The 72,089-nt window shown below is 44.2% G+C and overlaps 1 protein-coding gene across 2 annotated transcripts; it reads left to right on the forward strand.

Annotated features, from left to right (window-relative positions):
- Positions 1-1,801: 1,801 nt before the first annotated feature.
- Positions 1,802-29,520, forward strand: LYL1 (LYL1 basic helix-loop-helix family member). 2 transcript variants are annotated; one of them, XM_077260770.1, is made up of 5 exons: positions 1,802-2,021; positions 14,539-14,891; positions 15,252-15,305; positions 23,307-23,398; positions 28,118-29,520. In XM_077260770.1, the coding sequence occupies exons 1-5, from the start codon at positions 2,004-2,006 to the stop codon at positions 28,600-28,602; spliced, it is 1,002 nt and encodes a 333-aa protein (XP_077116885.1). In that variant the 5' UTR covers positions 1,802-2,003; the 3' UTR covers positions 28,603-29,520. The 2 variants fall into 2 exon arrangements, with proteins under 2 accessions (XP_077116885.1, XP_077116887.1); XM_077260772.1 differs by lacking the exon at positions 15,252-15,305.
- Positions 29,521-72,089: the final 42,569 nt, after the last annotated feature.

Raw genomic sequence — 72,089 nt, forward strand, 5'->3', positions numbered from 1 at the left:
GGCTGCGTAAAAATACATGCTGAGTTGTCCAAAGGTGGGTTGGATAAGAGGTGGGAGTAAAATTCAATGTGGATGTGTTGTTCGAGGAGTTTCAAAACAAAAGGGAGCAGCAATATGGGATGATAACTGTAGGTACAAGGTTGGGTCGAGGGATGGTTTCTTCGGGATAGATAGGTGATTTTGGAATGTTTGAAAGTGGAAGGAAGGTATCGAAGGTTAATGATAGGTTGAAGAGATGGATTAAGGCTGGTCTAAGCATGGTGGTGAGGTTGTGGAGGGGGTGGAATGGGATCGATTCAAGTGTACAAGTGGTGAGGTGCAGTTTGGAGGCAAGGCGAGCTTTCCTTCAGTGATTATGAGGAACAAGGGCTTGGTCTGTTATATGGAAGGGTTGTGGTGATGGAACATTACAACTTTGTCTGATGTGGTAGATCTTATTTTCGAAGTGTGCAGCAAAGTCTTCAGCAGAAATGATGGAGGTCAGAAAGGGCAACGGTCGATGGAGGAGGGAATTAAAAGTGTTGACTAATTGTTTGCAGTTACGGGATAGAGAACATATAAGGGTTGTTCTGTTTAGTAGAGGTGAGGGCCAACATGAAAGTGAAAATAGCTTGTTTGAATTTAGCTGCTGGACATGGGGGGCAGGTGAGGAGGTCAGGGGTGAGAATGTGACTAGATGGTGGTCAGATAGGGGGAGTGGTGAGGTTGGATAGGGAACAGAGGTTGGTGAACATGGGGACTACTGTATGTCCATTTGTGTGATTGTGTAAGCCTGAAGGATGAAGCAAGGGCCAAGTGTTTGGAGGCCGCTGACTAATGGTTATCAAGGAAGATGTTGAAATTGACCATGATGGAGGGAATGTCAGCAGAGAGATATTGTAGAAGCCAGGTGGAGAAGTGGTCAATAAAGGCCGTGGCAGGACGTGGTTGGATTGGTGTGTATGTCAGCCACTTGGAGGTCAGAGGGAGACTTCATACGGACAGAGAAGGGAGGTTAGAGGTGGGATGTTGTTGAAGGTGCAATTTTAAAAAAGGACAAGACTTACTCCTCCACCATGTCTATTGCCAGGGTGGAGTGAAGGCCACAGCTCAGCTAGCTGTTGTCACAGGGTGTCAGCCATGTTTCGGTGAAGCCCAGTAAGGACAGATTGCGAGAAGTAAAGAGGTCATTACAGGTGGAATGCACTGGTTTGCACAGGAAGAGTCTAATATTTAATTTCCCTGCTGTAGAGAATTTGAAGACTTGCTATCTGCTTTCCCTTCCGATTGCTGTTGATCACTGGAGGTCTCATCATGGTGACACATTGTGATATATTTATTATCGTGGATTGTACAATACGGAGAACTCCTTCATGACACAATAGTTTCCAATGCACAGGGCTGATGTAACTGTGTCTTGTCCTTTCCATGGAAGGTCTCTGTTCATCTTCAGTCAGTGTCATAGAGATATTGAATTATTATGTACACCCCTCCTCACTCCTCACATGTAAAGCGCCATGGAATAAATGGCGCTATAATAATAAATAATAATAATGAATATGAATATAAAACAATATTTATGAGCTTGGCATAGAATCCAATACGGTGACAGCGCAATAACAACCTTTGCAAAAAAAAAAGTGAAAACACAAATACAACACATATAGAAAATGTTCCTCAGTTGTTATGGAATGGAGGGAGGGATTTGAAGGATCGTTCTTATCAGTCTGGACAGACCGGACCCCTGTCTCTTATCTATAGACCCAGACTTCCTCTGACCAAGGAGAGAAGGAAACCCCCCTCCCTATGTACTGGTCTCCCTGGTCTTCCCTCCCATTGCTGTAGAGTAACTCCACCTTACCAGCTGCAAAGTGGATTGTACACTTACATCGACCATGAGCAAATATTCCGCTGGACCCCCCTAAATTTGCTATCGAAGACACCCAACCCACCCAATTACCTGGAGATGAATCTTAACTCCCACTTCTAAGAGAAAGGAGGTTGATGTAATTTCTGCCTGGTTTATGTGTGCCGTGACACGGGTGAGTCCGAGAATCTGTCCACGTGTTATAGTGTCGGAATATGTTCTGTAGCTTCATCTTCCAGCAAAATTATCGAATCTATAAATCTGTCTATTTATTATTTATTATCTATTATCTATCTATCTAGCTTTCCAGCTATCTATCTATCTATCTATCTATCTATCTATCTATCTATCTATCTATCTTTTATCTATCTATCTATCTATCTATCTATCTATCTATCTATCTATCTTTCATCTATCCATCTATCTATCTATCTATCTATCTTTCATCTATCTATCTATTTATCTATCTATCTATCTATCTTTCATCTATCTATCTATCTATCTATCTATCTATCTGTCTATCCATTTATCTACCCATCTATTTACAGAATTTTTTGTAGCTTAATCTTCTATTACAATTATCTACCTATGTGTTTATGTTCTATATATCTATTTTCTATCTCTCACATATTTCTTTATATCAATACATCCCTTTTTCTATCATCTGTGTAACTTTATTTCTATTTATTTTCCTGTTTTACATGCTATTACTACTATCTATCTCTCAGGTATATATTTATCTCAGTTAACTGCTTTTTCTATCATCTATGTATGTTAATGTATTCTATCTATCCATTATCTATCTATCTATCTATCTATCTATCTATCTATCTATCTATCTATCTATCATCTATCTATTTATCTACTATCTATCTATTATCTATTTATTATCTATCTGTTATCTATCTATTATCTATATATTATCTATCTATCATCTATTATCTATCTATATATCTATTATCTATTATCTATCTATCTATATATCTATTATCTATCTATCTATCTATTTATCTATCATCTATCTATTATCTATCTATCTCTCTATTATCTATCTATCTGTCTATTATCTACCTCTCTATTATCTATCTATCTATCTTTCTATCTATCTATCTATTTATCTATCTATCTATCTATCTATCTATCTATTATCTATCTATCTATCTATCTATCTATCTATTATCTACCTCTCTATTATCTATCTATCTATCTATCTATCTATCTATCTATTATCTATCTATCTATCTATCTATCTATCTATTTATTATCTATCTATCTATCTATCTATCTATCTATTATCTATCTATCTATCTATCTATCTATCTATCTATCTATCTATCTATTATCTATCTATCTATTATCTATCTATCTTTCTATCTATCTATCTATCTATCTATCTATTTATCTATCTATCTATCTGTTATCTATCTATCTATCTATCTATCTATCTATCTATCTATCTATCTATCTATCTATCTATTATCTATCTATCTATCTATCTATCTATTATCTATCTATCTATCTATCTATCATCTATTATCTATCTCTCCTTATATTCGTGCCGTTAATCCCTGAGCCTGTGACCTCTTCTCTGTATATTACCATCTGTCCATTCTCAGGGTACAGTTTGCCTTTTTTGCTGTGTGACCCTCCGCACATGGCTGCAGTCTACATGCTACATGTATGTGCGTGTGCGATGGATATACTTAAAGTTTAGTGAAATCAAAATATCAGAAAGATTGCGGCGTTCGTCACCCTCCCCAAATCTATTCTTGGTGGAAAGGAGAACAGTAAGAGAGGAAGTAAGATGTGCCGAGAGTTAACCACTTCACACCCGTCAGCTCGTCAGCAGCCCTGTACGGACATGTATACCTCTCCGGCACTGACATGTCACATCTGTACACCGAGCTGCAGCCTATATAACAGCTACAGAATGCTCAAAGCAATATAGTCAGGAGTAAAACGAAGAGGTGAGAAGTACCGGCACTTAACTGTCCAATAATCCAGAACCGGGAATCTGTTTATCTGGGATTTCTTATATATTAACCCTGACCGATGTTATATAAGGCGGTAATACAAATACAGGCACAGGCTTCGGCTTCTTGGAGGTGATGAAGGAAGGAGACAATAGGTGGAAGTGGTGGTCACCAGCCCCACGTGGCCACTAATGCGAAGAGGCTGACCCATGAGGACAAGCGCTGCCCATGTGCTCCTGTAATACATAGATGGCCGCTCATCTGAACGCGCGTCATGTAATATTACTTTTCCTCGGTAACATCCATTTTAGGAGAAAGCTTAATAAGCTTTAATCAATACAATCACATGTCCAAATCTATTCCCCCTTATTTGTCTTCTGGGGAGCATAAAACGGAAATAAGCGGGTACCGAAGTGTCAAGAAATGTCATTTGTCCCAGCTGCTATGTGTTTTTTGGACGGAACAAAAATAAAAAAGTATTCTGCACAATTTTTTTCCATTAAAAAAATGTATTACCAACGGGTCTGGGATTTTTTTTAGCATTAGAATTACTATTGTAAATGGATCATGACGGATGTTCACCCACTATCTGAGCTGTATATTAGAGCTTAGCAGGCCAAAAAAACTAGAGGTGTTCGGATAGTCCCAACCTGGTTTCTCTAAATGTATCCATAGGTGCCAGGTGACCAGATGGTCCCAACCTGGTTTTTCCAAACATTTCCATAGGTGTCAGGTAAACGGATGATCACAACCTTATTTCTCCAAACGAATCCATAGGTTCCAGGTGACTGGATGGTCCCAACCTGGGTTCACAAATGTATCCATATATGCCAGGTGACCGGATGGTCCCAACCTGGTTTTTCCAAATGTATCCATATGTGCCAGGTGACCGGATGGTCCCAACCTGGTTTTTCCAAACATATCCATAGGTGTCAGGTGAACGGATGATCCCAACCTGGTTTCTCCAAACAAATCCATAGGTTCCAGGTGACCAGATGGTCCCAACCTGTGTTTCACAAATGTATCCATAGGTTCCAGGTGACAGGATGGTCCCAACCTGGGTTTCACAAACATATCATGTATTCTTCCAGCTGGGACCGAAATCCCCTAAGCTGGCATCCTGTAGAATAAATCTCAGTCTTGCAGCATGGGTGCTGTGGGGCACCAGGCCGTCCTCTCTGCTGGTGCATTGCCGCTGTGGCAGTGGTCAGCATATGGCGCCGCTCCATTAGGGCGATAGGACTCACTACGAGGTCTTCCATGACATGGCAGTGGGCTTCATACACTCTGATCAGAAGGTTAAACTAAGAACCTCATGTTCAGTTATATACAGTACATTTTTGCCTAGCGGCTTTAGATCAACATGATTTTTGGAGGTGCGGTTTATGTTCTCTTTTGGTGCAGAATAATAAATCTGTTTCCCTCATGATGGAGCCATGATGTTGTGGCTGCTGTCCTGTCTCTTGGATGTCTGGATGTCTTGGCTGAACCTCTGTCTCTCTTTTGCTCTCTATATAGAGGCATGTAACCTCTTTTTATAATTAACAAGTGTCCTTCATTCAGTATTTACATAAAAGGTACGAATACAGATGATATCAAGTAGCATTACTTGATTATTTAATCTATTTGTATAGTTTTTCATCCTGTTTTCAAAGTCAGCAAACTATTTGGCCTAGGCAATGCATAATTAGCATATCAGTAAACATCACTAGTCATCAAAGATAAGAGCACAATATGTTACATAAAATGCCAACTTACAAGTCAATATTACAGGCTCACACAAGCAAAAGTCTGTTTTCTTGACCACATAATTTCAAAAGTCAACATATAGATAACAGTCTTGGCTTGCTAAAAATAGACATCTGGTTAATTAAGATACAATGCTGTGTCTCCACACCTGTGATTTTTTGAGAACCACTTGGTTTTTCAAAAATAACAACAGCCATATAGACTATAATGGATATGTGTTCTATCGGTAAAAAGACATAGATAGAATATGTAAGTGACTCACAGATGTCTGAATGAGACCTCAACATCAATAATGGTTAAAAATCACAATACTGGTGAAAACAAGCAATTTTCATGTTGTTAAAAACTCTCTCTGTCCTCAAAACTGGAGGGAATTTTAATCTTATTTCATAATGCTCGTTGTCTACAGGCTCCTTTCTTTAAAGTCCTGTAAGCCCTGATTTATCGCTGGATGGACTGGACCAGCTCTAGTTTCCCTACACTCCTCTGATGCCGCTGGAACATCAGAGGGCGCACAGGTTTCGCCTGTGGTCCGAACTGTCAATCTTCAGGGAGCATACAGGAAGCTTGGAGGCAAAGGAGCAGCATGCTCCTGAAGATTAAACTTTTATGTAGATCTGAATTGCGAAAAATGGAAGAAAGTTAAATTACACTTAAACATCCAGGATTACATCAAAATGGCTAACACATTTAAAGTTGTTGTTTGTTCACTATTTATTACTGGATTTCTTTGTATCACTTGATAAATGTTCAATAAAGTGAGAAAAATGAGTGCGTGAGTTCTCACAGCTCCTCCTTTGTCTAGTGCCGAGTGCCATCCAATTTGGATAAGTGCACAGCCCCATAGACTTACATCGGTCTGAAGGCAATCCAATGTTTTGTCAGATCACGCTCTATCCAATAATACGACCCAGTCCACTTGCATTGAAAAAATTCTGCATGGATTTCATTCCACGCAATGAATAGCATGATATATATTTTTGCAGATTCATCAATTATGATTAATCCCATCAGATTGGGGTTAATCCTCATGTGGATCTGCTGCCCAACTCCAGCAGAAATCCAAGCACCTGTTCTGGTGAGCAGTTCGAGTTCTAACTGGGAACCAACACCAATTTATTAATGGTCATCTCTCCAGTAGTGATGAGCGAGCATACTCGGTAATGCTCATTACTCGCCCGAGCATCGCTGTACTTGCGGTACTTGGCGAGCACCGAGCTTTTCAGGGTTTGTTTGGCCGGCGGGAGCTCGGTCCCCGCCCTGCATGATTGACGCTCTTTACAGAGCCAATCAGCATGCAGGGATTGTCAGCCATGCACTGTAATACCGCAGCCATCTTTGTTGTGGCATTACAGTGATTGGCTGGCTGCACAGTGTCATCAGGTCTATAAGAGATGAACGCCGATCTGCTCGTCGAATTCAGTTCAGTGTAGGGAGAGCTGCTGCTGAGATAGGGTCAGATTTGTGCTTTTATCAGTGTGGGTATACCATCGTTGATTCCACATATCCAGCTAAACCAACAGTCCTTCTAAGGACTAATTATGGGGTCTATAGATTGCAGTGCTAGGTATGCAGGGGAGTGCATGTGCGTATATGAGTCGCCCGCCAGGGCCTGGAGATACTCGAGAATGGGTTCGGTACTTAAAGGGGATGTCACGGTGGCTGCGACCCAGTCCGTGGCGCTGGGCGCCCAAGTAAAAGGGATAGTTTTTAAAGGGAGTTGTAAAGCAATAAAAGTTTGTGACGCCACCTGTGGTTCTCGGTCAGAGGTGACCGACGCTGCTTAAATGGGTCCTCTGGGGGTGATGGTACAGCAGCAAGATGGTATCGCTTCCCACAGGTGAAGCTGGGTTCCCAGGGCTCCTGGTGTGCTGGGCAGGGATGGTGTGGTGGATGCCAGCAAATAAATGGAGGACACAGGGTTGTAACGTCTTTACCTGGTTTACTGGTTGAATCAGGCCACAGTCCAGGGTACCAGCAATAGGTGGTGATGTGGTGCCGACCTGGAGGCAATGGTGGGTCCCTCTCCCAGGTGAGGTCCGAAAGCCTTCCTACTCGCGCTCGTATGCGAGGTCCTTGCTGCCTCTGGCTCCATGACAAAGTCCTCTCTCTCCTGCCCTGGTACAGTTACCCGTGTGATGGGCAGTGCGGTGATGGGCAGTGCGAGCCTTTTTATAGGGTCTCTATCACAACCCGAGCTCTTTGTGTACTGCTGCACCTTCAGGTGTCGGTGCGGGCAAATTATATAAAATCCTTTGCCCTCCGGTTCTGCTGTGCGACCTGGAGTACAACACAAACTCAGGCTCCCGTGGCTTAAGCCCCCTGAGGAAGCGACACTACGAGTACGCGAAACGCGCGTCGGGGTTAATTGATGCAGGTTGGAACGTGACTGGGACTTATTCATGGGTAACTACTGCCGTTGTTTAAATGCATATATGGAGGAATTATGAGCATGTAATATAATATACAGGTGATGCTGTTGTGCGAGCATGAGGAACTGCAATTGCAGCCTATTACATAGTATTTTTTGAGCTGATACATCATCACCTGGTATAACTTGACAAATGGATTACAAGTGTTCATTTTTTCAGTCCTGCACGTTCTTTCCTGGGTCATGTTTTACACTTTTGGTGTGATTCACAAAATATTGTATGAGACCTGTGTAATTTAAAAATGGTTATACCTTTTGTTACTAAATAAAAATATTTGTTTGGTTTATAAAAATATTGTTGGTAATTTTTTGACTCATTGTCCTCCTGAAAATTTAATTCAGACTGTGTTGCATGTAGGTGCTTTACCTGGTAAAGGAGATCTTCCTTGCCTCCAAGCATGATATCACCCTCCCCGAAAGGAAGGCAACATCACTGTAACAACCGGTCACCTGGGGTGTTACATAGATACACATCAGTGCAAGGCATGCAGGCACTATATGTGGCTATATAGATATTACATACATCAAGAGGGTCCATTACTGTCTGCTGCTGCTGCCTATTACATACATATCTAGCTCCAGGTATCAGTGGCACTGGCTAGCAATATTTTTTTTTACACCTTGATCCTGATTTTTTTTATTCCAAAGCAATCCAGAGCCCCTTTTTTTCTCCATTTGCTTGTTGACAATGCCGACTAAAGCCAGATCATTTTAATACCACAGTGTGAAAATCCAGCAATTTTAAACGGCTTTGACCGTCCCAGGCATCACATCTGAGTGTGCAGAAAATGGTGGCATTTTTTGTGGTACTGTAGTGTTTTTTTTGTGTCTTACAAACATTTTTTTACACCATTTTGCTGACCCCAAAAAATATTTAGCTGCTCAATAAAAAATTAGCTGCCCCAAAAATATTTAGCTTGCAAAAAACATTTAGCTGCCAAAAAAATATTTAGCTGTTCAAAAAAAGATTTTGCTGCCCAAAACAAATTTAGCTACCCAAAAAATATTTAGCTACAGTTCATATATTTAACCACACGCATCGCATATCATTGCGCTAAATATTTTACAAGTTTAGTCCTCCAAATAATTTTTTTTGTAGTGTCATAGCCTAGTTATTGACACAATTTTGGTGGGCAAAAAAAAAAAAATCCAGGCCACACATTTATTGTAACAGTATGCTATCTCCATCAGAAGCCGGATCTATCTGTGGGCTACAAATTGTGTCATTTCAGGGCTACATTGCCCTTTTTTTGCTGTGTCTTACTCTAGTTCAATGGACTACTTTGGGGTAAAAAATGTAAAAATACAGGCCACATATTGAACAGTCTGATATCTCCGTCAAACGCCTCCTCTATCTGTGGGCTAAAAATTGTGGCATTTGAGGGCTCCTTTGAACTGTTTTTCCTGTGTCTTACCCTAGTTATTAACAACATTTAAAAAAATAAAAATAGAAAAATGTACCTACATTCCAGAGAATTAAAACTGTGTTTTTTTACGCACACTGATCACATATAAGTTTTCTCCAAAATCAGCCATTTGTAGTGAACGGGGAAAATATTTTAGTAGTCCGTTTAAAATGGGCAAGGCACGTGGCAAGGGACGGGGAAGTGGACGTGATGCTGATAGTGCATGCAGAGGCCGAGGCCGTGGGCAAGCTGAAAGTGGGCCACAACAAACACCCACATCTTCTCACTCTACCTTCCTGTCCCAATTACTAGTGGACCACAGCACACCACTATTGAACCCAGAGCAGTGTCAAAAGTTTGTTGGTTCGATAACAGATAATGCTTCAAGTCACTTTGCCACCACCACGTCTTCCACACGGTCAAGTCTGAGTAGCCGTGAGTCTGGACTGCATATTATTCACCCTGATCCTCCCTCCTCCCACCATGCCGAGTGCCCGGAGACAACTGATCCCACACTTGGACACTCCGAAGAGCGGTTCACTTTTCCATTTATAGATTTGGGACTCTCGGCAGGTCCACTTGAAGAGGGGCAAGATGAGATCACATGTAGCGATGCCCAAATATTTGAGCAGCCACGTTCACACTAAGGCGACGGTGGGAAAGTGTCACAAGAGGTGGACGATGATGAGTCACATTTGCCAGAAAGTCAGGAGGAGGACCAGGGTGCGGATGTGGAAGACGATGTGCTGGATGATATAGTAACTGACCCAACCTGGCAGGAGGACATGCAGAGCGAGGACAGCTGCACACATGGGGAAGGAGGCATAGCACCCCAACAGGCAGGAAGAAGCAGTGTGGTGGCCGCAGACAGAAGGCGTGCATCCGTTCACCGTTTTTAGGTCTTCCCAAGTCTGTTTGTTTTTAAAGACTCTGCCGATAACCCCAAACAGACCATTTGCACCACCTGCCATGCCCGCATCAGCAGGAGTAGCAAAACTACCAGCCTGACCACCACCAGCATGATCAGGCACATGACAGCAAAGCACCCGACTTTGTGGGCCGAACCCCAGGCTCCAGGAACAGTGTCTGTGTGTGACACCACTGCTTCTTCCACTGTTTTGCGTGCAAGCCAATCTCCTGTCCACGGTGCATGCGAAGATGCCTTGTGCCCTGCACCTGTCGTTGCCCACAGTCAACTAGCACCATCATCAAGCACGTCCACGTCCTTGTTCCAGCGCAGCCTTCAGTTGTCCATACCCCAGTCATTGGAACACAAGCGGAAATACGCAGCCAATGCCCCACAGGCCACAGTACTAAATTCACACATTTTTCGTCTGCTTGTGGTCGAAATATTGCCTTTTAGGCTCGTGGAGATGGAAGCTTTCTGCAACCTGATGTCAGCGGCCATCCCAAGGTACTCGGTCCCCAGCCGCCACTATTTCTCCCGGTGTGCCGTACCGGCATTACACCAGCACGTTTTTCCACAATTTTACCTGTGCCCTCAACAATGCTGTTACTGGGAAAGACCACTTAATCACGGACACGTGGACAAGTGCTTGTAGGCAAGGATGGTACATCTCACTGACAGCACACTGGGTTAACGTAGTGGAAGCCGGGACCCAGTCAGTCCTTGGGATGGAACACGTCCTCCCGATGCCGAGGATTGCGGGTCCTACATCAATCAAAGTTGCCCCCACAGTTTACAGCTCCTGCACCTCCTCCTCATCTTCAGCCTCCATCTCTGAAATGAACACATCAGTTAGAAGCTGGAAGCACTGCAGCACTGCCTCAGCCAAGCAACAACAGGCTGTGCTGAAGCTAATCTGCTTAGGTGACAAACCACACAATGCTGAAGAGTTGTGGACAGCTCTGAAAGAGCAATCAGATTTTTGGCTGACACCGCTGAACCCACAGCCAGGCATGGTCGTGTGTGACAATGGCCGGAACCTGGTGGCAGCTCTGAGGCGAGGTGAGCTCACACACGTACCATTCCTGGCCCATGTGCTTAACCTCGTCATTCAACGGTGTCTCAATAGCTACCCAGAGCTGCCGTATCTGCTTGTGAAAGTACACCGCCTGTGTGACCATTTTAGAAAGTTAGCTACAGCTTCAACCACCCTTGCCGTGCTTCACCAGCGTTTGAAGCTTCCGGCTCACCGACTGGTGTGTGATGTCCCACACGTTGGAACTCTACACTGCATATGTTGGAAAGGATTTGTGAGCAGAAGAGGGCATTTGTTGACTACCAGCATCAACAAGGCCGTCATTATTCAGTTCAGACTCCACGCATAAGACCTCAGGAGTGGAGATGGATGTCAGACATATGTACCATCCTACAAAACTTTAAGGACTCCAATGGCACCATAATTAGGGTCACCATCCCGCTTCTCTGCATTCTGAAAAGCTCTCTGTTCACAATGAAAGAGGATGCATTGCAGGCAGAGCACGAGGACATGGAGCAAGGAACCACACAGGGTGATTACACACAGCCCAGCCTCATGTCGTCCCAACGTAGATTGGTAGACAATGAGGAAGAGGAGGAGGAGGAAGAACAGGAGCCACTTTCATGCGCTGTAGATGGTACTACAAGCACAACTGTCATACCATCTGTTCAGCGTGGATGGCCTGAGGACAGGGAGGAGGAGGACAGCATGGTCAGCCGTCCTGTTGGTGAGGACACGGAAGTCTTGCCTGTTAGCAGTCTGGCACGTATGGCTGACTTAATGTTGTGCTGCCTAGCCCGTGATCCTCGCATTATGAAAATTTTCGGTGACACTCATTACTGGTTAGTGACACTTCTAGACCCATATTACAAGGAGAACTTTCAATCTCTTCTTCCAGAGGCAGACAGGTCTACCAAAATGGTGCAGTAGCAGAGGGCCCTTGTTACGGAATTACTAATAAAATTCCCATCTGAGAACGCTGGCGGAAGACGTCATAGTTCGTTGGACAGCCAAGGAGTACAGGCGAGAGAGACCAACTCCAATCCAGCAGAGGCAGGGGGACACTGGCAAAGTTCTGCAAGAGTTTTCTCAGACCCTCCCATTGCCCTGGCACAGAGACAAGGGGTACTGTTACAAGGAGTGCAATGTTTTGGAAGATGCTGAGGGAGTACCTTGCTGACCGTACCAACCTCCTCCGTGATTCCTCTGTTGCTTTTAATTATTGGGTATCTAAGCTGGACACGTGACATGAACTATCTCTCTACGCCTTTGAGGTCCTGGCCTGACCTGCCGCTAGATTTTTTTCAGAGCGGGCTTTTAGTGCCGCTGGTGGAATTATAACTGATAGGCGCATCCGCCTGTCAACTGAAAATGCTGACAGGCTGACTCGTATAAAAATGAACAAAGGCTGGAATGGGCCAGATTTCTCTACACCACCAAATGATAACAGGGAAACATAACCTCCAATACAGTGTGTTTTTTTGGGAGGTGTATTCCCGTGCACCTCTTCACACCCACACATGGGTATATGCTTCCTGATTTTGGCTGTTTGGTGTTATCCTCCTCCTCCTCATCCTCATCATCCACCACCACTAGAACACCAGGGTGAACGTGTTTCGTGATGCTACAGCCACTCTATTTTTTTGCAAGGGTGTTTATGATGCACGTAAATAATAATAAAAAAAAATAAGTGTACCCCCCAGGGAAAAATGTTTGTCAGTCCTTACACTTAGTGTATGGGCATTACAAGTATAGGAGCCCCGCACGATTATAATAGGAATTTTTTTTTGAGGCCCTCCTCCACATCTCTTTCACGGGGTATTGGAGTGCCTCCTAATTTTTTGCAGGCGTTGCATTCACTGCATAGGCAAACACTATGGGAGACCCACTTCCTAATAATGGGACCATTGTATCCAGGAGGCCCACCTCTACGTCTCTTCCAAGGCTTATTGGGGTGCGTGTTACTTTGGTGCAGGGCAGGCCTTGTATTTAATGCATAAGCAAACAGCATGGCAGTACCAAATGAAAAAATGGTAACTTTGGCTTCATGTGGCCATCCAGTACGTGGGCTCAAAGGGTTATTGGGGTGCATGTTAGTTTGGTGCAGGGCAGGCCTTGCATTCAATGCATAGGCAAACACTATGTGAGATCCACTTTCTTATAATGGGCACATTTTTTCAGGAGGCCCTCCTGTACATCTCATGAAAGAGGTATTGTGGTACGTTGTAATTTTTGGCAGTCCAGCCACTCACTGCATAGGCAATAACTGTATAGGAGACCCACTGTATAATAATGGCCCTTTAAGAATATTAATGCCGCCTGATCCCACTATAAAAATAGGCTTTGTGATTTTAAGAGTCCCTCCTTCTTAAATAAAACAAGATGGGTCTCCTTATGTGTCACACACCACATGGGCAGCTAGGGTTGTTAAATGTTACAATGCCATTTCCCAGTGAATGTATTTGTATTGGTTGAAAGCAATGCTAAAGTTGAAAAACGCATCAAAAACGCTGCGTGTGAACATAGCCAAAGTGGTGGAGGAACATTTTTGTTTCTGGGTAATTATTTTGCCTTATATGTAAGTCATTACCCTGGAAAGGATGTTCATTACCAGATTTCCCAGGAAAATCCATTTTGGTTTCGTTTTTGTATGTTTTTGGGTGCGCCTGTAAAATTGGCGTAAGACTCTGACAACATTGCTCAAAGCTGTGACCTGGGAGTCAGAAATGTTCCAGGGGCGATCCCCATGATGTTCCCATGTCTTCTGAGCAGTGTTTTCATCATTTTCAGACGTTTTTAGACTTTAAAATGACCCCCGGGGGGGATCGTGGTAAAAATGCTCGGGTTTTCCATAGACTTACATTGGGCTCGTTGTTCTGGCCGAGTACCCGAGTATTACAAATTGCTCGACCCAAACAACGAGCACCAGAGCATTTTAGTGCTCGTTTATCACTACTCTCCAGCTCATAGCCCAGAAATCTGTTCTGCGTAGGAAAGTCAAATGTCCGTAGAGTACAGACCACAATCCCTTCTCCTTCACCCGACCATGTTTTATATCTTACTCATCATTTTTCCTCTTTCGGAGCATCCAGTTTTCTATCTCACCCATGTTCCCATTCCCCTTCTTCCTCCTAGCTCCCCATGCTCTTGAATTATCCACTCTCTCACACCTACATTTTGTTACCCTTAGGTATTCTATGTTCTCATGTGTCCTTCTGATGACAAAGGGACACAGAGTGACGGCACATATGCAACAATGGAGGACGATAAAAGCTCTATGGACAGGCAGCCAAACACAGTTGACGCTCCACCAGCCGGCTCTCCAACATCACCCTCTGAACCCCTCACAGATGAAAAGCGGCCACCTGTGGGGAGAGACGAACTGCCCGCTCATGTACCAGTTATCAGCTTGGGACACAGTAGAGTGGCGCTACGACCAGAGCTCACTACGTTACGGCCTGTACCCTCCCTGATGCTGGCACTACCAGGGATACGTGGACCATTGTTTCCGCATCAGTTCCATCCTCACCCTTATCTTCCTAGGTAAGTCTCAAAGGATTCCATATTACCAGCCATCATTTTGGGTAATATTTTACTCTTTTCTGTTGCTAGATGCTTCAAGTTTGACGGTCTAGTTGTTAAGCTGGCCATAGATATAAGATTTACGTCGGGCTAAACCGCCGCTATCGACGGGTACAGCTGGCAGACTAATGTATATGGGGGTGCTTGAAAAACTTAGATCCTGCAAATGATTTAGAAGTTGCTTGGCATTCCTAATTGTACCCCTACTATTTCCATAAATTGCTTATTTGTTTTCACCTACTGGGAAACTAATAATATTTTAGTTAGAAAAAGTAGAAATTTAGTAATAAAAGGCTCTCCACTGTCTCTCTATTTTGACAGCTGTGTGAGACGTTCTACCTCTGAGCTTGGAGATATCACTGTGTGGGAAAGCCTGTGAGTAGTCATGTATGTAGACGAGCTGGTTGCGTTAATGTATAAAGTAATGTAAAAAAATTATTAATGTGTATTGTGTAACAGCAGTGGAGGAGGCTAGAAAAAAACAGGTAAGACCTTCAACTTTTATCAAGTGAAAGACGAGGACATCTGAATCCGATGAATACGTTTCTTTTATTACTTATTAGCAATGAGACAGGTGCAAAGTCAGCAGATTGTCTGAAGCTAATACATTGTGATCAAGCTTATATTGGCACTACAAGGTATGGCTAACGTAACTAATATTCATATACCAGCAGCAGTTTTACTTGGTTTCGCAGGTGCTTTTTACAGTTTCGGCCTACTTCTTGGAAATTAAGCCTTGAGTGTGTATGTAGGCTACAGAGGTAACACCTGCAATTTTAGGTCTTTTCCAGATACATTATATGCTCTTTTGATAAAACTATATTTCTATATCTAAGGTTATACAGTATTAGTCTCTATATGAATATATTGATAATTGATAAATTATATACGATAAATCAGGGTTGGGATATCGATAGTAAAAAAAAACATGGTGTACTTTAGGGATGTGATATGACAGGGAGTGTAATTTCAAAGACAGATACAGAACCAATCATTTTTTGTGGACCATTTACACAATACAGGGGAAAAATAGCAATATTCATCCTTGATGTCCAATATTTTAATGTAGAACCCAAGTTTAGTTATGGAAACTAATAAAGCGTAACTATAATCGGGCCGTCTTGTTTCAATTAACGTGTCTTGCATTTGGCAAATATCTTAATGGAAAATAAACATACCCCCATTATAAATATTGGGATACCTTTGATGTTTTTATGTCCGTCATGCGACAAATACAGCTTGCACAAAACTGACAGTGGTTCTGGTAATATCTTCTGGTTCTGGTAACATATTTATGTAGTGCTCTGGTGCTATATTCATCTACTGATGATGATTCTGTTGATAGACTCATCATCAGAGACATCATCAATACATGAATACGAAGCAAAAATCATCATCAGCACATAATTAGAGCACCAGAGCCATCAATACTATAAAAATATGGCACCAGAAACATCCTCAGTAAATAAATACATCACTAGAACCACGATCAGTACATGAATGTCGCCAGAACCACCATCAGTACATGAATATGTCATTAAAACCACCATCAATACATGAATATGTCACCAGAAAAATCCAATAGTAAATGAGTGCATCACTAGAGCATCAAGCATCAGCACATGAATATATCAACAAATCCACCATCAGTGTCATAAAGATTTAATTGTTTTGTTTTTCAAATAAACTTGTGGATGGTATTGTGTCTCAGGGCTCAATGGATCACTGAAATCAATCTTAAACACATGTGATAATTAGTTTTCCAGGTGATTCTAATTAAAGGAAAACTACTTAAAAATGATGATCCACATTATTAAGGATCTCTCTGCTGCTGAAAAGCATTAAATAGTGCAATGCCTTGGACAAGGTATAAAACATTTGATATTTCCCGAAAACTTAAGCGTGATCATCATACTGTGAAGAGATTTGTGGCTGATTCTGAGCACAGACATATTTGTGCTGATAAAGGCATAATGAGGAAGATTTCTGCTAGGCAAGTTCATCGGATTGTGAGAGCAGCTGCTAAAAAGCCATTGCAAAGCAGCAAACAGATATTTGAAGCTGCTGGTGCCTCTGGAGTCACTCGAACCTCAAGGTGTAGGATCCTTCAAAGGCTTGCTGTGGTACATAAACCTACTATTCAGCCACCCCAAAACAGTGTTCACAAGTAGAAACGGTTGCAGTGGGCCCAGACATACATGAAGACTAATTTTCAAACAGTCTTGTTTACTGATGAGTGTTGAGCAACCCTGGATGGTCCAGATGGATGGAGTAGTGGATGGTTGGTGGATGGCCACCATGTCTCAACAAGGCTGCGAGGTCAGCAAGGAGGTGGAGGAGTCATGTTTTGAGCCGGAATCATGGGGAAACAGCTGGTAGGGCCCTTTAAGGTTCCTGAAGGTGTGAAAATGACCTCTGCAAAGTATATAGAGTTTCTGACTGACAACTTTCTTCCATAGTATAAAAAGCAGAAACGTGCCTTCAGGAGAAAAATCATCTTCATGCTGACAATGCACCATCTCATGCTGCAAAGAATCCCTCTGAGTCATTGGCTGCTATAGGCATAAAAGGAGATAAACTCATGGTGTGGCCACCATCTTCCTTTGACCTCAACCCTATAGAGAACCTTTGGAGTATCATCAAGCAGAAGATCTATGAGGGTGGGAGGCAGTTCACATAAAAACAGCAGCTCTGGGAGGCAAAGAAATACAAGCAGAAACTCTCCAAAAACTCACAAGTTCAATGGATGCAAGAATTGTGAAGGTGATATTAAAGAAGGGTTCCTTTGTTAACATGTAACTTGACCTGTTAGGAGGAGTTAAATAGCTTTTTTGTTCAGTTAATGTGACCTCCTAATGCTGCAAATTCCACAAATGAGCATTTTCAGTTCTTTAAAACAAATCAAATGTTTAGAAATTCTACTGTGCCTAATAATTTGGAACAGTGCATTGTGAGTTTTTATTCATTTTGGAGATTATACTGTTATCATTGGGAGGTTTCTTCAATAAAATTCGATGTATAATCTAACGAGTGATGACTTTTATTAGACTGACTGTCATTTGCACCGACCATTTAGGAAAATCCGAGAAAAATATAATTTGCATAATAATTTGGAACATGGTGTAGATTACATCGTCTCTGCAGTCGTCTCTTTCTTTTCATCACCATGTTGTCTAGATGCCATGATGACTTTTCACATCCACAGCTGTTCTCTGCACACCTCCCTCTTCTCCGGTCTTTTGCAGTACATCCTGAGAAAGTGCCCTTAAAAATAAGAGTGTTATTAAAATGCCCTCTGCATAAAAATATCTGTCCATTTTACAACCATAAATAAGCCTTCTATTTTATATTGCCTCCACATTATCTACCATTATCAGCTATAGCCGCTTCACCATCCTCCCTTATGAACCACAGATGTTCCCTCTTTAATTTTCAATTACACTTTCTATATCTCCACATGGTCCCCCCACCATGGATGACCCCTCTCCATATTGGGACTCTATTTCACGCTGTCCCCTTTCAATATCTGTTCTGTGTCCCTTTTCACACTATGCCCTCATACTGCCCACCACGCTGCCCTCTTCAAACTATAACCACTCCTCACACTGTCCCACTACATATATGATATATGATATCCCCAACAACCCCCCAGTATATAGTATGGTCACCACCACAGCACCCCATATATAGTACGATGTCGAGCACAGACCCCCATAAATAGTATGATGACCAAAACAGCCCCCATGTATACTATGATGGTCCTCGCAAAACCCCATACAGTATTATTGCCCACAAACAACACCCCAAACATAATATTCATCTCAGCCTTCTATCCAGTATGGTCACCACAGCCCCCAGTATAATGACCTCCACATCCCCATATACAGTATGGTCACCACAGCTCCTTATATAATTTGCTGCCCTCCGTTCAAAGCCCCTCATTTCATGGCCCAAATGCACATCCGCTCATTTCATGGCCCCCACACAGCCCCTCATTTCATGGTCCACCCGCGCTGCCTCTCATTTCATGCCCCCTTCCCAATCCCCTCACTTTATGCCCCCCTCAGCTTATTCCCCCCTCTGCACAGCCCTTCAGTTTATTCCCCCCTTCTGCACAGCCCCTCAGTTAATTCCCCTCACCTGCACAGCACCTCAGCTTATTCCCCCACCTGCACAGCCCCTCAATTTATTTCCTCCATCTGCACAACCCCTCATTTTACCTCCCTCTGCACAGCCCCTCAGCTTATTCCCCCTATTTGCAGTCTGTCAGTTTATTCCTTCATCTGCACAGCCCCTCATTTTACCCCCTCTGCAAAGCGCCTCACCTTATTCCCTTCATCTGCACAGTCCAATAGTTTATTTCCACATCTGCACAGCCCATCATTTTATTCCCCTTTGTACAGCCTCCCAGTTTATTGTCCCCATCTGCACAGCCCCTCAGTTTATTCTCCCACCTGCACAGACCCTCATTTTATTCCCTCCATATGAACAGACCCCTCATTTTACCCCCTCTGCACAGCCCCTCAGCTTATTCCCCATCTGCAGATCCCCTCATTTTATTCACCTCTGCACAGCCCCTCATTTTATTCCCTCCATCTGAACAAACCCCTCATTTTACCCCCCTCTGCACAACCCCTCATTTTATTCCCCCCTCTGCACAGCCAGTCAATTTATTCCACCATCTGCACCGCCCCTCTGTTTATTTACTTCATCTGCACAGCCCCTTCTTTACCCCCCCTGCACAGTCCCTTAGCTTATTCCCCACATCGGCAAAGTGCATTAGTTTATTCCCCCATCTGCACAGCCCATTTATTCCACTCATTTACACAGCCCCTCATTTTTTCCCTCCCTCTGCACGACTCCTCACTTTTTCCCCATCTGCACAACCCCTCATTTTATTCCTCTTCCTATGTAGAACCCCTCATTGTATTCCCCCTCCTCTGCACAGTTCCTCAATTTATTACCCCTCCTGTGCACAGACCCTCTCCCGGGTAGTGCATGCAACAATTGTATTTTTGTCTGACAAATGAGAATAGAATTGAGTGCGGTGAGGGAGCGACAGCCGAGGCGCAAGCAGAGAGAGGAGTGAGCACTGTTAGTGACTAACACTGCTCCCCTATGCTTGCACCCCGGCCATTACTGTGCTCAATGTCTGCGGCTGCAGGAAGATGCCAGGCAACCGCAGACATTCAGCATTTTTTTTTTAAAAGTGTGCCTCCCTCGGCTAGGCAGGAGTTGTTGCTCTAGGCAGGTGCCTACCACTCATCTTGACCCTGTGATAAATGATACACTTATTACAAAAATTTTCATAGCAAAAACTGTCAAAGCTTCTGTTCAGTGTTTCTGCTGTGTATGTACTAAGTGACTTTAGAAGCAACAATACCGCCTATAGAAGATAAATGCTTTACTCTCAGCTATTTCCATTTCTAGACGATTTGTCTTATAGAAACCACTTATTTGTCGGATTAACCTTTTAGAAGAAGATGCATCGTCCTGCTTAATCTGGACTGTGTAATACACCGAGCGGGAAATATTATTACATACCTGACGAATAACAAGATTCTGTATGTAGCAAATAGCGTTATCTGACATCACAAGTTCTTTATCCATTTATTGAAATGTTCAGTTGTTCTTGAGTTATTAACAGTTTAATTTTCTTTACAGCTCAGTGCCTTGGAGACCGACCACCTCTGCAAGCCAGTAGAACATGTGCAGTGCTTGCAACCTCTTTTCTATTGAGCTTGTAAGCGGTGCTTTGAAGCTGGTCAGGATGGCACGAGTGCACTGTTATCTCCTAATCCCGGCCAGCTTCCAGACCAAAGTACTTATAAACTAGACAGCAGAGGCACTCGGCCTCCTAGGCACTGAGCTGTAAACAAAAGAAAAGTGTTAATATCTCAAGAACGGGCCGAACTTGAGAAACTACCATCGGGCAGCCATAGTGATACGGGCCTTGGACTGGTTTCATGATCAGGAAGGAAAACAATGGGTCTCGATAGAAAGGTCTCTTTCATCACTGGCATTGACTTTGCTACTTTGGACCCCTAAGATACATCGTAACTGGACCAACTCCCTACCTTTTCTGAAACGTGATCTACTTAAAATATGGGACTCCGATATTTTGGCACGGAGGTTCTCAAACAGCCCCGGTCCCATGACCCCAGTGTTTGACAATCCCGAGTTTCTCCTGGGTGTTGGAGTAGGGTCGTTTTTGGTGTGGTCCAACAATCCTAAACTCAGAGTGATGCACATCTCTAGGACGTTAGAGAGACGGCAATCACTGGCGGAACTGAGGGAGGAATTCCCAGATCTCCACATCTCATGGTTTGCATATTTGCAACTACGTTCCTTCTTGTCGTCCCTCCAGCCGGCTCCTTTAAACAAGACAGATCTGACGACACTGGAATCATTGATGATACAAGAGACGAGTCCTGCACACTCAGTCTCACAAGTATACTCAATTCTTATGTCAGAGAGAGCTGAGAATAAGTCATGGTTTGCCTTGGATTGGGAACGGGAGATTGGGCTAGAGTTTTCTTTTGAGCAGTGGAAAAAAGCTTTCTTTTGTGCACACAGGCTCCCTTTGGCTTGTAGGGCTCAGGAACCAAATTTTAAACTTTTAACTAGGTGGTACAGATGTCCAGCCCACCTTCATAAGATATATCCAATGGTATCTGACCTCTGCTGGAGATGCGAGGCATCTGAGGGTACCATGCTCCACATCTGGTGGGATTGTTCACCAATTAAAAGACTTTGGAATAAGGTCTTTGAAATCTATTCAAAGGTTTCTGGTGGCATCATTCCAAGTAACCCACAGCTGGGCCTACTGTCAATGATCGCAGGCTCGTTCAGGAGCATCAAGGTAGGACTCCTAAAACATTGCATAACGGCCACTCATATTATCATTCCTAGGAAGTGGCGTTCTAAGACAGCCCCAATATCAGGGATTGGATAGTTGAAATGGATTTCCTATGCAGGATGGAGAGGCTATCCACTGTTACGACACAATGTGAGGATATGTTTTACAAAACATGGCCGGAATGGATTATGTTTCGCGAATCACTGGAATTCCTAACACTCTTGGAGACAAATTAGCGGAGTAGGGTAGAACAGAGAGACAGTTAACACAAACGGGGGAGATTCAACTCTCCTCATACTTCACTCCTCAGTTCCCTTCTCTTCCACTCCTACCCCCCATTTTCTTCCATCCTCTTAATCAGACCCCCTATTTCCTCCTTTCTCCGTACTTTCTATTACCTACTCTACACTCTTTTCTTCTTTTCACTCTACTTTGTTTCTCGGATGTTTATGATGATAAGGAATATGATACTCAAGACAGCATTATGGCAACGCTCTGGACAATCAATTAATGGATATGGAGTGAGTCCGCCTCATGTAAGGCGGTTATGCTTTACCTGATTGTTTTGCTGTTTTACTTGACTGTTTTGCTATTTTTTTGCTTTTCCTTGTCCTTGCATAGATACTTTTTGTATGTTACATATGAAAATATTCAATAAAAACTGTTTATTAAAATTTACAGCCGTTCTTGAGAAATTTCTTAAACAGTAAATTGCAAAAGTACTAATCAGAAATATCCATTTATGAAGGTGGGAATAACCCTTTACGTTGTTTTGTGGTGAACAGGTTATAAAATATATTAGGATTGAGGGTAAATCACCATGGGATGTAAACTGAGCACTCCACCGTCTCAAGTGCGAAAACACTAGGTTTTTTTTAATGCAATTTTTCTGCCATAACAGTCTGCTGTGATTTTTGCTGTGTTTTCCTTATTTTTTTTTATGCAGAAATGCTGGCAGTGATTGTATGTTTTCATGAAATCATATCCTTATGGTTTGAACTGATAAACATAGAAGATTTTCTGTATACTGAAAACAGCAGAAAAAAAACATACTGTTCACGCTACCTTAAAACATAACTAATATGTCTGTGAATATGGATAATAAAGAAAAGAACAGAGCACTCACCGTCCGTGCAAAAGTCCGTTTTATTTGTGTGGCATTACAATAAAATAGCAGAGCATGGCAGGGAGAAGCTGTGGAGAAGGACGACGGCCGTTTCGTGCTCCTGCGCTTCTACGGGACTAAAACGGACTTTTGCACGGATGGTGAGTGCTCTGTTCTTTTCTTTATTATCCATATTGGCAACTGTGTTTTTTCTGCATGAGCACCGTTGTCCGGAGTGACCAACATACGCTTCTTAATTGACGAGGGGTGAATCAGGAGGATCAGGCTGAATGTGCTACCATTTGTTTTCTATATTCTTGGATAATATGTCTGTGATGTGTGAAGATTTCTTGATTGATGAAAGACTCTATTTAATGATAATCTCATTTTTGTTACTTTGATTCTTTTCCAGTCCCTACCTTCGTGCTTCTAACCTGATCCCAATCTTTGCAGGGAGATTTAAGAGGAGAAGCCATTCTGACATCTTGGAGGCCCCCTTTATAGGTACAGAATGATATCAAGTGATTTCTATGTGTATAGCAAAGTTCTCCTTACAGACTATTGTAAGAGTTATAGAGTGGAACCAACTACAATATTATCTTGGTGCTTGACTGACAGAATGATTGCAGTCTATGGAGCCTTACTGTATCATCGCATGTCTCTGATTTCACATAGACTTATGCATATATATCTGACACTCCAAAAATTGTGGTATTGTCAAACAGATGGCACGCTAACCACTGAACCACCCTGCACCATGAATATATGGTGGGATCCCAGGGAATGTATGGAGCATACTCAGGAGTGGATGTATGGAGCAGGCTCAGGAGCGGATATATGGAGCAGGCTCAGGAGCGGATATATGGAGCAGGCTCAGGATTGCATGTAAGGAGGATACTCAGGAGCGGCTGTATGGAGCAGGCTCAGGAGCGCATGTATGGAGCATACTCAGGAGTGGATGTATGGAGCAGGCTCAGGAGCGGATGTTTTGAGCATATTTAGGAGAGCATCTATGGAGCAGGCTCAGGAGCGGATGTATGGAGCAGGCTCAGGAGTGGATGTATGGAGCATACTCAGGAGCGGATGTATGGAGCAGGCTCAGGAGCGGATGTTTGGAGCATACTCAGGAGCGGATGTATGGAGGATACTCAGGAGCGTATGTATGGAGCAGCCTCAGGAGCGGATGTATGGAGGATACTCAGGAGCGGATGTATGGAGGATACTCAGGAGCGGATGTATGGAGCAGGCTCAGGAGCGGATGTATGGAGGATAATCAGGAGTGGATGTATGGAGCATACTCAGGAGCGGATGTATGGAGCATACTCAGGAGCGGATGTATGCAGCAGGCTCATGATAGGATGTATGGAGCATACTCAGGAGCTGATGTATGGAGCATACTCAGGAGCGGATGTATGGAGCATACTCAGGAGCGGATGTATGGAGCAGGCTCAGGAGCGGATGTATGGAGGATAATCAGGAGCGGATGTATGGAGCATACTCAGGAGCGGATGTATGGAGCATACTCAGGAGCGGATGTATGCAGCAGGCTCATGATAGGATGTATGGAGCATACTCAGGAGCTGATGTATGGAGCATACTCAGGAGCGGATGTATGGAGCATACTCAGGAGCGGATGTATGGAGCATTCTCAGGAGTGGATGTATGGAGCAGGCTCAGGAGCTGATGTTTGGAGCATACTCAGGAGCGGATGTTTGGAGCATACTCAGGAGCAGATGTATGGAGCAGGCTCAGGAGCAGATGTATGGAGCATACTCAGGAGCGGATGTATGGAGCAGGCTCAGGATTAGATGTATGGAGGATACTCAGGAGAAGATGTATGGAGCAGGCTCAGGATTAGATGTATGGAGGATACTCAGGAGCGGCTGTATGGAGCAGGCTCAGAAGCCTGGAGCAGGCTCATGATTGGATGTATGGAGCAGGCTCAGGAGCGGATATTTGGAGCATACTCAGGAGCAGATGTATGGAGCATACTCAAGAGCGGATGTATGGAGCAGGCTCAGGAGCGGATGTATGGAGCATACTCAGGAGCAGATGTTTAGAGCATACTCAGGAGCCGATGTATGGAGAAGGCTCAGGATTAGATGTATGGAGGATACTCTGGAGCGGCTGTATGGAGCAGGGTTAGGAGCGGATGTATGGAGCGGGCTCAGGAGCGGATGTATGGAGCATACTCAGGAGCAGATATATGGAGCAGGCTCAGGATTGCATGTATGGAGGATACTCAGGAGCGGATGTATGGAGCAGGCTCAGGAGCGGAAATATGGAGCAGGCTCAGGATTGCATGCATGGAGGATACCCAGGATTGGATGTATGGAGCAGGCTCAGGAGCGGATGTATGGAGCAGGCTCAGGAGCGGATGTTTGGAGCATACTTATGAGCTGATGAATGGAGCATACTCAGGAGTGGATATATGGAGCATGCTTAAGAGTGGATATATGGAGGAAAGTCAGGAGCGGATGTATGGAGGATACTCAGGATTGGATGTATGGAGCAGGCTCAGGAGCGGATGTATGGAGCAGGCTCAGGAGCGGATGTTTGGAGCATACTTATGAGCTGATGAATGGAGCATACTCAGGAGTGGATATATGGAGCATGCTTAAGAGTGGATATATGGAGGAAAGTCAGGAGCGGATGTATGAAGCGGGCCGTGGATGTTTAGAGCATTCTCAGGAGCGAATGTATGGAGCATGCTCAGGAGTGTGTAGAATTGTTACTTTATGGGGGTACACGGTCTGCAAACACAGATATGTCTTGGGGTCTGACCCCCAGTTTTACATTTTTTATTGTGTAGCCTGATAATACATTTTACAGGAGCGTCATGTATGTCCTACAATACAATTGAAGATTTCACAACATTTTATAACATGCTGCTCATACTCCCCTCCAAAGCCACGGATGTCAGAGTCACAGTGTATAGGAACTATGTGTGCGCTGGCGGTTGGCTCGAGGAAGATGTGGTCTGGTGGGTTTGCAGATTCTGTTATCTATCAATCTTGCCTTCCGCTATAAACCCTCTAAAGTCAAACACATGAAAGAGAAGAGGTTGATGAGAGAAGAACGATAGGGAACGACACTGGTGATTACGTATTAAAGCACAAGAACTTAGAAAGATTGGGGAAGACGGAGTAATCTGCCGATCTGTCACACAATTTCTGTTTAAAAGTAATAATATGCAAGTAGGACCTAATTAAAAACTGGCAAAATTTTTGATTTCAGTATATTTTTAGCATTTTGAACACATGTATCCAAAATCCACTCCATCGCTGTACACATTGTGTAGGACCGTCTCCCTGAGCTGCTCACAGAGGTAGTCACAGGAACGCTTTCCGTTTAAGTATCAACTGGTTTATTGGTAAAAATCGTACTGCATAAACCAGTGCAAAATTAGATAACAAACACGGCCCTTCTGGCGTAACGGGAAAACAAAATAGCATACAGTACAGTCTGTGTGGCTGTGGGGATCCAGCCACTCAGGGATAAAAAAAACAAGGTTCAGCTCACTTTAACATGAGCACATCTCTGGAGATCTCATCTCTAGAAACACCACACACCCTGGGGTGGAGATAAGGTGAACAGCCTCCCACCCACTCTTCAGCTGTTCACTAAAACCCAGCCCTTAATTTTTGTCCATTCATCTAGCAGAGCAGTTGATGTTCGAGAGAGGCCAGGCTCACAATCTCTGTTATAGTTTATCCTAAAGGTGTTGGCTGGGGCTGAGGTCCAGACTCTGTGTGGTCGGTCATGTTCTTCCACGAAACTCACCCAACCATGTCTGTGCGGTCGGTCATGTTCTTCCACCAAGCTCACCCAATCATGTCTATCCGGACTTTGTCCACACAATCATGGGGACAAAAATGGGCCTTCCCCAAACTGTTCCCACAAAGCTGGGAGCTATAATTGTTCCCAATGTCTTGTGCTTAAGATAAAGATTTCTCATCACTGGAACTAAGGGGGTCGAGGCCGAGCCTTGAAAAACAAGCTCTGCAGTTATGGAGGCAGCAGAGTGTTGGTGACTTTTCTGCCCTCTGCTCTTCAGTACTCGGCCTCCCACTCTGTAACAATACGGGGTCTCCATTCTCTGGCTGAGCTGCTGTGTTTCCTTCCACTTCTTGATAATATCACTCACGGGTGATGAGGGAAGATTTAGGAGGAAGAAATGTCATGGACGGACTTGTTACCCCAGAGTCTCCTATTACAGAAGTTTGCATCAGTAAGCACCACCAGTCTTTCTGTTATGTCATAGGTTAGTAAAGGCAGGGGGCATGAGGGGCCAGAAGTCATACACTAGGAGGCAATGGGGCTGAATAGGAAACCTGAACTCAATGGTTAAAGGGATTTTCCCACGAACAAAGTTAATTTTAAAGTTGATGGTAATCAATAGATCTTGGAATAATAATCATTTGCACAATTGGATATGTTTAACAAAAATGTTCCTGTGCTCAGATAATCTTATAAATGTGCCTCTGCTGTGTCCTGTGTAATGGATGTGTCTGACCATGCAGGAACCTGGTCTAATCATGCCACATCTTCTCAGAAGGGGAGGACACAAAAGAGAGTAAACAGACAGGACAGAACGGGATCGCAGCTGATTCTTTTTGTGAGGTAAAACATTTCCCTGCCTGTTTTTAAAAAATGTTTTACCTGAAAGAAATAATTATTTGAGATCTCATGCTGTAATGTCTGTATACATTTTTTCCTTCCTCCCCTGCCTAGGAGAAGTGGTATGATCAGACCTAGTTCCTGTACGGTCAGACACAGCCATTACACATTACACAGCAGGGGAACATTTATAAGATTATCTCAGCACAGGAACATTTTTTTTAAACACATCCAATTGTGGAACTTATTATTATTCCGAGATCCATTGATTGAAATGAAATAACGTGTGTCGTAATGCGTTGAACTTGTAACTCTTTTAGGCAGGTGTGGAAAAAATGCTGCAAAGTAGTTATTTTTTTTTAGAAAATAGAAATGTTAATAGTTAATCAATATTTGGTGTGACGGCTCTTGCCGAGTTTGCGAATTAGAGTTTGATAATATTGGCGCATTTACAGACTGTTTAGTCAAAAGTGGCTAATGCCGTTTAATATATTTGGCGCATCTTTAGACTTGTCTAAGTACACTATTATCAGTCTGAGCTTCTCAGTCTGTACAATTGAGAATTTGATTTCCTTTTGTTAACCCTATGTTTCCATCCCATAGTACGACAACCACAAAAAGTCGCCCGTCGGGTCTTCACTAACAGCCGGGAACGTTGGAGACAGCAGAATGTAAATGGCGCCTTTGCTGAACTACGGAAACTGATTCCCACCCATCCACCGGACAAAAAGCTGAGCAAAAATGAAATTCTCCGCCTGGCTATGAGATACATTACCTTTCTGGTTGGTCTGCTTGGTGACCAACACAACTCGCCTCCTAAAATGTCTCCTTCAAAGAGAAGATACACACAGACTGTCCATGCTTTGGTCCCAAAGATCAAAGAGAGTCACAGCCCTACTGCTAACCTGCCTGTTCTGGAAGACAGGGAGAAAAACAGACAATTTGAGGGATCAGTGTCTCCAATGTGTGGGAGCTGCGGGGATAGCATAGAGACTGATGAGGAGGAGGAGGGCGACAGAGAAAGTGTCTCCTCCTCAACGAGCACAAAAATGACTATGATCCCATCAGAAGTGAGGGAAAGCCGGTGAGGATCGTGGAGGGAAGGAGGCCTGATCTTCCTTCAGAACTTCACTTTCTTGAATGGACTCACTGGATGTCACGTTACAAGGCTGTGTTTCATTTTTATATTTAGTGCTCATAGGTTGGTTTACTTTCATTTATGCCAAACTTAGTCCAATGTCTCCAGATGACGTTACCTCCAGAACCTGACCGGTCACTGAGCATCACTGACAAGAGCATTTCACTCACTGTCCAAGTAAAGGAAGACAATATCCATGTTTCTTTGTAATCTAAAGTGGTTTAGACATGATAGATGATACGTTGCTGATCGGTGGGGGTCACAACAGGGCACCCATCCATTCCGTATGGAGCTGCGGGGTCATGTTATTGACCTTTTCCAGCAGCCCCAATATCAAATATCACAGAGTGAAATTTTTCCATTATACTTTTTTTCTTTTCTCGTTCCACACTTCTTTTTTCTTTTCTGGCTTGTAAGGAGTGATCAAGCTGCAGTTCCTAACTGCAACAGTTCTGTGCCTCACTGTACAATGACTTAAAGGGATTTTCCAAAGAACAAAATTTGTTTTAAAATACATTTTAATCAATATATCTGGGAATAATAATAAGTTTCACAATTGGATGTGTTTAAATAAAATGTTCCTGTGCTGAGATAATTTTATAAATGTGCCTCGGTTGTGTACTGTGTAATGGCCGTGTCTGACCGTACAGGAACATGGTCTGATCATACCACATCTCCTGGGCAGTGGGGGGATCAAAAGAGAATATACAGAGAGGACAGTATGGGATCAGCTGTGAGCATTTCTCTGCTTATTTTTTTAAAATGTTTTACCTCAAAGAAAGAATTATTTGTGGTCCCGTGCTGTAATATCTGCACACTTTTTTGTTTTCCCCCCTGCTCAGTAGATCAGACCATGTTCCTGTACGGGCAGACACAGCCATTACACAGTACACAGCAGGGGCACATTTATAAGATTATCTCAGCACAGGAACATTTTTTTTAAACACATCCAATTGTGGAACTTATTATTATTCCAAGATCTATTGATTAAAATCAACCAATTTTTTTCATGGGAAAATCCCTTTAATATTACAGAGAAACAGCTGCTTCACACAGAAGACAATTGGTGGTAACAGCTGTTTCCCTGCAAGATTAAGGGGAATCTGTCACCAGGTTTTTTTCTACCCCATCTGAGAGGGGCATGATATAAAGGCAGATACCCTGATTCCAGTGATGTTTCACTTCCTGCGCTGCTTCATACAGTTTTGATAAAATCACAGTTTTTCTGCTGTGGATCTAGCTGTTCTCTAAATGTTGAGCCCTGTATAACCCCGCCCACACCACTGATTGGCAGCTTTGTTGTGCACTGTGCATAGGCAGAAAGCTGCTAATCAGTGGTGGACATGTAGTTTTACAGACATCTTGAATGTGAAGCTCTGCTTAGTAGCAGGTTTACTGGTCCTCTAATGATAATCTCCTGCTGATAAAACTGCTGATAATTTTATAAAAATATTACCGCAAGAAGCTCAGTAAGCGACACATCGCTGGAATCAGGGTCTCTGTTTCTACATTATTCTGCTCTCAGATTTTAGCTGGTAAAAACCTGGTGATTGATTATCTTTAAAAAAAAAAGATTCACGGAACCCAAATGATTGTGCAGGGAAACAGTAAAAAGGCAGCTGTCGCACCGGGCTGCTGAGGTTAAGAGCAGCAGCATGACCGCTAGGTGTGAACGCAGTCGAATACTGATGCAAAATCTGAACAGAATATACAAGTACCCTTAGGGGCGAAACGAATCATTGCAGCAGCATATGAGAAACAGAGGGACAATGTGTAAGAAGGAAGCAGCTCTGCCTTAGCCTATAAATAGCTGCCCTGTATAACATATTCATGGAGTCGCGGCCGCACTACAAGTCACAGGATTACAGCTCTTGCCGTGCTGCTCTCAATAGTTCTGCAGTTTTGTTTTTTCTAGAAACACCAATTCAGCAGCTGACGGAGCAGCCTGGGACCTGAGCTATTTAATGACCGGAACAAAAGAATAGACTCTGTTCCACCGAGCGACCTTGTGCAAAACAATGACTGGAATGCCGCGCTCCAGAGAGAACAATGTGGACGCTCTCATGCAATGATGTAATATATATAGATAGTGCAGCCAACAATCACTGTTTCCCATGATGCTGTGTGACAAAACAAGAAATAGAAAGTTCACATTATTCTTCATCAAATTTACCATCTTATTTTCCTTACACACATTAGACTGCAGTCAGCCAAGCAATCAGATTGCGGAGGATGATCAGCTGATGTGTATGGTGGTGTCCCAAGGGTCGATTTTAGCCTTTCCACCGTCGCAGGGATCCAAAAAAAATCAGCAATGAATAAACTGAGCACATAAATATATGTCAGTAATGGAAAAATAGAATACATAAGTATGTACCCGAACCCAGCAATGAATAAACCATACACACAAATACAGTTGTGCTCAAAAAGTTTACATACCCCGGCAGAATTTTTGCTTTCTTGGTCTTTTTTCAGAGAACATGAATGATTACACCAAAGCTTTTTCTCCGCTCATGGTTAGTGGTTGGGTGAAGCCTTTTATTGTCAAACTACTGTGTTTTCTCTTTTTAAATCATAATGACAACCCAAAACATCCAAATGACCGTGATCACAAGTTCACATACCCCATTTCTTAATACCGTGTATTACCTCCTCTAACATCAATGACAGCTTGAAGTCTTTTGTGGTAGTTGTGGATGAGGTTCTTTATTTTCTCAGATGGTAAAGCTGCCCACTCTTCTTGGCAAAAAGCCTCCAGTTCCTGTAAATTCCTGGGCTGTCCAGCATGAACTGCGCGCTTGAGATCTCCACAGAGTGGCTCAATGATATTGAGGTCAGGAGACTGAGATGGCCACTCCAGAACCTTCACTTTGTTCTGCTGTAGCTAATGACAGGTGGACTTGGCCTTGTGTTTTGGATTGCTGTCATGTTGGAACGACCAAGTACGTCCCATGTGCAGCTTCTGGGCTTATAAGTGCAAATTTGCCTCCAGAATTTGCTGATAACGTGCTGCATTCATCTTTCCTTCAACTTTGACCAAGTTTCCTGTGTCTTTGTAGCTCACACATCCCCAAAACATCAGTGATCAACCTCCATGCTTTACAGTAGGAATGGAGTTCCTTTTATCATAGGCCTTGTTTACCTCTCTCCAAATGTAATGTTTATGGTTGTGGCCAAAAAGTTCAATTTTGGTCTCATCACTCCAAATTACCTTGTTCCAAAAGTTTTGAGGCTTGTCTCTGTGCTGTTTTGCGTATTGTAGGAGAGATACTTTGTGGCATTTGCGCAGTAATGGCTTTCTTCTGGCGACTCGACCATGCAGCCCATTTTTCTTCAAGTGCCTCCTAATTGTGCATCTTGAAACAGCCACACCGCTAGTTTTCAGAGCGTCCTGTATTTCAGCTGATGTTATTTGTGGGTTTTTCTTTGCATCCTGAACAATTTTCCTGGCAATTGTGGATGACATTTTTGTTGGTCTACCTGACCATGGTTTTGTTTTTACAGAGCCCCTGAGTTTCCATTAGTTAATTTTTTTTCCAGATTGAACGCTGCTGACTGGCATTATGAATTCCTTGGATATCTTTTTGTATCCCTTTCCTGTTTAATACAGTTCACCTACCTTTTCCCGTAGATCTGTTGACAATTCTTTTGCTTTCCCCATGACTCACAATCCAGAAATGTCAGTGGCTGGATGAAAGATACAAGAGTCTGTCTGGATCCCAGAAACACACTTAGCTTTTATGCACACCACACTGATTACAAGCAAACAGGTCACAGGTGAGGATGTTACCTTTAGTAGCCATTCAAACCCATTTGTGTCAATGTCTGTGCATGTTATCAGGCCAAAATCACCAGGGTATGTGAACTTTTTATCAGGATCATTGGGATGTTTTGGGTTGGCATTATGATTTAAAAAGAGAAAACACAGTAGTTTGACAATAAATGGCTTCAGCTAACCACTAACCATGAGGGGAGGAAAAGTTTTGGTGTTAACATTCATATTCTCTGAAGAAAGGCCAAGAAAGTAAAAATTCTGCTGTGGTATGTAAACTTTTGAGCACAACTGTATACACCGCTCAACACTGAAACTGCAACATCGAGGATGAAAAGTCATGGATATGTGTTACTTATATGGAAATAATTACAAAATGGAAACAGCATGTACAAAGTATCTGGTATGAGCTCTGCACGCAGAAATACACACACTTAGCTGCTATCAATGAGATTATTAATAATTGAGGAATGTTATGCACTTGGGCAAAACATCAAGATCCGCTGCTGGCAGCTCCCCGAGCAATTGCAGACCCACAACGTCCTAGTTGGGTTCAAAGTGACCAAACAGGCTGCTCACAGTAGTACAATTAACATGAGACCTGACCTGAATACAGTAATACTGTCTACTATGCTTACCCCCATATAGTAATATCCCCCATTCTGCCCCATACAGTAATAATATCTCACATTCTAAAATAGTTATAATATCCTCAATATAGTAATAATATCCCACATAAAATATATTGTCCCCCATTCTGGCTCTGATATAGTCATAAGGTTCCCCATTCAGTATCATGTCCCCCATACAGTATAATGTCTCCAATTCTGGCCCCAATATGGTAATAATGTCCCGTATTCTGACCCAAATACAGTAATCTTGTCCCCATTCGGCCCTATGAAATTATGTCCTCCATCCTGACCCCCATATTGTAATAATTCTGACCAACAGGCAGTATAATTGTCCCCCATACAGTATAATGTCATCCATTGTGGCTAGACAGTATAATGCTCCTCATTTTGACCCCATATAGTATAATGTCCCCCTCTGTGGCCCCCATACATTATAATTTTCCTCTCTGTGGTCCGTATACAGTATATCCTCAACTGTGGCTCCCTTACAGTATATTGCCCCTCACTTTGCACCCTATACAGTATAATGTCCCCATCTCTGACTCCTGTTCACTATAATTTTGACTTCTGTGGCCTCCAAAATGTATAATGTTCTGCTCAATGGTTTACACACAGTCTAATTCACCCATTGTGGCACCAATACAGACTAATGTTCCTCATTTTGACCCCATACAGTATAATGTCCCTCTCTGTGGTCCCCATACAGTATATCCTCCTCTGTGGCTCCCTTACAGTATACTGCCCCTCATTTTGTCCCCTATACAGTATAACATCCCCCTCTGCGACCCCTATGCATTTTAATTTTGACTTCTGTGGCCTCTAAAATGTATAATGTCCTACTCAATGGCTTACACACAGTCTAATGTCCACATTGTGGCACCTATGCAGTATAACGTTCCTCATTTTTACTCCATACAGTTTAATTTCCCCCATACATTCTAATTCTGCTCTTTGTGGCATCCATAAGGTATAATGTCCCTCTAAAACATTTCACTCTATAGATGATGTTTACTGGATCCAGTGGATGTAATTACCTCCTTCTATTGTTCTCAGGAAAATAAGCAGTGTCAGATATAGTGTAATGTCTTTTTGGCTTCTCCTGTTGTGAATTCTGCTTTTGGGTTCCCTCCGGTGGTAGTAGGTGGTAATGCAGTTGTCCCTGGGTTGCAGTCCTGGTCAGGTGTGTCTGCTGATTGCAGTTCTGACTGGGGTATTTAGGTGTGCAGGATTCATTAGTCCTTGCCAGTTGTCAATTGTTGCTGGGAGGTGTTGGACCTCTTCTTGGTTCCTCCTGTCTTTCTGCCAAATCAGCAAAGATAAGTGTCTGTTTTTTTTTCTGTGGCACACATGCTGTGTGCTTCATAATTCAGTGCTATTCTCTGTGTTTTCTTGTCCAGCTTAGATTGTGTCAGTATTTTCTCAGTCTTGTTGGATTCTCTGGGGTTGCAGATACTTATTCCACGTCTTTAGTTAGATTGTGGAATTTTTTGTATTATCTGCGGTGGATATTTTTGGAAGGGTTTTATTACTGACCGCCTAGTAATCTGTCCTATCCTTTCCTATTTAGCTAGAGTGGCCTCTTTTGCTAAATCCTGTTTTCTACCTGCGTGTGTCTTTTCTTCTCCTACTCACAGTCAATATTTGTGGGGGGCTGCCTATCCTTTGGGGGTCTGCTCTGAGGCAAGGTATTATTCCTATTTCCATCTATAGGGGTATTTAGTCCTCCGGCTGTGTCGAGGTGTCTAGGGTTTGTTAGGCACACCCCACGGCTACTTCTAGTTGCGGTGTTAGTTCAGGATTGCGGTCAGTACAGGTACCACCGACTCCAGAGAAAGTTTCATGCGGCTCCAAGGTCACCGGATCATAACAGTACAACTGGCCAATAATGAGTTAAATGCATCTCAGAAGAAGGGAAGAAAGGTGTTGAGCCATTTTTTTCTGCAGCCTGCTTTGTCTTTTCTTCCCTCTTTATCTATGGGTGGCTGAGGAGTCTTGTGCCAGCATGGATGTTCAGGAATTAGCTTTTCGTGTAGAACAGCTTGCTGCTAGGGTACAGGGTATTTCTGATTATATTGTTCAGACTCCTGCTTTAGAGCCGAAGATTCCTACTCCTGATTTGTTTTTTGGTGATAGGTCCAAATTTTTGAGTTTTAAAGACAATTGTAAACTGTTTTTTGCTCTGAGACCGCGATCCTCCGGTGATTCCATTCAGCAGGTTAAAATTGTCATCTCCCTGCTGCGTGGCGATCCACAGGATTGGGCATTTTCCCTGGAATCTGGGAATCCGGCCTTGCTTAATGTAGACTCCTTTTTTCAGGCTTTAGGATTATTATATGATGAACTGAATTCTGTGGATCAAGCGGAGAAAACCTTGTTGGCCCTGTCTCAGGGTCAAGAGGCGGCAGAATTGTATTGTCAGAAATTTAGAAAATGGTCTGTGTTGACTAAATGGAATGATGATGCTTTGGCGGCAATTTTCAGAAAGGGTCTTTCTGAATCCATTAAAGATGTTATGGTGGGGTTTCCCACGCCTTCCGGTCTGAGTGATTCTATGTCTCTGGCCATTCAGATTGATCGGCACTTACGGGAGCGTCGAACTGTGCGCGCTGTGGCGTCATCCTTAGAGCAAAGTCCTGAGCCAATGCAGTGTGATAGGATTTTGTCTAGAACGGAACAACAAGGATTCAGACGTCAGAATAGGTTGTGTTATTATTGTGGCGACGCTTCTCATGTTATTTCAGTCTGCCCTAAACGGACAAAAAGGATCGCTAGTTCATTTACTATCAGTACTGTACAACCTAAATTTCTGTTATCGGTGTCCTTGATCTGCTCATTGTCATCATTTTCTGTCATGGCGTTTGTGGATTCAGGCACCGCCTTGAACTTAATGGATTTTGAGTTTGCCAGGCATTGTGGTTTTCCCTTGCAGCCTTTGCAGAACCCTATTCCTTTAAGGGGGATTGATGCTACACCTTTGGCTAAATATAAGCCCCAGTTTTGGACACAGGTGACCATGCACATGGCGCCAGCCCATCAGGAAGATTGTCGATTTCTGGTGTTGCATAATCTGCATGATGTTATCGTGCTGGGTTTTCCGTGGTTGCAGGTACATAATCCTGTGTTGGATTGGAAATCTATGTCTGTGACTAGTTGGGGTTGTCAGGGGGTTCATAATGATGTTCCTTTGATGTCAATCTCCTCTTCTTCCTCTTCCGAAATTCCAGAGTTTTTGTCTGATTTTCAGGATGTATTCGATGAGCCCAAGTCCAGTTCCCTTCCACCGCACAGGGACTGTGATTGTGCGATTGACTTGATTCCAGGCAGCAAGTTTCCTAAGGGCCGACTTTTCAACCTGTCTGTGCCTGAACATACCGCCATGCGGAGTTATGTTGAGGAGTCTTTGGAGAAAGGGCATATTCGGCCATCTTCTTCACCGTTGGGAGCAGGTTTTTTTTTGTTGCTAAGAAGGATGGCTCCTTGAGACCTTGTATTGATTATCGCCTGTTGAATAAGATCACGGTCAAGTTTCAATACCCTTTACCTTTGCTTTCCGATTTGTTTGCTAGGATTAAGGGGGCTAGTTGGTTTACGAAGATTGACCTTCGGGGGCATATAATCTTGTTCGTATTAAGCAGGGTGATGAATGGAAAACTGCGTTTAATACGCCCGAAGGCCATTTTGAATACCTTGTGATGCCATTCGGGCTCACTAATGCTCCATCTGTTTTTCAATCCTTCATGCATGATATCTTCCGGACTTATATTGATAAATTCTTGATTGTATATTTGGACGATATTTTGATTTTTTCCGATGATTGGGAGTCTCATGTGGAATAGGTCAGGATGGTATTTCAGGTCCTTCGTGACAATGCTTTGTTTGTGAAGGGGTCTAAGTGTCTCTTTGGGGTGCAGAAGGTTTCTTTTTTGGGCTTTATTTTTTCTCCCTCATCTATGGAGATGGATCCGGTTAGGGTTCAGGCTATTCATGATTGGATTTAACCCACATCCGTGAAAAGCCTTCAGAAATTTTTGGGTTTTGCACATTTTTATCGCCGTTTCATTGCTAACTTCTCCAGCGTGGTTAAACCCTTGACTGATTTGACGAAGAAAGGCGCTGATGTGGCGAATTGGTCCTCTGCGGCTGTCTCTGCCTTTCAGGAGCTTAAACGCCGATTTACTTCTGCTCCGGTGTTGCGCCAACCGGATGTTTCTCTTCCGTTTCAGGTTGAGATTGACGCTTCTGAGATTGGGGCAGGGGCCGTTTTGTCTCAGAGGGATTCTGTTGGTTCTTTGATGAAACCGTGTGCCTTCTTCTCCCGCAAGTTTTCGCCTGCTGAACGTAATTATGATGTCGGCAATCGGGAGTTGTTGGCTATGAAGTGGGCGTTTGAGGAGTGGCGACATTGGCTTGAGGGAGCTAAGCACCGTATTGTGGTCCTGACTGATCATAAGAATTTGATTTACCTCGAGTCTGCCAAACGGCTGAGTCCTAGACAGGCTCGATGGTCCTTGTTTTTTTCCCGTTTTGATTTCGTGGTTTCGTATCTTCCGGGTTCTAAGAATATTAAGGCTGATGCCCTTTCTAGGAGTTTTTTGCCTGATTCTCCTGAGGTCCTTGAACCGGTCGGCATTCTGAATGAAGGGGTGGTCCGTTCTGCCATCTCCCCTGATTTACGGCGGGTTCTTCAGGAATTTCAGGCTGATAGACCTGACCGCTGTCCTGTGGGGAAATTGTTTGTTCCTGACAGATGGACTAGTAGAGTGATTTCTGAGGTTCACTGTTCTGTGTTGGCTGGTCATCCTGGTATTTTTGGTACCAGAGATTTGGTTGGTAGGTCCTTTTGGTGGCCTTCGTTGTCACGTGATGTGCGTTCTTTTGTGCAGTCCTGTGGGACTTGTGCGCGGGCCAAGCCTTGTTGTTCCCGTGCTAGTGGGTTACTTTTGCCATTGCCGGTCCCTGAGAGGCCCTGGATGCATATTTCTATGGATTTTATTTCTGATCTTCCGGTTTCCCAGAGGATGTCGGTTATCTGGGTTGTTTGTGACCGGTTTTCTAAGATGGTTCATTTGGTGCCTTTGCCTAAATTGCCTTCCTCTTCAGAGTTGGTTCTGTTGTTTTTTCAGCATGTGGTTCGTTTGCATGGTATTCCGGAGAATATTGTGTCCGACAGAGATTTCCAGTTTGTTTCTAGGTTTTGGCGGGCCTTTTGTGCTAGGCTGGGCATTGATTTGTCTTTTTCTTCTGCATTTCATCCTCAGACAAATGGCCAGACCGAGTGAACTAATCAGACTTTGGAGACTTATTTGAGATGCTTTGTGTCTGCTGATCAGGATGATTGGGTGGCCTTTTTGCCATTGGCCGAGTTTGCCCTTAATAATCGGGCTAGTTCGGCTACTTTGGTTTCGCCTTTTTTTTGTAATTTTGGTTTTCATCCTCGTTTTTCTTCTGGGCAGGTTGAGCCTTCTGACTGTCCTGGTGTGGATTCTGTGGTTGACAGGTTGCAGCAGATTTGGGCTCATGTGGTGGACAATTTGGTGTTGTCTCAGGAGGAGGCTCAATGTTTTGCTAACCGTCATCGGTGTGTTGGTTCCCGGCTTCGGATTGGGGATTTGGTTTGGTTGTCTTCCCATCATGTTCCTATGAAGGTCTCTTCCCCTAAGTTTAAGCCTCGGTTTATTGGTCCTTATAGGATTTCTGGGATTATTAATCCGGTGTCTTTTCGATTGGCGCTTACGGCCTCTTTTGCTATCCATAATGTCTTCCATAGATCTTTATTGCGGAAATATGTGGTGCCCGTTGTTCCCTCTGTTGATCCTCCGGCCCCTGTTATGGTTGATGGGGAGTTGGAGTATGTGGTTGAGAAGATTTTGGATTCTCGTTTTTCGAGGCGGAGGCTTCAGTACCTTGTCAAATGGAAGGGTTATGGCCAGGAGGATAATTCTTGGGTTTTTGCTTCTGATGTCCATGCTGCTGATTTGGTCCGTGCCTTTCATCCTGATCGGCCTGGGGGCGCTGGTGAGGGTTCGGTGACCCCTCCTCAAGGGGAGGGTACTGTTGTGAATTCTGCTTTTGGGTTCCCTCCGGTGGTAGTAGGTGGTAATGCAGTTGTCCCTGGGTTGCAGTCCTGGTCAGGTGTGTCTGCTGATTGCAGTTCTGACTGGGGTATTTAGGTGTGCAGGATTCATTAGTCCTTGCCAGTTGTCAATTGTTGCTGGGAGGTGTTGGACCTCTTCTTGGTTCCTCCTGTCTTTCTGCCAAATCAGCAAAGATAAGTGTCTGGTTTTCTTTTCTGTGGCACACATGCTGTGTGCTTCATAATTCAGTGCTATTCTCTGTGTTTTCTTGTCCAGCTTAGATTGTGTCAGTATTTTCTCAGTCTTGTTGGATTCTCTGGGGTTGCAGATACTTATTCCACGTCTTTAGTTAGATTGTGGAATTTTTTGTATTATCTGCGGTGGATATTTTTGGAAGGGTTTTATTACTGACCACCTAGTAATCTGTCCTATCCTTTCCTATTTCGCTAGAGTGGCCTCTTTTGCTAAATCCTGTTTTCTACCTGCGTGTGTCTTTTCTTCTCCTACTCACAGTCAATATTCGTGGGGAGCTGCCTATCCTTTGGGGGTCTGCTCTGAGTAGTAGTAGTAGTATTCCTATTTCCATCTATAGGGGTATTTAGTCCTTCGGCTGTGTCGAGGTGTCTAGGGTTTGTTAGGCACACCCCACGGCTACTTCTAGTTGCGGTGTTAGTTCAGGATTGCGGTCAGTACAGGTACCACCGACTCCAGAGAAAGTTTCATGTGGCTCCAAGGTCACTGGATCATAACATTCTCCCCCTTGAAGTGCATGGACAATTGTGTAACAAGAGGTTTGGAGAGTAAGGATATCTTAATTCTAGAGGAATTCAAGATTTGGAGATCAGTCAATTTGGACTAATATTCAATACATTTATTGGAAAGAAATTCACATTTGACACGAAAGTTCCCACTTCTGGTTCCTGCAGACATCTGGTTCCAGGGCATGCAGAGTATATAGTAATGAGGGGTCGGGCGACATGGATAAAAGGATTAATCAAATTTCCATATGCAACCAATTGGATACTGCATTACCACTGTAATTGATCAGCCCTTCCCATAACATAGGTATTGGTTGAACAAAATGAGTATATTACCTGTGGCTTGGTTTTTTAATTAATAAGAGATAATGTGATACTCACCCACCCGCGCTTACCTGGATACAGTAAAGGTCGTATGCCATTTATATGACTTTTGGATATGGGACGGACCCCCACTCCATTTAAAAAAAAAACCTCATAACTACAGTAAACCTAAATACTGGAATAAATACACAAAACTCATTATTTTGGTTGCCAAAATGGCCACAGCTTTATGTAAGTCACAGGATTAAGACAACCACAGTAGGAGTCAGGTGAAGTGCTAGTACATTGGGATTCGCAAGTATTTTGATACCCCAAGCTGTCTGACATATAGCACCAGGACAGACAACCATAAAGGGGCGGCACACACTGGCTTGCCATTCAAGCAGAGCCAGTAATCCTTCAGGGCACCAAAGACCCTATTATCCTGACTCAAGGGCACTGGGAATAGTCATATTGCCCTTTGTGTTAATGCACTTGATTACTTTACCCATAGTCACTCCTGTATACTGTACAATACACGAGAGGCAGGGCTGAAAACTGGGCCCGTGATATGTCTGCCTGAGCTTGGGGCAGCACCATACTAGGAGTGCCCACTCACTGCCCCTCCATGTGCTGAGTTATTAGTGCCCACTCACCGCCCTGCCATGTGCTGAGTAATTAGTGCCTACTCACTGCCTCGCCATGTGCTGAGTTACTAATGCCCACTCACTGTCCCTCCATGTGCTGAGTAATTAGTGCCCACTCACTGCCTCGCCTTGTGCTGAGTTATCAATGCTCACTCACTGCTCCACTATGTGCTGAGTTATTAATGCCCACTCACTGCCCCACCATGTGCTGAGTTATTAGTACCCACTCACAACCAGCCATATGCTGAGTTATTGGTGCCCACACACTGCCCCTAATGTGCTGAGTTATAAGTGCCCAATCAGCGCCCGCCATGTGCTGAGTTATTAGTGCCCACTCACTGCCCCACCATGTGCTGTGTTAATAGTGCCAACTCATTGCCCTGCCATGTGCAGATGTCACGACTCTGTTGTCGGGTATCCTGGGACCAGGGGCTCCTTTCTTGTCCCTAATGCTAGGTGCGCCCTAGCTTGCTCTGTTCCCTGGATTACTTCTGATGGTGAAGACGCCTGGGCCATGTACAGTACCTTATCTAAGCTCCTGAATCTGCACCCAGTCTATACCCCTCCACTACCCAGGGAAGAGGGAAGTAGTAGTGGACTGCAATGCACCAAACAGACTATTATTGCCCCCTCACCGCACCACCATGTGCTGAGTTATTAATGACCCCTCAAAGCTCTGCCATGTGCTGAGTCATTAGTGAACCCTCACCGCCCCGCCTTGTACTGAGTTATTAGTGCCCACTCACTGCCTGCCATGTGCTGAGTTATTAGTGCCTAGTCACAACCCCGCCAATGTGCTGAGTTATTCCGCTAATATACAGGTGCTTCTCACAAAATTAGAATATCATCAAAAAGTTAATTTATTTCAGTTCTTCAATACAAAAAGTGAAAGTCCTATATTATATATAGTCATTACAGAGTGATATAGTTCAAGTGTTTATTTCTGTTAATGTTTATGATTATGGCTTACAGCCAATGAAAACTCAAAAGTCATTATCTCAGTAAATTAGAATACTTTATAACACCAGCTTGAAAAATGATTTTAAAATCCGAAATGTTGGCCTACTGACACGTATGTTTAGTAAATGCACTCGATACTTGGTCGGAGCTCCTTTTGCATCAATTACTGCATCAATGCGGCGTGGCATGGAGGCGATCAGCCTGTGGCACTGCTGAGGGGTTATGGAAGCCCAGGTTGCTTTGATAGCAGCCTTCAGCTCATCTGCATTGTTGGGTCTGGTGTCTCTCATTTTCCTCCTGACAATATCCCATAGGATAACCCATTATCTATGGGTTAAGGTCAGGGGAGTTTGCTGCCAATCAAGCCCAGTGATACTGTTGTTTGTACACCAGGTATTGGTACTTTTGGCAGTGTGGACAGGGGCCAAGTCCTGCTGGAGAATTCAATTTCCATCTCCAAAAAGCTTGTTGGCAGAGGGAAGCATGAAGTGCTCTAAAATGTCCTGGTAGACGGCTGCACTGACTTTGTGCTTGATAAAACACAGTGGACCTACACCAGCAGATGACATGGCTCCCCAAACATCACTGATTGTGGAAACTTCACACTAGACCTCCAGCAGCTTGGATTGTGGTCTCCACATTATTAATACAGACTCTGGGACCTTGATTTCCAAATGAAATGCAAAATTTACTTTCCTCGTGGAGGGTGTCAGTGACTGCCTTCTGGACATCTGTCAGGTCAGCAGTCTTGCTCATGATTGTGGAGCCTACGGAAACAGAATAAGGAACCTTTTCAAATGCTTAGGAATACTTTGCCGGTGTTTTTTTGTACATTTTTCTAATTTGCTGAGTTAATGACTTGTGTTTTTATTGGCTGTAAACCTTAATCCTCAACATTAACAGAAATAAACAGGTGAAATAGATCACTCTGTTTGTAATGACTTTATATAATATATAATAATAATAATAATAATAATAATTTTATTTATATAGCGCCAACATATTCCGCAGCGCTTTACAACTTATAGAGGGGACTTATACAGACAACAGACATTACAGCATAACAGAAATCACAGTTCAAAACAGATACCAGGAGGAATGAGGGCCCTGCTCGCAAGCTTACAAACTATGAGGAAAAGGGGAGACACGAGAGGTGGATGGTAACAATTGCTTTAGTTATTTGGACCAGCCATAGTGTAAGGCTCGGGTGTTCATGTAAAGCTGCATGAACCAGTTAACTGCCTAAGTATGTAGCAGTACAGACACAGAGGCTATTAACTGCGTAAAGTGTATGAGAACATGATGGAGGAACGTGATTATGTTGTTGTTTTTTATTAATAGGCCACACAGGGATAATTAGGTTAATGCGTTGAGGCGGTAGGCCAATCTGAACAAATGAGTTTTTAGTGCACGCTTAAAACTGTGGGGATTGGGGATTAATTGTATTAACCTAGGTAATGCATTCCAAAGAATCGGCGCCGCACGTGTAAAGTCTTGGAGACGGGAGTGGGAGGTTCTGATTATTGAGGATGCTAACCTGAGGTCATTAGCAGAGCGGAGGGCACGGGTAGGTTGGTAGACTGAGACCAGAGAGGAGATGTAGGGTGGTGCTGAGCCATGGAGTGCTTTGTGGATGAGGGTAGTAGTTTTGTACTGGATTCTGGATTGGATGGGTAGCCAGTGTAATGACTGGCACAAGGTAGAGGCATCGGTGTAACGGTTGGCGAGGAATATGATCCTGGCAGCAGCATTCAGGACAGATTGGAGCGGGGAGAGTCTGGTAAAAGGTAGGCCAATTAGTAGAGAGTTACAATAGTCCAGACGAGAGTGAATAAGTGAGACAGTAAGAGTTTTTGCAGAGTCGAAAGTAAGAAAAGGGCGAATTCTGGAAATGTTTTTGAGATGCAGATAAGAAAAGCGAGCCAGTGATCGGATGTGGGGGGTGAAAGAAAGCTCGGAATCAAGGATGACTCCAAGGCAGCGGGCATGTTGCTTTGGAGTAATGGTGGAACCGCACACAGAGATGGCAATGTCGGGCAAAGGTAGGTTTGTAGAGGGAGAGAACACGAGGAGTTCAGTTTTTGACAGGTTCAGTTTCAGATAGAGGGAGGACATGATGTTAGAGACAGCGGTAAGACAATCACTGGTGTTTTCTAAAAAGGTCGGCGTGATAACAGGAGAAGAGGTATATAATTGGGTGTCGTCAGCATAGAGATGGTACTGGAAACCAAATCTACTGATTGTTTGTCCAATAGGGGCAGTATACAAAGAGAAGAGGAGGGGGCCTAGGACTGATCCTTGAGGAACCCCAACAGTAAGGGGAAGGTGAGAGGAGGAGGAACCAGCAAAACAAACAGTGAAGGATCGGCCAGAGAGATAGGAGGAGAACCAAGAGAGAACGGTGTCCTTGAGGCCGATGGAGCGGAGCATAGTGAGGAGGAGCTGATGATCCACAGTGTCGAATGCTGCGGAGAGATCCAAGAGAATTAGCATGGAATAGTGACCATTAGATTTAGCTGTTAGTAGGTCATTAGAGACTTTAGTGAGGGCAGTTTCAGTAGAGTGTAAAGAGCGGAAACCAGATTGAAGAGGGTCGAGAAGAGAATTATCTGAGAGATAGCGGGTAAGACGGGAGTGGACCAGGCGTTCGAGGAGTTTAGAGATGAAGGGAAGATTAGAGACAGGTCTATAATTAGCGGCACAATTTTGATCGAGGGAGGGCTTTTTAAGTAGTGGATGTATGATGGCATGCTTAAATGAGGAGGGAAAAATACCGGAAGTGAGGGAAAGGTTGAATATTTTTGTTAGGTGAGAGGTGACAGCCGGGGAAAGGGACTGGAGGAGATGCGACGGAATGGGGTCGCTGGTGCAAGTGGTCGGGCGAGAAGATGCAAGGAGCCTGCTTACTTCTTCTTCTGTAACTGGTTCAAAGTCAGAGAGTGAACTAGATGCAGTGGGGGAGGGAGGACAGTGCTTGGTATGAAGAGATTGGGAAATGATTTCCTGTCGAATGTGGTCAATTTTTTCTTTGAAGTAATTGGCCAGATCGTCAGCGTGGAGATCTGTGGTTGGGGCCTGCTCTCTTGGGTTGAGTAGGGACCGGAAAGTGTCAAAGAGACGTTTAGGGTTATTGGACAGCGAGGTGATGAGGGTGTTGAAATAGGTTTGTTTGGAGAGGTGAAGGGCAGAGTTGTATGTTTTTAACATGAACTTATAATGGATGAAATCTTCGGGCAGATTAGATTTTCTCCACAGACGTTCGGCGCACCTGGAGCACCGCTGCAGGAAACGTGTTTGCAGCGTGTGCCACGGTTGTCGCCGTCTGTGCCGAGTTGTTCTATGTATAGGAGGTGCAGCTTCTTCCAGGGCACTTTGCAGGGTTTCATTGTAATGCTTCAGAGCAGAATCAGGACAAGAGATGGAGGAGATTGGGGCCAATGAAGACTGCAAGTTCTTCATAAGTTTCTGGGTGTTAATGGCCTGTATGTTTCTATAAGTGTGGAAAGTGGGGATGACCTGAGCGGGATGGCAGTTCTTGATAGAGAATGAAAGAAGGTTGTGGTCAGAGAGCGGGAGAGGGGAGTTTGTGAAATCATCCAGTGAGCAAAGCCGGGAGAAGACCAAATCAAGGGAGTTTCCATCATCATGTGTTGGAGAGTTAGTATGCTGCGAGAGGCCGAAAGAGGAGGTTAGAGATAAAAGGTGAGAAGCAGATGGGGAGAGGGGAGAAGCAATGGGGATGTTGAAATCACCCATGATGAGGGTGGGGGTGTCATAAGAGAGAAAGTGTGGAAGCCAGGTGGCAAAATGATCCAGGAACTGGTGAGAGGGGCCGGGAGGACGATACACCACCGCCACTCGCATGGAGAAGGGGACGTAGAATCTGACAGCATGGACCTCAAAGGAAGGGAATACAAGTGAGGGTACTTGGGGGATAACTTGGAAGGTACATTTGGGTGAAAGGAGCAGACCAACGCCTCCACCTGCTCTGTTGTCTGATCTTGGGGTATGAGAAAAGTGTAGTCCACCAAATGAGAGAGCAGCAGCAGCGGTGGTGTCTGACTGCTGGATCCAGGTTTCAGTAAGAGCCAGGAGATTAAGAGAGTTAGAAAGGAAGAAGTCATGAATGAAGGAGAGTTTATTACACACAGAGCGAGAATTCCAAAGAGCACAATTGAAAGAGACAGAAGGCATGCATGGAATATTAATAAGGTTAGAGGGGTTTCTGGGTGTAGCAGTTGGGAGGTTTGACTGGCTATAACATGGGGGGCCGGGGTTCGGAGAGATGTCTCCAGCAACTAGGAGAAGGAGGATAGAAAGAGTGAGCAGATGGTTAAGTGATTTGTGAGAGCGTCTCTTGTGTTGGATGGTGGGACTGAATGGATCTGTACTGTTAAGCAATGTGAACAGAGCATGAGTGCTATACATAGGAGAGGCCAGGACAGAGGGGCCAATATGGATGGAGTGTAAAGAGTTGATGCAAGGGCGGTGATTGTGTGTGAAAGCAGCAGCCATGATATAGATTATACAAATACATATGGTGAGTATTTGCTGTGTGCCAACTGAATAGGGAATAGATTTTGATTGTCTTACCTGTCTCCTGCCCTGTCTAACTGCCATGTTATAACTGCTGAATACTTAGAAAAAAAAGTACTTTGAAAAAAAAAAAAAAATGTACACGAATAATAGTGCACGAATGCCCCCTGCATGAATGCTTCCCCAAGCTATATCTACATTTATAGGTGGCCAGCTCTTAGATCTCACTTTTTTTTTTTTTTTTTTTTTTTGGTCTTCCCCCCTCTCGTTACCAATCAATCTAACTCAATTGAGACAGCAGGGCACAATAAATGTAGTGATCAGATAAACAAATGTCCAGGTCTACATGGATCATAAACCCCTTTGAAAAACAGTTATGCGAACTCTTGGCATAAGGACAAGCAGAAGAGAATTAAATATCTAGAAACAAAAACAATTGCATAACAAGCTGGCTAACAAATATGAGTTTCACTTTCTGTATTGAAAAACTGAAATAAATTAACTTTTTGATGATATTCTTAATTTTGCGAGAAGCACATGTATATTATTTTTTTATATAATATGAAACATATATGATAAGACTCCAGGTAGTCCACTCAGGCCTGTGCTATCTACCAGCTTAGGTAATGTAAAATAAGCACTTGGTGGGTAGACACCAGTCCTGCAAACATGTGAGGGGAGCAACATAACAAACAGGATAGATATATCAAGCAGGAAAGCATGGACCATAAGAGGACTACAGGCTGCCATATCTCCAGAGATAAAGCTGGAAGTCATGTACAGATTATATGTACAGCGAGGAGAATAACCTGTACCACAAGATCTGTATACACAGCATGATCCTTATATTGCAGAGATGGAGGTCAAATACAGATGCCATATCATACATATACCATCCCCCGACACTGTATGTGTCCATACTCTGCCGAATCATACATATACCATCCCCCGACACTGTATGTGTCCACACTCCGCCGTATCATGCATATACCATCCCCCGACACTGTATGTGTCCACACTCCGCCGTATCATGCATATACCATCCCCCGACACTGTATGTGTCCACACTCCGCCGTATCATGCATATACCATCCCCCGACACTGTATGTGTCCACACTCCGCCGTATCATACATATACTATCCCTTGGCTGCTCCCCTCTCACCAATGTGTCTAGCACTGCCTAGCTCCCCCATAGAGAGCATAGTAATGGCAGACTCCATGTGATATCCGCTCACTGCCCTTGTTCCCTATATAATACAGTCAGCAGCACCCAGAACTCATGAAGACTCTGTATAATACAGCAGTAATGTGTGAGGCTACTTTCACACTAGCGTCGTGCACTGCATGCCGCGATGCGACGTGCCGACGCAACGACGCTAGCATTGTATGCGCCGCACAACGGGTGCAGCGGATGCTGTTTTTCAATGCATCCGCTGCCCCATTGTGAGGTGCGGGGAGGAGGGGGCGGAGTTCCGGCCACGCATGCGCGGTCGGAAAAGACGTTCTCGACTCACCAAAAAACATTGCAAGCAACATTTTTTGGTGGCGACGGACCGACGCAACACGACGCAACCGTCGCACGACGGTTGCGACGTGTGGCAAAGCGTCTCTAATGATAGTCTATGGAGAAAAAACGCATCCTGCAAGCACTTTTGCAGGATGCGTTTTTTCTGCAAAACGACGGATAGCGACGTGCAGTGCACGACGCTAGTGTGAAAGTAGCCTAAGAGGGTGGTGCTGTTATGGACAGTAAGGAACACGCTGTCACTTTAAGAGGCTGCACCCCCTTGACTGGCGTGATGGAATGTTCTGCTTCCCCCTGCATTAGTCGGTATGATGGACTAGTCTGACAGAGTGCAGGTGTGGAGCTGGAGCAGCGTGTGTGAGCTGAGGCTGCTGCACAGAGGATTTTTCGTGCTGATAGCTGAAAAAGAGAGGAACTGTGTCCTGATAAAGCTACAAGAGAGCCACGAAGATACAGAGAAAGGGACTTACAGTTTCCAGGAGCATCCCTAGGATCCAGAAGCAAGGAGAAGACCACGCTTCACAGAGCTGACAGAAAGCCGTGCGCACCACCGTATTAGACTGCTGGGGGCCCCCTGGGACTGGATCTGATTCCCCAACATCACCGTGAGTCTGTTCCTGTTTGGTGTACCTGTTAGGGCCTAGTGTAGGCTTCAATAGTCAGTACACGGGAGCCGTGTGGCCTTCTTAGTAAGGGCCAGGGAGGTTATACATAGAGTAGCATCGTTATTTGTTTATTGTTTAAAGTTGCTTGTGAGACATTTTCTGAGTCTGTAATAGTTAGAGCACCGTGCTATTTTACGGACAAGATAAAGTTTATAACTCTTGTAAAGTGTCTCTTGCCATTGTATACCCCTGTTTGCATCTTCCTCACCCACTTCATTCCTTGCCTCCCAATAAATCTACCCTTTGTTGTTTGCACCTCATCTTGTGTACAGTAGTCTTCCTGCACCGTGGTGGTCCCCCGGCCATCACTTCAAGGTCTGGGCTGATGTTATAAATCTTCAGGGTGCTTTGCAGCCGGGACACCCAGTCGGACAGTGGCATATTCTTGCCGTCAAACTTTGGTAGCACAGTAAATATGGTGCCCATAGGGAGTGTCCTTGCAGGGGTTCCACCAATGCCCACAGCATTTCCATTAACATTAGCATTCCCGCCATTGCTGTCTGCTGCGTCCATCTTGGTGACAGTACCCTGCTCGCAGCGCCACTTGAAGTGATGGCCGGGGACCACCACAGTGCAGGAAGACTACTGTACAGAAGATGAGGTGCAAACAACAAAGGGTAGATTTATTGGGAGGCAAGGAATGAAGGGAATGAGGAAGATGCAAACAGGAGCATACACTTTACAAGAGTTATAAACTTTATCTTGTCCGTAAAATAGCACGGTGCTCCAACTATTACAGACTCAGAAAATGTCTCACAAGCAACTTTAAACAATACACAAATAACGATGCTACTCTATGTATAACGTCCCTGGCCCTTACTAAGCAGGCCAAACGGCTCCCGTGTACTGACTATTGAAGCCTACACTAGGCCCTAACAGGTGCACCAAACAGGAACAAACTCACGGTGATGTTGGAGAATCAGCTCCAGTCCCAGGGGGCCCCCAGCAGTCTAATATGGTGGTGCGCACGGCTTTCTGTCAGCTCTGTGAAGCGTGGTCTTCTCCTTGCTTCTGGATCCTAGGGATGCTCCTGGAAACTGTAAATCCCTTCCTCTGTATCTTCGTGGCTCTCTTGCAGCTTTATCAGGACACAGTTCCTCTCTTTTTCAGCTAGCAGCACGAAAAATCCTCTCTGCAGCAGCCTCAGCTCACACATGCTGCTACAGCTCCACACCTGCACTCTGCCAGACTAGTCCATCATACCGACTAATGCAGGGGGAAGCAGAACATTCTATCACGCCAGACAAGGGGGTGCAGCCTCTTAAAGTGACAGCGTGTTCCTTACTGTCCATAACAGCACCACCCTCTTACACTACCCTTGTGAAAATAAAAAAGTTGGGGTCTAAATAAATTTTTTGTGAAAAAAGTTAAATGTAAATTTTTTCCTTCCACATTTCTTCAGGTCTCGTGAAGCACCTGGAGGGTTAATAAACTTTTTGAATGTGGCTTTTAGCACGTTGAAGGGTGCTGTTTTTATAATGGTGTCACTTTTGAGTATCTTCTGTCATATAGACCCCTCAAAGTCACTTGAAATGTGATATGGTCTCTAAAAAAAAGGGTTTTGTAAATTTTGCTGGAAAAATGAGAAATCGCTGATCAACTTTTAACCCCTATAGCGTTCTAACAAAAAATAATTATGTTTCCAAAATTGTGAGAAATGTTACATATTAACTATTTCGTGTGATATATCTCTCTGATTTAAAGGCATAAGAATTCAAAGTTTGCCAAATTTCCATTTTTTTCACAAATAAACGCAAGTCATATCAAAGACATTTTTCCACTCTCATGAAGTACAATATGTCACAAAAAAAAAATCAGAATCAGTGGGATTTGTTAAAGTACTCCACAGTTATTACCTCATAAAATGGCAGTGGTCATTAACGTGCAATATGCCTTGCAGGGTAAAGGGGTTAATAAACAGAGCCAAAGATAACGATTTTATTTTGCCCTGCCAACCCCTTTTATTAGATAGGAGTGGCTGAAAATGGGGGATATGAAATGGCAGGAAAGGAAGGAAGAGGGTACAATGTCCAGTTATCATGCTGAACGTCAAAGGATGGTAGAATTAATTTTTACAGAAGTTTTCCACTACGATATTAATTCTGACTGTAGAAGTAGAAGGATGACCAGTTATTTGCTCTACAGCGTGTGGAAGACCTGCCAAGAAGTTCAGTCTACCAATGTTCAGATCAGTCCTACATGCATCATAACCAGTTGCGTTAATAAAATGGTGCTGGATAACTTTCCGTAATAAAAATCCCCAATAGTGAGTTCTCCTTCAATGGAAGTCTTCAAACAGAGGCCGGACAGATATCTGTCTGAGATGATTTGGTGGCTCCTGCATTGAGCAGGGGGTTGGACACGATGACCCAGGAGGTCCCTTCCACCTCCAACATGCTATGATTCTAATAATGTAACTAACCTAACATCTAAATTTAATATCTATAATATAAATTAATCAGTAGTTATAAAAACCCCTCAGAGTAGACATAAATCACACTGTACTCAGTGTCCAGGAGAGTGAGTCATTACAGAAAATGTGCATCTGTTGTTAGTCTTTGCATGTTCTCTCTGTAGTAAATTGCAGAAGTTTGTGGTTAAGACGTTTGCATTTCACAAGAAAGGAAGAAAAGTGATGTAACTGGAAGAACACAAGGTGAAAGAAACTCTTGAATCACAGCGACTGTACAGACGGCAGATCAGTGTTATCATACAGTCATTTGGTGAACGGATCGATATAAAGCAGCAGGGACAGACCATGACCCTGTCCAGGACCCCAGACGCCATCATGTCCCACCACAAAACCATGTACATATTAATATATTACACAGGACGTATAGATTGTAATAAACACATGCACATATATGAAGCATAAACAAACACTTAACGTCTCCATATTGGACAGTTTTGTGAGGCAAGAAGAATTGTGTTTTCACCACAGCTGTAGAAAAAGACAAGGACCTCAGATCCAAAACGTATCCATTGATCTATAGCGACTGACGTGAACATGACGGTCAATGTGATCAGACTCTATGAAGCCTACCACCATCTCACAGCAAACGTTTTAGTGAGTCTCTGCCAGGGCCGGCTCCAGGTTTTCATGGGCCCTTGGGCGACAGAACCTCAGTGGGCCCCCTTGTGGAGCAAATCATGTGGCGACAGTAAAACAGCAGGGACCACAGAGACCCAAATATTTTATTTAGAAAAAAACTATGTAAACTTTATAAAAACACTAGTGCAAAATAGAGAAAGTGCAATATATCAGGGAAACTTTTGATAAATTTGCTTCTCTGTAAGTTGTAAACTTCTAAACAAATTTAAACAATTTATGCCTTTTGCTAGATCTTTAACAGTAGTTACTTTTCTTAGGTGCTCCTTTAAACCTTTCTTCCCCATCTATTCCCTACCTACAAAAACTCCCCACTCTGTGTGCACCTGCAGTGTGGACCACTGACCCCAATATTTAATCAATTGTGTCATTGCTAGGATTACTCCCACCCCCCAAAATCCCACAGAAAGTAGTAATGCCCCTACTGTGCAACGACATGTATGGGCCTTTGAAGGATATAAATATATAAATACAATTGTAAATGCATTAATTTAAAAAAAACCACAATACTAAGTGCTATTTACATGAACTCTGTATTTACTGTCAGTGTACATGTAACACAGTGATCACTGGTGACATTATACACAGGAGCTCTGTATATAGTGTCAGTGTACAGGTAATACAGGGATCACCAGTGACATTATACACAGGAGCTCTGTAAAAAGTGCCAGTGTACAGGTAATACAGTGATCACCACTGCCAGTGACATTATATACAGGAGCTCTGTATATAGTATACAGTGTATAGTGTCAGTGCACAGGTAATACACTGACTCACCAGTGACGTCTCTAGCTGAAGTCCTTCATCTTTGCTTTTCTCATTCATGCAGCACAGACCGCCATCGCTTCTTCCAGCCAGGACTCGCCTCTGCATAAAAAAAACACAGTTATCTAGAGCACATTCCCCACTTTTTCCCTTTCTTCTACACTACACATCTGAATACAGAGGTCCACCCACAATCAATATATAATTGGTTATTATGCAACCTCATAGATTGCAAGCTTACGAGTCCCCCATCATGTGCAGTCCCCCTTACCTCCCACTTCATGTGCAGTCCTCCTTACCCCCACTTCATCATGTTCAGCCCAACTCCCCCACTTCATCATGTGCAGCCCAACTCCCCCACTTCATCATGTGCAGCCCAACTCCTCCTTCATCATGTGCAGTCCTCCTTAACCCCCAAATTCCATCATGTGCAGCCTCCTTTAACCCCCCAAATTCCGTCATGTGCAGCCTCCTTTAATCCCCCCAAATTCCACCATGTGCATCCTCCTTTAACCCCCAAAATTCCATCATGTGCAGCCTCCTTTAACCCCCCAAATTCCGTCATGTGCAGCCTCCTTTAACCCCCCAAATTCCACCATGTGCATCCTCCTTTAACCCCCCAAATTCCATCATGTGCAGCCTCCTTTAACCCCCAAATTCCATCATGTGCAGCCTCCTTTAACCCCCAAATTCCATCATGTGCAGCCTCCTTTAACCCCCCCAAATTCCATCATGTGCAGCCTCCTTTAACCCCCCCAAATTCCATCATGTGCAGCCTCCTTTATCCCCCCAAATTCCATCATGTGCAGCCTCCTTTAACTCCCCAAATTCCATCATGTGCAGCCTCCTTTAACCCCCCCAAATTCCATCATGTGCAGCCTCCTTTATCCCCCCAAATTCCATCATGTGCAGCCTCCTTTAACTCCCCAAATTCCATCATGTGCAGCCTCCTTTAACCCCCCCAAATTCCATCATGTGAAGCCTCCTTTAACCCCCCAAAATTCCGTCATGTGAAGCCTCCTTTAACCCCCCAAAATTCCGTCATGTACAGCCTCCTTTAACCCCCCAAATTCCATCATGTGCAGCCTCCTTTAATCCCCCCAAATTCCACCATGTGCATCCTCCTTTAACCCCCAAAATTCCATCATGTGCAGCCTCCTTTAACCCCCCAAATTCCGTCATGTGCAGCCTCCTTTAACCCCCCAAATTCCAACATGTGCAGCCTCCTTTAACCCCCCAAATTCCGTCATGTGAAGCCTCCTTTAACCCCCCAAAATTCCGTCATGTGCAGCCTCCTTTAACCCCCCCAAGTTCCATCATGTGCTGCCTCCTTTAATCCCCCCAAACTCCATCATGTGCAGCCTCCTTTAACACCCCCAAATTCCATCATGTGCAGCCTCCTTTAACCCCCCAAATTCCATCATGTGCAGCCTCCTTTAACCCCCCAAATTCCGTCATGTGCAGCCTCCTTTAACCCCCCCAAGTTCCATCGTGTGCAGCCTCCTTTAACCCCCAAAACTCCATCATGTGCAGCCTCCTTTCACCCCTCCCCACTTCTTCATTTGCAGTTACCCACCATTTAATTTAAAAAAAAAAAAAAAAAAAAGGTTTTTTTATACTTACATCACCACTCGCTCCCTTGCAGCGCCTCTCCGCTAGCGTCCTGGCCGGGACATGTCGGCACGTGCGCGATGACGTCATCGCGCACGCCCGACACCTGACCCGGAAGCATAGAGAGATATCATGGAGCCTGGAGGGAGCAGGAGCTGTGCAGCCGTCAAGCTGACAGCCGCGCACAAAGCTCCCGGACCCGGCGCGGACGTGTGCGCCGACTGTGACTGCTGCCGGCCGCTTCACAGTGCAGCGCACACGGCCGCGCACAATTTGATGCAGCTTTGCACACAATTTGCAGCTTTACAGCCACCACCAGGCGGCCGGCCCTGATCAGCTGCAGGGGGAGCGGCCCGGGGGGCATTTGCATCTTTGCAACCCGGCCCAGTCCGCCCCTGCTAGGGGGGCCCCCAGAAGTCAGGGGGCCCCGGCATCTGCCCGACCCTGCCGTCCGCTGACGCCGGCCCTAGACTCTGACCTTAACGTGTGGTGACATTCGCCTATCACCAATGAAGAAATGGTGCACACGTAGGAGGAGCGACCTGGTTCCCTATAGCACGCGGCCTCCAAGGCTGAGCCCCCAAGGTCACACTACCCCACAAGAACAGCTCTACAGCAACAATGGACACATAGCACAAACACCAAGTGAAAGGAGCTGAAAAACCTCACCTTCTACATGACAATTTGCCGTTGATGCTATGTTTGCGGGGTAGTGTGGCCTGGAGCCACGGCGTCTTTGCCTCGCAGCATGGATGCTGTGGGGCACTAGGTCTCTCCTCCTACGGGTACAATATTGCAGCACTGGTGGTCGGCACATGACTCCGCATCGTTAAAGGACCCACGGACATTTGCCGTGAAGTCTCAGTGGGCTCCATACAGTCTCATCAGAATGTTAAAGCGAACCTTTCACCAGCGATGGTATATTTCATGAACTGTGTTTTCACTTTCCCACATTTATAGTCATTTTATTTTTATATATAAACCTCACTATATTAACCATAAATAGTTAGTGGAATACATAACCCATCTTATATTATCAATCTCTCCTACTGTAAATTATTTTAACCAAAGTAATGGTAAGACAGGATAGGACCATATTGAACAAACTGCAATTTCACTAGGAATAAGTTCATACCAAGAAAGCAGTCATGATGTCCAGAATATACAAACATTATTTTCTAATAACAGGTATAAAACATAGCAAATGGGAGATCCCCTGCGCCAAACTCAGCATATACAAAAGGACAGGTGGAGGTGCATGTGATTATACATATCTCTCAAAGAACCATATTAACATGCAGAGTTATAGATGTAAGTAAATCACACATGCTTATACTCAAAATGGACTAGTGCCATGGATCCTTGTGGCATATTTACAAATATAAGTGTGGTCAGTATACATACCAAAATAAGAGGTCACAGCACACATGCACACAGCTCCTGTCCACCCCGACGCGCGTTTCGGCAAATACCTTCCTCAGGGGGTGTGGCGTATATAAACCTCACTATATGTATTCTCCACGATAAAAACGACGTAAAATTAATTTATATAGTGGTTATCGGTGTCTACACAAAACGGTAGATGCGTCAAATGGGCTAAGGCTTTCGGAAAACATTTCCTGATATTAACTTGTTATAAAAAAAACCAAAATGAGTGTTACTTACCCTCCCAAGGTCCAGCACGGCGTCTTGGCTGCTGCCCCTGTCTACGTTACTTGGCTGTAGTAGTGACATCATGTCGAAATCGCTCTTGGTAATCATTGGGCTCAGCGGCTCTAAGAGGTTTGTGACATGTCGTGACGGGCAGAGCCGCTGAGCTTAGTGATTGCCTGCAGCGATGTCGTTGTGACATCATCTTTGCAGCCAAATAACCAGGAACCAAGGCAGCAGCGGAGACATTGAGCTGGACCCTGAGAAGGTAAGTAGAGCAGTTTGTTTTTTACAACAAATACCTGTTAGGAAGTTTTATTTAATCAAGACTTACCGTAATCTATTTTTCATTTAAGATGTACTGGGATAATCTGTTCCGAAGACGAACACATACTGTACATAAGATCACCTGTCAGCCAAACATTCTGCTACTTCACCCAAATATACCGTAACATGGTTTATTTATGTGGGGAGAGGGGTATAAACTACCGACAGACGTCTTCAGGAGTAGTTTATAACCAGTCTGTAAGGGCCGTTTCACACAGCATTTTTGACTTTGTGTCTGGACCCCTCTGCAAGATGGGATTTGGACTTATGCGCTGATGGAGCCATAGACTAGAATGATGCCGACAGAGTCAACGTGTGCTCTGATGTGCATCACGTTCGGATGTATACACTTACTAGAGGTGGACACCCAGATTCAGTCTACTTCCCTTCAAGGCTAGGCGATTTTCTGTCTTTGTACATTCATTTTATCTCTCCTTCTCCCAGAACCATAACATTTACAGTTTTCCTGGACCATGTGTTTTAAATGCTGTTGACAGAGGTTGACCGTGGCATTTATATAGTTAATAGCAGCGACCATGGCTTAGTATAACTCCGATAGCTGATGTTACAGCTAGATTCCAACATTTGCCAGGTATGGTCTTGGCTCAGCTCCATATGCAGGTAGCCAACATTGGACGTACCAGTAGGTCCAAGGTCAGCAAGGGTTAATGTACAGATTTCACACACAATAAAGTGACATTTTGACATAAGGGACTGAGAAATCTAAGAACAAATCCACAATTAAATATGAAGGTAGACTAATCAAATTTGCAGACAATGTGAAAGCTAGGAGGGATAGCTAACACTATAGGAGACAGAGAAAGGATTCAGAAGGATCTAAATAAGCTTGATCAATGGGCAGCGGCTAATAGAATGGTATTTAACAGGGAGAAATGCAAGATTACATCTAATGAATGGGAGGAATAGAACTAAGCAACAGCACATGTGACAAAGACTTGGATATACTAATAGATCACAGACTACATATGAGTCAACAGTGTGATGCAGCAGCCAAAAAGGTAAACACTGTTCTAGAATGTATTAAGAGAAGCATAATGTCTAGATCATGTGAAGTAATTACCTCCCTCTACTCCTTCTTGATCAGGCCACATCTGAAATACTGGGTCCAGTTCTGGGCTCCACATTTTAAAAAAGACATTAAAAAACTGGAGCAAGTTCAGAGAAGAGCGACCAGGATGGCGAGCGGACTGCAAAGTATGTCCTATGAAGAACGGTTACAGGATTTGGGAATGTTTAGCTTGCAATAAACAAGGCCAAGAGGAGACTTAATAGCTGTCTACAAATATCTGAAGGGCTGTCACAGTGTAGAGGGATCATCATTATTGCCATTTGCACATGGAAACACGAAAAACAATGGAATGAAACTGAAAGGAAGGAGATGCAGATTAGACATTAGAAAAACTTTTTGACAGTGAGAGTGATCAATGAGTGGGACAGGCGGCCACAAGAGGTGGTGAGTAGTGATGAGCGAGTATACTCATTGCTCGGGTTTCCCTGGTGGTCTCTGAGTATTTGGATGTGCTTGGAGATTTAGTTTTTGTCGACAACGCAGCTGCATGATTTACGGCTGCTAGACAGCCTGAGTACATGTGGGGGTTGCCTGATCGTTAGGGAATCCCCACATGTATTCAAGCTATCTAGCAGCCACACATCATGCAGCTACGGAGACAGAAACTAAATCTCCAAGCACTCACAAATACTTGGAGACCACCCGAGCAACGAGTATACTCGCTCATCACTAGTGGTGAGTTCTCCTTCAATGGAAGTCTTCAAACAGAGGCTGAACAGACATATGTCTGAGATAGCTTAGTGAGTCCTTCTCTGATCAGGGGGTTGGACACGATTACCCTGGAGGTCGCATCCAACTCTAACATTTTAGGATTCTACTATATCTAAAATAATTAAAACAAAGAAGTGTCTGCCCTGTCCATTTGTATGTGAGCTGTGGTGCTGTGCGAGGTGTGATGTTATTGTAAGGCACTGTACAGTAAGTATTAATAGTGCGTGTGGCGCCATCTTCAGTTTCATGCACTTAATGACTATTATAACAGCCATAATTACTTTTATGTCATTTTGGTAAATGAGGATTTAGGAAATTCAGAGCCTTATACAATTTAGAAAATAATGCTTTTATTTTTCTAGGCTTGTTGTTTCTAATGTTTCCTATTATTATAATAGAAAAGTAAACTTTACAGGCCCGATTCATCAAGTCGTTAACGTTGGTTTTGATGAGGGGTCGTACTGGAGTCAGACGTTCATGATTTTCATAAGTCTGGAGCATCTGAAGAATGGCAAGCGCCTGCATGCATTTCACCAGTCAGATACTGGAATGAGATTTCTGGCATGTATGGTATAGGGAACGCGACGGTTTGTCTTAAATGCCCCTGCTGCGCCCATTTCGATAAAGCTGAGAAAAACTGGAATAAAGATGCTAACAATTGCAAAGTTTGACTCAACTCCGAGTTGCCTGGGGCGTAACGAACGACTGCTATGCACATGTCCATGTTCTTACACGGACTGTGTGCCATCTCGGTAATGTTTAACATCGGCAATATAACCCTCGCAGCGTCCCCATCAACAGGGGAGCCATGGGACGGCCAATGCTATAATGGTCATCGGATGGAATTCTTGGTGACGCCACTGTACACTCTCCTGTTAGTAGTTGAGGGTCCCATAGTAACGATGAATATGCCGACCCACGAAAATGGCTTCATTACATAATATGGGGATGCTGGCCGGGGCCCCAAAAGTAAGGTAAGACACTCAAGTGATGTAGGGATTACCCCTGACATTAGGACACAGGGGCTCCTCTCCATTGTCCAGACAGGTGTTGTAGCACTCTGCACACCATATGATGGGTACCTTTCTCTATAGGACCCCTCCACAAGGGCATCATTTATTTACCATGTGCGTTTTGTGAATTTAATCCATCCTGGCACTCATGTGCCACACTGTCCTCACCGATCTTTCTTTTTGTTCCCCACATGTACACTCCACTGATATAACTAGGGTAGTAATGCATAATACTCTTATTTCTTGGGGTTCTTTATGTTAGTATAACACTTGGGTACTGCACCTGTTAGGGCAGGAGCTGCTGTATGGGGCACGACAGGGTTAGATAGCCCTCCATCTGCACCAAGCTCTCGCGAGGATCCATGAAGGATGACATCTTTACGCCTGGTCTGGGTGAGATCTTAAACAATTATTATTCTCTTGGCTTATGTCTCCATATCATCCATGAGATTAGACACCCACATCTATTATTTTATTGTCTATGTACAGTGTGTTTTGACTTGGGTATTTGTTGTGAATTTGGATTCTGGGCTCCCCCGGTGGCCGCTTGTGGAATTGGACTTGTCATCCTCTTTCCTGTTTCACCTGGTTCCATCAGTAGTGGGTGTCGCTATTTAAGCTCATTTCTCTGGTGGTTTCTTGCCGGTCAACAATGTTATCTGATGCCTCTCAGTGCTTGTTCCTGCTTCTAGACAACTACTAGATAAGTTGGACTTTTGTCCATGTTTTGTTTTTGCCTATTTGTTCCAGTTCACAGCTGAAGTTTTGTTACTGTGTCTGGAAAGCTCTCGTTGATCAGGGATTGCTACTCTGGCGTTATGAGTTAATGCCAGAGTTTAAGGTAATCTCTGGATGGTGTTTTGTTAGTGTTTTTCTGCTGACCATGAAAGTATACTATCTGTCTTCTGCTATCTAGTAAGCGGACCTCAAATTTGCTAAGACTATTTTCCTGCTGCGTTTGTTGTTTCATCTGAACTCACCGTCATTATATGTGGGGGGCTACTTCTTCTTTTGAATATTTCTCTAGAGGTGAGCCAGGTCTTATATTTCCCTCTGCTAGCTATTTAGGTCTTAGGCCAGAGCTGGGCATCTAGCGATAAATAGGAAATGCTACCTGGCTATTTCTAGTTGCGCGGCAGGCTTAGTTCATGGTCAGTATAGTTCCATCTTCCGAGAGCTTGTCCCTCTATAGGCTTGCTATGATCTCTGCCTGCAGAGATCATGATGATTTGACCGGCCCATAAAGTGTTAAAGACCCAGGTTGAGAAAGGAGAGTTATAAGAAGTCTGCTGGAATTTTTTTTTTTTTTTTTTTTTTTCCTCCAGTCTGCCTTGCTGCAGTCTTTTTTCTCTCTCTCCTCCTAATCTCTGTATGCTCTGTGTGCACCTGACAATAATGGATCTCCAGAGTGTAACTGCGGGTTTGAATAATCTCATCACGAAAGTACAAAATTTACAAGATTTTGTGGTACATGCTCCGGTATCTGAACCGAGAATTCCTTTGCCGGAGTTCTTCACAGGGAATAGAGCTAGCTTCCAGAATTTCCGAAATAATTGTAAGCTTTATTTGTCCCTGAAGTCTCGTTCAGCTGGAGACCCTGCTCAGCAGGTTAGGATTGTGATTTCCTTGCTCAGGGGTGACCCTCAAGATTGGGCCTTCTCATTGCCAGCAGGGGATCCTGCGTTACGCGATGTGGATGCGTTTTTTCTGGCCTTGGGCTTGCTTTATGAGGAACCTCATTTGGAACTTCAGGCAGAAAAAACTTTGATGGCACTATCTCAGGGGCAAGACGAAGCTGAAGTTTTCTGCCAAAAATTCCGTAAATGGTCTGTGCTTACTCAGTGGAATGAGTGCGCCTTGGCGGCAACTTTCAGAGAAGGTCTCTCTGATGCCGTTAAGGATGTTATGGTGGGGTTCCCTTTGCCTGCAGGTCTGAATGAGTCCATGACAATGGCTATTCAGATTGATAGGCGTCTGCGGGAGCGCAAACCGGTGCACCATCTGGCGGTGTCTATGGAAAAGACGCCAGAAAGTATGCAGTGTGATAGAATTCTGTCCAGGAGCGAGCGACAGAATTTTAGACGGAAGAATGGATTGTGTTTCTATTGTGGGGATTCTACTCATGTTATATCAGCATGCTCTAGGCGTACAAAGAAGCTTGATAAGTCTGTTTCCATTGGCACCATTCAGTCTAAGTTTATTTTGTCTGTAACCCTGATTTGCTCTTTGTCATCCATTGCCACGGACGCCTATGTTGACTCTGGCGCCGCTCTGAGTCTTATGGATTGGTCCTTTGCCAATCGTTGTGGTTTTGATTTAGAGCCTTTGGAGACTCTTATTCCTCTGAAGGGGATTGACTCCACCCCATTGGCTAATAATAAACCACAATACTGGACACAAGTAACCATGCGTATCAGTCCGGATCACCAGGAGATTATTCGTTTCCTGGTGCTGTATAATTTACATGACGATTTGGTACTGGGATTGCCATGGTTGCAGTCTCACAACCCAGTCTTGGACTGGAGAGCAATGTCTGTGTTGAGCTGGGGATGTAAGGGTATTCATGGGGACGTACCTTTGGTTTCTATTTCGTCGTCCATTCCCTCTGAAGTCCCTGAGTTCCTCTCTGATTATCAAGACGTCTTTGACGAACCCAAGCTTGGGTCCTTACCTCCGCACCGTGAGTGCGATTGTGCCATAGATTTGATACCGGGTTGTAAATATCCAAAGGGTCGTTTGTTTAATTTGTCTGTGCCGGAACATGCTGCTATGCGGGAATATATAAAGGAGTCTTTGGAAAAGGGACATATTCGTCCATCTTCTTCTCCCTTGGGAGCTGGGTTTTTCTTTGTCTCAAAAAAAGACGGCTCTTTGAGACCATGTATTGATTATCGGCTTCTGAATAAGATCACTGTTAAGTATCAATACCCATTGCCATTGCTTACTGATTTGTTTGCTCGTATAGAGGGTGCTAAGTGGTTCTCTAAAATTGATCTTCGTGGGGCGTATAATTTGGTGCGGATCAGGCAGGGGGATGAGTGGAAGACCGCATTTAATACGCCCGAGGGCCACTTTGAGTATTTGGTCATGCCTTTTGGTCTTTCTAATGCCCCTTCAGTTTTCCAGTCTTTTATGCATGATATTTTCCGCGATTTTCTGGATAAATTTATGATAATATATCTGGATGATATTCTGATTTTTTCTGATGACTGGGACTCTCATGTCCAGCAGGTCAGGAGAGTTTTTCAGGTTCTGCGGTCTAATTCTTTATGTGTGAAGGGGTCTAAGTGCGTTTTTGGGGTCCAGAAGATTTCCTTTTTGGGGTATATTTTTTCTCCCTCTTCCATTGAGATGGATCCCGTCAAGGTGCAAGCTATTTGTGACTGGACTCAGCCCTCCTCTCTTAAGGGTCTTCAGAGATTTTTGGGCTTTGCCAACTTTTACCGCCGATTTATTGCTGGTTTTTCGGATGTCGTTAAACCACTGACTGATTTGACCAGACAAGGCGCTGATGTTGCTAATTGGTCCCCTCATGCTGTAGAGGCCTTTCAGGAGCTTAAGCGCCGTTTTGCCTCTGCCCCTGTGTTGCGTCAGCCTGATGTGAATCTGCCTTTTCAGGTTGAGGTTGACGCTTCGGAGATCGGAGCTGGGGCAGTGTTGTCGCAGAAAGGTTCCGACTGCTCCGTCATTAGGCCTTGTGCCTTCTTTTCTCGCAAATTTTCGCCCGCAGAGCGGAATTATGATGTTGGGAATCGGGAGCTTTTGGCCATGAAGTGGGCGTTTGAGGAGTGGCGCCATTGGCTCGAGGGGGCTAGGCATCAGGTGGTGGTATTGACTGACCACAAAAATTTGATTTATCTTGAGACTGCCAGACGCCTGAATCCTAGACAGGCGCGCTGGTCTTTATTTTTTTCTCGCTTTAATTTTGTGGTGTCATACCTACCGGGTTCTAAGAATGTTAAGGCAGATGCCCTTTCTAGGAGTTTTGACCCGGACTCTCCTGGTAATTCTGAACCCACAGGTATCCTTAGGGAGGGAGTAATTTTGTCGGCCGTTTCTCCTGATCTGCGGCGGTCCTTGCAAGAGTTTCAGGCGGATAGACCGGATCGTTGTCCGCCTGATAGACTGTTTGTTCCGGATGATTGGACCAGCAGAGTCATCTCTGAGGTACATTCTTCTGCATTGGCAGGTCATCCCGGAATTTTTGGTACCAGGGATTTGGTGGCAAGATCCTTCTGGTGGCCTTCCCTGTCACGAGATGTGCGAGTCTTTGTGCAGTCATGTGACGTTTGTGCTCGGGCCAAGTCTTGTAGTTCTCGGGCTAGTGGACTGCTGTTGCCCTTGCCTATTCCTAAGAGGCCTTGGACACACATCTCGATGGATTTTATTTCAGATCTGCCTGTTTCCCAGAAGATGTCTGTCATCTGGGTGGTCTGTGACCGTTTCTCTAAAATGGTCCATTTGGTTCCTCTGCCCAAGTTGCCCTCTTCTTCTGAGTTGGTTCCTCTGTTTTTTCAGAATGTTGTCCGATTGCACGGTATTCCTGAGAATATTGTTTCTGACAGAGGTACCCAATTTGTGTCTAGATTTTGGCGGGCATTCTGTGCTAGGATGGGCATAGATTTGTCTTTTTCATCTGCTTTTCACCCTCAGACTAATGGCCAGACCGAGCGGACTAATCAGACCCTTGAGACATATCTGAGGTGTTTTGTCTCTGCTGACCAGGATGATTGGGTTGCTTTTTTGCCATTGGCAGAGTTCGCCCTCAATAATCGGGCCAGTTCTTCCACCTTGGTGTCCCCGTTTTTTTGTAATTCGGGGTTTCACCCTCGATTTTCCTCCGGTCAGGTGGAATCCTCGGATTGTCCTGGAGTGGATGCGGTGGTGGAGAGATTGCATCACATCTGGGGGCAGGTTATGGACAATTTGAAGTTGTCCCAGGAGAAGACTCAGCGTTTTGCCAACCGTCATCGTCGTGTTGGTTCTCGGCTTTGTGTTGGAGATTTAGTGTGGTTGTCTTCTCGTTTTGTCCCTATGAGGGTCTCTTCTCCTAAGTTTAAACCTCGGTTCATCGGCCCTTATAGAATATTGGAGATTCTTAATCCTGTTTCTTTCCGTTTGGACCTCCCTGCGTCCTTTTCCATTCATAACGTTTTTCATCGGTCGTTATTGCGCAGGTATGAGGTACCTGTTGTACCTTCAGTTGAGCCTCCTGCTCCGGTGTTGGTTGAGGGTGAGTTGGAGTACGTTGTGGAGAAAATTTTGGACTCTCGTGTTTCCAGACGGAAACTCCAGTATCTGGTCAACTGGAAGGGTTACGGCCAGGAGGATAATTCTTGGGTCAATGCATCTGATGTTCATGCTTCTGATCTTGTTCGTGCCTTCCATAGGGCTCATCCTGGTCGCCCTGGTGGATCTGGTGAGGGTTCGGTGCCCCCTCCTTGAGGGGGGGGTACTGTTGTGAATTTGGATTCTGGGCTCCCCCGGTGGCCGCTTGTGGAATTGGACTTGTCATCCTCTTTCCTGTTTCACCTGGTTCCATCAGTAGTGGGTGTCGCTATTTAAGCTCATTTCTCTGGTGGTTTCTTGCCGGTCAACAATGTTATCTGATGCCTCTCAGTGCTTGTTCCTGCTTCTAGACAACTACTAGATAAGTTGGACTTTTGTCCATGTTTTGTTTTTGCCTATTTGTTCCAGTTCACAGCTGAAGTTTTGTTACTGTGTCTGGAAAGCTCTCGTTGATCAGGGATTGCTACTCTGGCGTTATGAGTTAATGCCAGAGTTTAAGGTAATCTCTGGATGGTGTTTTGTTAGTGTTTTTCTGCTGACCATGAAAGTATACTATCTGTCTTCTGCTATCTAGTAAGCGGACCTCAAATTTGCTAAGACTATTTTCCTGCTGCGTTTGTTGTTTCATCTGAACTCACCGTCATTATATGTGGGGGGCTACTTCTTCTTTTGAATATTTCTCTAGAGGTGAGCCAGGTCTTATATTTCCCTCTGCTAGCTATTTAGGTCTTAGGCCAGAGCTGGGCATCTAGCGATAAATAGGAAATGCTACCTGGCTATTTCTAGTTGCGCGGCAGGCTTAGTTCATGGTCAGTATAGTTCCATCTTCCGAGAGCTTGTCCCTCTATAGGCTTGCTATGATCTCTGCCTGCAGAGATCATGACAGGTATTCCAATGATAGATTAAAGGATATATTTTAATAGAATCTCTCCATGCTGATGAGTTAACTACCATATTTGACGGACTGTAAGATTAACTTTTTTCCCCAAAATTTTTGGAGGAAAGTGGGAGGACTAGGTGAGTGGAGAGCCGTGAATATTCATTTTCTTTAATAGCGGGCACACGTCTTAGCAGCAGCTACCGGCTTGCTTAACAAACAGTCAATCCCCACATGTATTCAGGCTGTCTAACAGCCGCAAATCATGCAGCTGCGGTCGACATAAACTAAATTTCCGAGCACGCTGAAATACTCGGAGACCACCCGACCATGCTCGGAGAAACTCGAGTAACGAGCATACTCGCTCATCACTAATGCCTACAACTGTGAACATTTGGCATCCTTTTTATTGTGAAGCAAACAATAAATAGGACAAAATAACTGAAAACTTCCATGTGCATAACTATTCACCCCCTCTAAACTCAATACTTTGAAAAGCCTCCTTCTGTGGCAATTACAGCTATAAATCACTTTGGATGAGTGTCTCTGGGCTTTCTACATCTTGCTGCTTGAATTTTTGACCATTTCTCCAGGCAAAACTGCTCCAGCTCTTTCAAGTTAGATGGTTTTCCCTGGTGAACAGCAATCTTCAAGTTTAAACACAGATTATCAATTTGGTTAAGGTCTGGGTTTTGACTCGGCCACTCCAAAACATTTACACATTTCCCCTTAAACCACTCGAGTGTTGCTTTACCAGTATGCTTTGGGTCATTGTCTCGTTAGAAGGTGAACCTCCATCCCAGTCTCAAATCACTGACAGACTGAAACAGGTTTTGCTCAAAAATATCCCTGTATTTCTCACCATCTAACTTGCCCACGACTCTGTCCCCTTTCCCTGTCCCTGCTGATAAAAAACATCCCACAGAATAATACTGCCACCACCATGTTTCACTGTGGGGATGGTGTTCTTAGGGTGATGTAATGTGTTGGTTTGGCGTCAGCAATAGCGTTTACCTTGGTGGCCAAAAAATTCAAATTTGGTCTCATCTGACCACATCACCTTATTTTAATTTAATTTATGTCTATATTTTTCTCACTTCACCAACTTAGATTATTTAGTGCTGATGTATCACATACAAATCGGAATCGGATTACAAAAATATTTAACCACAGGTTGTAATGTAACAAAATAAGTAAAAAGCCAAGGGGGTGTATACTTTTGCACGCCACTGTATATAGACATGTAAACAGCACCATAGATTATAATGGGTATGTGTGGTATCTGTGAAAAAAATGGATATAACACATACAGTGGGAAACATCAGTATTTGATATAGATTTCCCACCTACAAAGAATGGACAGGTGTTGTGAATTCCGTCTGGGCTCCCTCTGGTGGCCTTTAGCGATACTGCGGGTCTGTAGCTGGGCTCAGCTGCCTCATTTCCTGCTATGCTGGTTCCTATTTAACTCCACCTGGACCTTTACTTGTTGCCTGCTATCGTTGTACTCAGTACTGGTTCTGACCTCTCCTGGATTTCCCTTGTGACCTGTCTCTTTCTGAGAAGCTAAGTCTTGCTAGTTCTTTTTGCTCATTGTTTCCTTGAAAATGTTTCTCAGTATATGATGTGTTCAGTCCAGCTTGCTTATATGTGATTTTTCGCTTGCTGGTAGCTCTGGGGTGCAGAGTGCGCCCCTCACATCGTGAGTCAGTGTGGGGGTTCTTGCACTTTCTGCGTGGATAGTTTTTGATAGTTTTTGTACCGACCGCACAGATTCCTAGCTATCTTCTGTCTATTTAGTGTTAGCGGGCCTCATTTGCTTAAACCTGTTTTTCATTCCTACGTTTGTATTTTCCCCTTAACTCACCGTTATTATTTGTGGGGGGCTGTCTAAACTTTGGGGTTATTTCTCTGAGGCAAGTGAGGCTTTGCTTTCTCTCTAGGGGTAGCTAGTTTCTCAGGCTGTGAAGAGGCGTCTAGGTTTTTAGGTAACGCTCCACGGCTGCCTTTAGTGTGTGTGGATAGGATCAGGATTGCGGTCGGTATAGTTCCCACATCCCCGGAGCTTGTCCTACTATTCAGGTTTACCTATCAGGTCAGTTTGGTGATCCTACCACCGGATCATAACAGTACAGCAGGCCGGTAAAGAGTTAATGCATCGCAAAAGAGGGATAAGAGAAATCCTGAGTTCATTTTTTTTTTCCTCTGCAGTGTGTCTAGCCTCTCTCCTCCCCTTAATCTCTGGGTGGTTCAGAATTCAGCTGCAGCTATGGACCTTCAGAGTCTGTCTTCTAGTGTGGATCATCTCACTGCAAGGGTACAAGGCATTCAGGATTATGTAGTCCGCAGTCCTATGTCAGAGCCTAAGACACCTATTCCTGAGCTGTTTTCCGGAGACAGATCTAGGTTTTTGAACTTTAAAAATAATTGCAAATTATTTCTTTCTCTGAGACCTCGTTCCTCAGGTGATCCGGTTCAGCAAGTTAAAATTATTATTTCTTTGTTGCGTGGTGACCCTCAAGATTGGGCATTCTCTCTGGCGCCAGGAGATCCTGCATTGCTAAATGTGGATGCGTTTTTTCTGGTGCTTGGAGTGCTTTATGAGGAACCTAATCTGGTAGACCAAGCAGAAAAAGTTTTGCTGGCTCTCTCCCAGGGTCAGGATGAAGCAGAGGTTTACTGTCAGAAGTTTAGGAAGTGGTCTGTGCTCACTCAATGGAATGAGTGTGCCCTGGCAGCGATTTTCAGAAAGGGTCTTTCTGAAGCCATTAAGGATGTTATGGTGGGGTTCCCCACGCCTGCGGGTCTGAATGAGTCAATGTCTTTGGCCATTCAGATTGATCGGCGTTTGCGGGAGCGCAAACCTGTGCACCATCTGGCGGTATTTTCTGAGCAGAAGCCTGGGTCTATGCAATGTGACAGGATTCTGACCAGAATTGAACGGCAAAATCACAAACGTCAGAATGGGTTGTGCTTTTACTGTGGTGATTCTGCTCATGTTATCTCAGAGTGTTCTAAGCGCACAAAAAACTTCGCTAAGTCTGTCACCATTGGTACTGTACAGCCTAAATTCATTTTGTCTGTTACTTTGATTTGCTCTCTGTCATCCTACTCAGTTATGGCTTTTGTGGATTCAGGTGCTGCCCTGAATTTGATGGATTTGTCTCTTGCCAGGCGCTGTGGTTTTGTATTGGAGCCTTTGCAATTCCCTATTCCACTAAAGGGAATTGATGCCACGCCATTGGCCAAGAATAAACCTCAGTACTGGACTCAAGTGACCATGTGCATGACTCCTGCACATCAGGAGGTGATCCGCTTTCTTGTGTTGCATAATTTGCATGATGTTGTCGTGTTGGGTCTGCCATGGCTGCAGGCTCATAATCCTGTCCTGGATTGGAAAGCAATGTCTGTATCAAGTTGGGGTTGCCAGGGGATTCATGGCGATGCTCCTTTGGTGTCAATTGCTTTTTCTACTCCTTCTGAAGTCCCTGAATTTTTGTCAGACTACCAGGATGTATTTGATGAGCCCAAGTCCAGTGCCCTACCTCCTCATAGGGATTGTGATTGCGCTATAAATTTGATTCCTGGTAGTAAGTTCCCTAAGGGACGACTTTTTAATTTGTCTGTACCAGAACATGCCGCTATGCGGAGTTATATAAAGGAGTCTTTGGAGAAGGGGCATGTTCCCCCGTCCTCGTCCCCTTTGGGTGCGGGGTTCTTTTTTGTGGCCAAGAAGGATGGTTCTCTGAGACCCTGTATAGATTATCGCCTTCTAAATAACATCACGGTCAAATTTCAGTATCCTTTGCCACTGTTGTCCGATCTGTTTGCTCGGATTAGGGGGGCCAGTTGGTTCACCAAGATAGATCTTCGTGGAGCGTATAATCTTGTGCGTATAAAGCAGGGCGATGAATGGAAAACAGCATTTAACCCCTTCCCGACATCGGACGTACTATACCGTCCGATGTCGGGTCCCCTGCTTTGATGTGCGCTCCGGCGGTGAGCGCACATCAAAGTCGCGACATGTCAGCTGTTTTTTACAGCTGACATGTGCGCGCAATAGCGGCGGGTGAAATCGCGATCACCCGCCGCTATTAACTAGTTAAATGCCGCTGTCAAACGCAGACAGCGGCATTTAACTACCGCATCCGGCCGGGCGGCCGGAAATGAGCGCATCGCCGACCCCCGTCACATGATCGGAGGTCGGCGATGCTTGTATATTGTAACCATAGAGGTCCTTAAGACCTCTATGGTTACTGATCGCCGGTGGCTGTGAGCGCCCCCCTGTGGTCGGCGCTCACAGCACACCTGCAATTCTGCTATATAGCAGCGATCTGATGATCGCTGTTATGTAGCAGAGCCGATCGGGCTGTGCCTGCTTCTAGCCTCCCATGGAGGCTATTGAAGCATGGCAAAAGTTAAAAAAAAAAGTAAAAAAAAATGTGAAAAAAATAAAAAAAATATAAAAGTTTAAATCACCCCCCTTTCGCCCCAATCAAAATAAATCAATCAAAAAAAATATCAAATCTACACATATTTGGTATCGCCGCGTTCAAAATCGCCCGATCTATCAATAAAAAAAAACATTGACCTGATCGCAAAACGGCATAACGAGAAAAAAAATCGAAACGCCAGAATTACGTTTTTTTGGTCGCCACGACATTGCATTAAAATGCAATAACGGACGATCAAAAGAACGTATCTGCACCGAAATGCTATTATTAAAAACGCCAACTCGGCACACAAAAAATAAGCCCTCACCCGACCCCAGATCACGAAAAATGGAGACGCTACGGGTATCGGAAAATGGCGCAATTTTTTATTTTTTTTTTGCAAAGTTTGGAATTTTTTTTCACCACTTAAGTGAAAAATAACCTAGTCATGTTAGGTGTCTATGAACTCGTAATGACCTGGAGAATCATAATGGCAGGTCAGTTTTAGCATTTAGTGAACCTAGCAAAAAAGCCAAACAAAAAACAAGTGTGAGACTGCACTTTTTTTGCAATTTCACCGCACTAAGAATTTTTTTCCCGTTTTCTAGTACACGCCATGGTAAAACCAATGGTGTCATTCAAAAGTACAACTCGTCCCGCAAAAAATAAGCCCTCACATGGCCAAATTGACAGAAAAATAAAAAAGTTATGGCTCTGGGAAGGAGGGGAGTGAAAAACGAAAACGGAAAAACGAAAAATCCCACGGTCATGAAGGGGTTAATACGCCTGAAGGCCATTTTGAGTACTTGGTGATGCCTTTTGGGCTTTCTAATGCCCCTTCTGTGTTCCAGTCCTTCATGCACGACATCTTCCGAGAGTATCTGGATAGATTCATGATTGTGTACCTGGATGATATTTTGGTCTTTTCTGATGATTGGGAATCTCATGTGAAGCAGGTCAGGATGGTATTTCAGGTCCTGCGAGCCAATGCCTTGTTTGTGAAGGGCTCTAAATGTCTCTTCGGAGTCCAGAAGGTTTCCTTTTTGGGCTTTATTTTTTCTCCTTCTACCATTGAGATGGATCCAGTCAAGGTCCAGGCTATTTATGACTGGACTCAACCTACATCGGTAAAGAGTCTTCAGAAGTTCTTGGGTTTTGCTAATTTTTACCGTCGCTTCATCACTAATTTTTCCAGTGTGGTTAAGCCTTTGACGGATTTGACCAAGAAGGGTTCTGATGTGACAAATTGGTCTCCTGCGGCCGTGGAGGCCTTTCAGGAGCTCAAACGTCTGTTCTCTTCGGCTCCTGTCTTGCGTCAGCCGGATGTCTCTCTTCCCTTCCAGGTCGAGGTTGATGCTTCTGAGATTGGAGCAGGGGCTGTCTTGTCACAGAGAAGCTCTGATGGCTCTGTGATGAGGCCATGTGCTTTCTTTTCAAGAAAGTTTTCACCTGCCGAGCGGAATTATGATGTTGGTAATCGGGAGTTGTTGGCAATGAAGTGGGCATTTGAGGAGTGGCGACATTGGCTTGAGGGAGCCAAACATCGTGTGGTGGTCTTGACGGATCACAAGAATTTGACTTATCTCGAGTCTGCTAAACGGCTAAATCCTAGACAGGCTCGATGGTCGCTGTTTTTCTCCCGTTTCGATTTCGTGGTTTCATACCTTCCGGGTTCGAAAAACGTGAAGGCTGATGCCCTTTCTAGGAGTTTTGTGCCTGACTCTCCGGGAGTTTCTGAACCGGCTGGTATCCTCAGAGAGGGGGTGATTTTGTCTGCCATCTCCCCTGATTTACGACGGGTGCTGCAGGAATTTCAGGCCAATAGACCTGACCGTTGTCCACCGGAAAGACTGTTTGTCCCGGATAGATGGACCAGTAGAGTCATTTCCGAGGTTCATTCTTCGGTGTTGGCGGGTCATCCTGGGATTTTTGGTACCAGGGATTTGGTGGCTAGGTCCTTTTGGTGGCCTTCCTTGTCGCGGGATGTGCGTTCCTTTGTGCACTCCTGTGGGATTTGTGCTCGGGCCAAGCCTTGCTGTTCTCGTGCCAGTGGATTGCTTTTGCCTTTGCCTGTCCCAAAGAGGCCCTGGACGCATATTTCCATGGATTTTATTTCGGATCTTCCAGTCTCTCAGAGGATGTCTGTTATCTGGGTGGTTTGTGATCGTTTTTCTAAAATGGTCCATTTGGTGCCCTTGCCTAAGCTGCCTTCCTCCTCCGATTTGGTTCCACTGTTTTTTCAGAATGTGGTTCGTTTGCATGGTATTCCTGAGAATATTGTGTCTGACAGAGGATCCCAGTTTGTGTCCAGATTTTGGCCGTCCTTTTGTGCTAAGATGGGCATTGAATTATCTTTTTCATCGGCCTTCCATCCTCAGACGAATGGCCAAACAGAACGAACTAATCAGACCTTGGAGACTTATCTGAGATGTTTTGTTTCTGCTGATCAGGATGATTGGGTGACTTTTTTGCCATTGGCTGAGTTCGCCCTCAATAATCGGGCTAGTTCTGCTACTTTGGTTTTGCGCCTTTTTTTTGCAATTCTGGTTTTCATCCTCGTTTTTCCTCAGGTCAGGTTGAGCCTTCTGACTGTCCTGGGGTGGACTCTGTGGTGGATAGGTTGCAGCAGATTTGGAACCACGTGGTGGATAATTTGACGTTGTCACAAGAGAAGGCTCAGCGCTTTGCT

This window comes from Ranitomeya variabilis, chromosome 5, assembly GCF_051348905.1.
Source record: "Ranitomeya variabilis isolate aRanVar5 chromosome 5, aRanVar5.hap1, whole genome shotgun sequence".
In the NCBI taxonomy this organism is placed as follows: Eukaryota; Metazoa; Chordata; class Amphibia; order Anura; family Dendrobatidae; genus Ranitomeya; species Ranitomeya variabilis.

Coding starts and splice junctions, on each gene's coding strand:
- LYL1 (XM_077260770.1), top strand. Junction 15,306..23,306: donor ATCACTGTGTGGGAAAGCCT/GTGAGTAGTCAT, acceptor ATTCTTTTCCAG/TCCCTACCTTCGTGCTTCTA. Junction 23,399..28,117: donor CTTGGAGGCCCCCTTTATAG/GTACAGAATGAT, acceptor TCCATCCCATAG/TACGACAACCACAAAAAGTC.